General features: G+C 40.0%; 3 protein-coding genes and 1 long non-coding RNA gene across 9 annotated transcripts in view; all 4 read left to right on the forward strand.

The window, feature by feature from the left end:
* Positions 1–2,043: 2,043 nt before the first annotated feature.
* LOC125325069 lies at positions 2,044–11,640 on the forward strand. The gene is made up of 4 exons (XR_007203192.1): positions 2,044–2,157; positions 4,664–5,056; positions 6,654–6,747; positions 11,329–11,640. It is a non-coding gene; the product is annotated as an uncharacterized LOC125325069 (long non-coding RNA).
* A 1,158-nt stretch (positions 11,641–12,798) lies between these two features.
* On the forward strand, positions 12,799–37,995 carry MDM1 (Mdm1 nuclear protein). Of its 6 annotated transcripts, none has more exons than XM_048301765.1 (15): positions 12,799–13,050; positions 13,969–14,074; positions 16,354–16,708; positions 17,138–17,270; positions 19,106–19,258; positions 20,823–20,956; positions 23,090–23,189; positions 27,883–27,921; positions 28,296–28,471; positions 29,818–30,099; positions 31,814–31,959; positions 32,081–32,181; positions 33,093–33,351; positions 34,404–34,472; positions 36,694–37,995. In XM_048301765.1, exons 1-15 carry the CDS (start codon positions 12,895–12,897, stop codon positions 36,798–36,800), a joined length of 2,316 nt encoding a protein of 771 aa, XP_048157722.1. In that variant the 5' UTR covers positions 12,799–12,894; the 3' UTR covers positions 36,801–37,995. The 6 variants fall into 6 exon arrangements, with proteins under 6 accessions (XP_048157722.1, XP_048157724.1, XP_048157723.1 ...); XM_048301766.1 differs by having other exon boundaries at positions 12,800–13,050; positions 16,354–16,705; positions 17,135–17,270; positions 19,106–19,246; XM_048301768.1 differs by lacking the exon at positions 12,799–13,050 and adding an exon at positions 13,428–13,513 and having other exon boundaries at positions 16,354–16,705; positions 17,135–17,270.
* Positions 37,996–48,713: 10,718 nt separating this feature from the next.
* Positions 48,714–51,218, forward strand: IL22 (interleukin 22). Its single transcript, XM_048302472.1, has 5 exons — positions 48,714–48,955; positions 49,740–49,805; positions 49,902–50,045; positions 50,256–50,321; positions 50,739–51,218. The coding sequence occupies exons 1-5, from the start codon at positions 48,761–48,763 to the stop codon at positions 50,850–50,852; spliced, it is 585 nt and encodes a 194-aa protein (XP_048158429.1). The 5' UTR covers positions 48,714–48,760; the 3' UTR covers positions 50,853–51,218.
* Positions 51,219–65,507: 14,289 nt separating this feature from the next.
* The window catches only part of IL26 (interleukin 26), a 6,175-nt gene continuing 939 nt past the window's right edge, over positions 65,508–70,743 (forward strand). The window contains exons 1-3 of the mRNA XM_048301100.1: positions 65,508–65,678; positions 66,058–66,114; positions 67,566–67,697. Coding sequence (XP_048157057.1) covers positions 65,508–65,678; positions 66,058–66,114; positions 67,566–67,697 — 360 coding nt within the window. The remainder of the gene's footprint in view (positions 65,679–66,057; positions 66,115–67,565; positions 67,698–70,743) is intronic.

A 70,743-nucleotide genomic window follows, 5' to 3' on the forward strand; every position in this document is an offset into this window, starting at 1 on the left:
TTTCAGGCACACCCGAGCTGAGCAGAGATGTCTCAGAAAAGCCAGTTATAGCCCGAAGGCTGCTCTGCTCTCCTGAGGAGCGAGTGTCCCACTGGACTGGATGACAGATGGGATGGGAGCACCACAAGCTTGGCCATCTCCCTCCCTACCTTTTCTCTTCTGATGCACGAAGGGGTACTTGGCAGCTTGGTGCTGGACGAGAGCTCCCCAGAGAGAGGGCAGTCAGGTCAGGAGACTGGCTGTTTCCCACCTTCCTTTGTACAGTGGGGCTGATGCAAAGCAGGGAAACAAACATTGAATCAGACGGAATCACTCCCCTTTCCTGGCATAGAACAATTGCAGAAGCCCATCGCTTCTTATGCCTGTTGAAAAGTAAGAAAAAAATCAGTATATTGTGGTAGAGTTTGGAAACAGATATCTTTCTACTCTGTTCAAATAATACAGTGGTCTGTGTCCTGATTGACCTTTTCAGTGTTAACATTTTTAAAACATATTTTTAAATTAAAATGGGCTGGAACAAATTTCCATTCTTGGTCCTGGTTGGAGAACTTTGATTCACACTGTGCTCTCAGTGAGGTTTCCAACAAAACATTTGACAAAGTGTGGAGCTACTTCAGACTTCCATGCAGAGAATTAAGATCAAGATCTACCCTTGACATTTGAGTTCTCCTCCAGTATAGATCAGGAGTTTTGACACTAATCCATGTTTAAGACTAAAATCTCATTCTATTTTTACTATGAAAAACCCCTCTCCTGTGCTCTTTTTGGTAACTGCAACTTTATGTTTATGAATATACTGTAGAGAGAAAAAGGGAAACTAGTAACTAAAATAGCAGGAACATGATCTACTAAGCATCATCGTCTGAGCAGTTCTTTCCCCTTCCCCCACACGCCAGCTTGTTCTCAAGTATTAAATCACATCGTGAAGGCTGCCCTACAAAGGAGCACCTGAGGAAAGCAGCTGTGGTATGCTAGGGCCACTTACATCCCTACATGTGTACTCATAACCGTGACAGATGAGGGTGAGAAAGCTACGTGGGCAGGGAAGTAATTGGAAGCAATCACAAAACAGACTTGCATAAGTGAAATGATGCATACAAGTAGTCTTTGGAGATTAAAGATATTTGGGTTGGGAGAGGAGCTTTAATTGGAATTGACCTTGTAAAACATGCTGCCTTATGTTCAGGCTTATAATCATGGGTGGGCCAGCTGATCTATTTAAAAATGCCTGGTTCATATTAACCACCCAGGTTTTAGAGACAGTTTTTAGATGCTTGGTGGTACTGCAGAGAACAAATTACCGTGTTTGAATATTGATCCAGCGCACTTGCAGTTAATGGAAATGACTACAGATGTTTGGTGTAGCACCTCAAATAGCACTATCATGTAATGTTTTGACCTAAGAAAACACTTTCCTTCAGGAATATAAAATACTGATAATCCTACTGCTTCTTCTAGGACAGGAGATTTCCAGTTGCTGATCTCTAGATAGATTTCTAGCTGTAACAGACAAAGAGAAAAAGATTTACTAAGCCCAGAGATTGTCCCAGGAAGATTTGGTCAAAATTAGTTCCTTTGATTGTAACACAGATTCAAATGTAATAGGACCAACACTAACAAAGATGCCATTTTACTCAGGAAACCTGAGCAGAAAAGAAGTGCTGTATCTTTGTGCACTCTGGGTTGGGGCATGGGAAGGGCGGGGCTGGAAAGGGGAAAAGCAGATTTTTATGAGGAAGTCCAGGGCTGCACTTTCAAGGGTCTGGATGCAACAAGTGCCTCTCTCCTTCTTTTGATCTCAAGAATAGCACACACCAATTGTCTATGAAACAGCCTAAATTCCTGCCTCTCTTTAGAAAGGAAGAGTGTGAATATTAGATGCCTTGAATTTGCAGAGTTTTAATTGTGCACCCCTGATGTGAGCTGGCAGGTTCTTTTATTTATTTATTTATTTATTTATTTTTAATTTATTTTTTAAAATTTATTTTTATTTATTTGGCAAATACTGAGTCCCAGTAATTCGCTCTGCCTTTTCAGGTAGTGTTTCAAGGTCTGCTCCCTGGGCTGTTCCCTGCATCACTTGTGCCTCTGTCACTGCTGTGGGACCAGGGGAGCTGGGTGCCTCACAAGGGCTGGACACTTCCAAAGGGAAATAGGGTGAGACCAAGCTCTGCTCCACAGACAGGGGAATAGGATGGTGAAACATCTCTGCCTGAGCTGAAAGCCTGCTTGAAGCAAAGGCCCTTAAACAAGCTCCTGCCCTGTGCAAGCTTCAAGCTCCAGTGTTTCTAAGTGTCCACAATAAATCTGTTGCTAAATAGCATATAATTGACAACTGCATGTAAACTGTAGTCCTTCTCAGGCAAGGGACCTTCAGTGTGAGATTACACAAAATGCCTTAGAAATGTTTGAGAATTGATGACTGAAGCTTGTACTAATGAAAACTCAGGTTTTAGCAAAATGGAGTTTTTTCTCAGAAATAGTTTGCTTTCCTCTCTGTTATATGTAAAAGAGTATTTCCCCCCTTTCTTACCTCATTGGCCAAAATTGAGAACTTACTTTGTTTTCTGCCAAAAAATCAAGTTTCCTGTAAAGAACTCTTTCTTACCACTGCAGTTTCTGACTGGCTTCATGTGCATAACCTCTGTGACTGTAGTGTCTGGGTTTAGTATGACACTTCCAGGAAACCAAACCAAAATCACATTTGACACAAATGACTCAGGAACTTAGAATAATATATTAAAGCATGCTGTCTGTGTAAGAAATGGGAATTGTTAAACCTATTTTTAAAATAATAGTCTCTGATCCTTTTTCTTCCTGCAGCCTCTGACTTCCTTAAAATCTTTTGACATGCCTCATTTTTTTTTCAATCTTCTATTGCTAACCTCTGTGCAGGCTTTCAAGTGGATGCTGTCCAGATATCCTATTACAATAAATTTACTGTATTAAAAAAATCTGAGGAGGAAATAAGATATGGTCATATTATTAAGTCTGACTGTTCACCACTGCCAGCTTTTCATCCAGCCCTTTGTTTATTGTCATCTTATCCTGCACTTAATCTCATTTAAAGCATAGGTGCTTTAGTACAAGGACCTTCCATTTTCTTTATTTTGAGTGCCTTCTGCACATATGATACCACATTTAAAGCAGATATTCTCTCTCTTTAAAGTGCTTTCTACATCTATAATGCTGTAGAAATAAATTGTTACAAAAGCTTAATCAAGACTTGCAAACCTAACCAAAATGTATTTCTGTGGCTCTTAGTCTCCTTTGTCACAAATAGCAAGGCCAGCTTTCCTGTATTTTAGGGGAGATCAATTACCATATTTATCTAGAAGTGCTGCTTAAAGGAATGGATTAGATATTAGCAAATCTGAATAAGAAATCAGCAGTATACTAGAGTGCATATCCCTAAAGAAATCTTGAGGATCACTTGTTTTAACTGGAATTATCTTGGGATCTCTAATACCTATTTGGAGAGCCATCATTTGGAGTCTTCCAGGTTGACAGTCTGCTCAGAGGACACCATGAGAGCAGCTCTCCCCAGAGCTGCAGTGCAGGGTCAGTGCTGACCTGGGGGCAACGCGCTGCTGAGATACTTCACTTTATAACCTTAGGGCCTAAACACCGAGTGAGCTGTGTGGCCACAGCCAAAGGGAATGGGACCACAGTGGCAGCCATCTAACCTTATTTTTATGATGTGGTCCTAGCTGTCCACATCACTGAAGCTCCAAGTGGGAAAAAAAAAGTGTGCTTTAAATACTTTAAATGCCGTAGAAATAAAAAAAACCCCCTACTTATTAGCAACGGATTTTCATTTTGCTTGGGGGGAGGAGGCAACACTGAGGAAGGAGGCGTCCTCCTTCCCCCATTATCCAAAAGACTGTTGTGCAAACCAGAATGAAGTGGGCTCTCCAGACAAGTCCTGTGCTGATGGCTAGCATGGTGGTGGGGCAGTGGTAGTCTTTTCACTTACTGGACGGCAGCTGTGCAGCAAAGCACTAAAGTGTTTCAGCATTTTTTTTCTGCTGCATCAGGTTCGTGCCACCTAGTGGTGACAGTCCCACCGTGTTGAGTCCCTTCGTCGACGCAGACAGTGGTTTTTACATCTTTTCATGAAAACAAAAAATAACCAGAGTATACATTCTAAAGCACAGTGTCCTAGGCTATTAATCAGTATGCTGGATCCTCCGGTAAGTTTTGTCTTTCATCTCCGAGCCACACATCGGCCCTTAGAAGACTGCAGATGATATTCTTGACTTTGGTGAAAGAAAATGCCAAAGGCATGGGTTAACATCTGTAAATTTGCCTTCCCACTCCAGCTGGCTCTGCCTGGATCTTGAAGCCAGAGGCAACGCAGTAATAAAACAGAAGAATAGAGGAGTGCTTCACTCGGGCAGTTCTAACTCATTGCCATTCCTTAATCTGCCCAAGTCATCATATAGTTGTCAACAGTCCATGCATTGCCTAGAAGCCTGAAAGATGTATCTGAAAAAAATAACTGTTTCTAAGTAGCTTTATTTACCTGATCTTTTCTTTCACTTTGATTTATGATTATTGTTTTAACCCAAAATAGATAGACTTAACAACCAGTTGTCAGCAAACCTGGAATAAATTTTAAATTAAAATTCTTTAATTTGTCTTTGTTCTGTGACATTTTCAGCCTTGCTTAAGCAAAGTACTTTTGAAGATTTGTCATCTTTTGGGTAGAAAATTTAATTCGGGAAAAAGAAGAAAATACAACATCTATCCACATTGCAGCGTTGGAGTTGTACCAGGAATGAATCTGGACCAGCAGATTTATTGACCAAAACACAACAGAAGAAATTGTTGACTTCAATCTTTCTGCACTGATTGAGCCACAGAACAGACTGCAGTTTTAATGAATAGACTGCAGTGGAAATTTTACAGTATTGTGCATTCATGTATGGTTTAATGGATTCAGGCCAATACTAAAAAGAAAGTCAGCACTCAAATCTTCAGAGAAACTGTCACGCCATAAAATCTGCCTTCTTCCCACTCAGAGATCAAAGATTCGACTTGCCCTGGTGAGGAGGTAGGAAGAAATCTGAAACTCTGAATTGCTTTACTTCCCAGGAAAATGAAAAAATGTGGTGCTTCTGCCACTCTTTTCTGGAAACTGTTAGATTAGCTTTAAATTAATAGTGGGATCACCTATGAGTTCTTCTGATAAGAAATGTTGATAAAAGCTCTTGCTAATTGTAACCTTTACTCTGGAGCCTTGGTAGATGGTCCTGCTGTCTGTGCAATGTGTGGGCCCTGGTCTTGTTTTCGGCCATGCCTCCTTCTTCCAAAAAGCCTTTCTGCCATTGGGATTACCCAAAGTGCCCAGGAAGAAAAGAAAACTTCTGAGTGTACCAGAAATGATAGTATGCCAATAAAGGCTTTCAGGGATTTAATCGGTGCTCCTTAAATAATCCAATTCAAAACACAATGAGAACTATGTTTGAGAGATGAGCCATGCATCTCAAGGAATGTAAGAAATGGATTAGAAAAGCGTAATTTGTTGAAGACTAAATATTTTATAGACAGAAGAAATGTGATAAATATGGCTTCTTTAAGCTTTCTTAATACGATGCTTTCAGTGTTCAGTGAGCACCAGGGGTTGAGCAAATGCAGATGTAAATTAGGAGGAAAATCACCTGGAAGGACTGCTGCATTAGAATTACATTTTAAAGTTGAAGTCAGGATAGATGCAGCATATTATGACAGAAACTAATGTAATGTCTCCTTTAACAGCAAATTGTTTATTTGAGGATGACTATGTCTGGGAGGGAGCAGAAGAAAAAAATAAAATATTAAATCTTAAATAATTTTTCTAAGTTTGAAAAAGCAACAACTTCACAGAGGCTGCCAACATGACCCACACTTAAATGAGAGACTGAAAAATGTAGAAAACCCCAAAAAATACCATTCTATAAACTTAGAATAACATATCAGCTGTGATAATGTAATCAAGCTGGATTGACTTAATCGATCCTGTTGCTAGTGTTCAGTTAACATGCCAGATGATTTTCAGACTTCTTTCTGGTATTATTTTTGCAAAGTTTAATTTCTGATAAGACCAGAGTAGACTGAAACTCCTGTTTTTGTTTTTGGTTTTTTTCAACAAAAATGTAAAATATTTGGAAAATTTTATACTTTTCAATTGGAAAATTTAGATTTGTTTGTCATCAGGTGATTGCATATGGAATATTTAATATCCAGATAGTTTCCACCAGAGAAAATGCTCTGCAGGAAATTAACGCCACACTTGAGGCATGCCCTAGATCCTTTTCTCCAAATATAAGGTGGGACATAGATTTCTGCTTGCCTTAGTGGCCCCAAAAGTTCTGCAAATGGGGGTTAATTAGTCACAAACAGCCTGTCTTTAGCATGCTGCTACACTGGACACTGTGTAGCCAGAGAGATATTTACCCATAAAAAAAAGTTAAAAACTAGGACCACTGGGATATTCTGAAAATGTTAACTCTACTTTTTTGTATATGCAAATCCAAACCCAGATGGGAACTTTTAGCATAAGTCAGCCAAAAGAAAGAGGTTTTTCCTACATATTTCTATTTTTAAATGGATATTTGCAAACCTACCTATTACTAACATGGCTTCTCTCCTGCAACTTTACATCCTGGCAGGGGATGAAGGACTGCTTTGTCTGCTGAGAGAATTTCAACTTGGCTATGACAGCAGAAGTGGTGGAACACCTGCCTGAACTAACCTTTAAAAACAGTTAAGTACTACAACTGTTGGTTTTAATTCACTATGACATTGCTCTTTAGGTTAATGCTTTCACTATCCTTCTCTTCAGAGAAACATAATTTTTTTTCTTCGCTTGAGGTCATCAGGAATGTTGGTCCTTACATCAACAGAATTTTCAGGACATGACAGTTAAAACTTTATCTCTTCACCCGACATTGTCATTGAGGGTTAGATTCTGACAACTCATTGCAACTGATGATGGTGACACCCAGCACATCTGCAGGTAGAGAGGTACACATTTTGATCACAAAACCTTTTGCTGCCATTCCAGATTAAAAACCAGCAAAGTTTACTCAGATTTTCCCAGAACTGACAACTGATGGTTCTCATGAATGACATCAAACCACCACTCACATGGACCAGGTTCAAGCCACTGACTAGAATGTAAAAGATTGTAAGACATACTCCTTTTTAGATCTCTTAGCAGAGATGACCAGCCAATGGCCCCATATCTAGATCTGGTCTGTGGAAAGAAAAGGGATACCTTCAGCAGACTGTTCCTCTGAGTTTGCTCTATTGATTTCAGTGGGAGCCACTTAGGAGAAGAAAATTTTAGCATTTTGTTCCCAGGTACTGTCACAGAAAGAAAAACTCTAATGAAATTAACTTTGGAAGTGTACCATAGCAAGTCAGATATTTTGAAATGAATTCAAAGTATCATATTTAATTGCAGATATTCTCTGAAAGCTGTTAAGTACACAAAGCTCTGGTTTATCTGAAGTTGAAAAAGCATCCAAGACTAAATTGATTGAAACTTAACTTTTGGGTACTGAGACTGAGCAGCTGTGATAAAGACCAGATTGCTGGTTGGGTGGCATTTTCCTTTTCAAGTGGTATTGGAAACTTTAGATTTTGACACAGATTGAAAGAAAATACTAGAAACCATCTTATTGGTGCAGACCAGCTGTAAAAACTGTGCCCATTTTATAAAGGTCCTGAGAAGACCCCGGGAGGCCTGGCTGCCAGGGCTTGGGAATGATGCAGAGTCAGTGCAACCAAGGCAGAGGTCCCCAGGCAGTGCCATGGAGAGGCTACAGCTGGGACCCAGCCCTGTCCTGGGGGAGCTGCTGCCAGAAGAGTCTTTACCTGAGAGACAGTACTGCTGCCTGGCCTTAGCCTATCCCCATGTGGTGGTTTTCCTCTAGTTGGGAATGTGTGGAGTCAGGATCAATCACACAGGTCTTACATCTGGCAAATCTCATTAGCAAGTCCCCAAAGAGCAACAGGGACCACCAGGCCTCTCCCTGGGACCACCAGGGGTAGGTGGTAACTGCCCCTCAGCCTGCAACTCCACACCTTTGTCCCCTGCAGCCAATACAAAGACTGATGCTGTCCAGCCAGAGATGAGTAAGGCCCTCCAGGAACACCCTCAGCTTGTTCAGTTTCCCTGGCTGGCATTACCTGGGAGAAATAATTTTTTGAAGGAATTCAAGATATGTGTGTCACAGTGATGTCATATCTCCTGTAAAAGGGACTTCAGGATTTTTGCCAACCGCTGTTTACACAAGACAGTATTAGAATGGCGTCCCTGGGGGGCTGTAGATGAGGAAGGAGGTAGAAAACTGCTGCAGTGGTAAATATTAGATTTCTCTGTGCTCATATGTATGTCAGACAGAAGTGAAGCTCAGACAATTAAGAAATTTCAGCTTTAGTAAGGACATGCTGACAAGATCATTAAGATTTGATTTGTGTGGCACTGGATCTCCTACCAGACAGGAGCACATGATGGCACTTCTGGTGAATTATCCAGACTACTGAGTTTGTTATTTATACTGGCTTTATATTGTCTGGGGGGAACTGGTGTGGTATGGATAGAATATACTCAAACCAATAAAAACTGGAACACTTTTTTAGCACATTCAAATCACGTGCCTGCAGCACTTTGCGCCATAAGGCTGCAGCGTTTTGATGCAGTATTCAGTGCCCTAAAATATTCCTGTGTATTGCCTAACATAATTCCAACTGTAAAGCTGATCTGCAGTAACCAAAGGCTTACACAGAGTGTTCAGAAGCTCTTGTCCTTGTGAACAGCCACAACCATGTGTCAGAACCAGGTACACAGTCAAACAGATTTCTTGCAATACCTAAATACAGGTAAGAAATGTATATACCAGCTGATATGTGTTTGCCTAGGGCAGACAAAGGCCAGGAGAACAAGATTTTCATTCTGTCCTACAGGGCTGTTGAAATAGACTTCTGCCTGTCCACCTCCTGAAGGATGCTGCCAAGAGCAGCAGGGAAGAGGGATAGCTGCTCACATCCTGATTCTAAAACATAAAGAACAATCTCCTTTCGACAGTGTGGCTGATTTGCACTCCCTTAATGAGTTTTCCCTTCTAAATGGCTATGAGTCAGTACCATGGAAGTGTGATTTCTTACTGATGTGCATGCTTGTAGCAACAATAGTGTGATAGCAGGTTATTGTTGCAAATGGCATGCAGAGCAAAGTAGGAAATTAAAAGAAAAATGACAAAAATTTCACTTAAAGTTCAGGACGTCTCTTACCACAGGTTTTCTTAATACAACATAGGGAATTTTGTCCATCTAACAGATGGTTCTCTACAGTGACTATTAGCTTCTTTGCCTTTCCTTTTGAAGTTGAGCTGCATTACCTTGCCAACCCAGCTGAGCCTGCCACCAAAGCCATGCTATTCGAGGCCCATCTCATGCTTCCATTGTTACAGTGCAGTTACCAATGCATCAGATCATCCTGGGATAATACTCACACATCCTGTCAACAGGAGTTACTCCCTGAGGGGTTGTCAGAACAGATTATTTATGCCAGCAGTGCACAAATCTTATGTACCTTTGAAAACAGAAAGGAGATTATTTCTACAGTATGAACAGTCACATAGACTGGTAATGACTGAGTGCATAGAGCTGCACCACGCATATCACAAAGTAATGCCCTGTGTTCCCTACAGAAACAGAGATCACTGTTTATACCTACAAAGTGGGTGCAAGCTTCTTTGCTGAAGGATGAGCAGCTGTGATTTCTCTGTGCTCTTCAGGCAAACATTAGATCAAAATGACACATGCTCTCCTACTTTCTTTTTTCTTCAAATGTAAAAAATGGTTGCAAGGGCCATGGTTGTCCTTGCATCAGCTACACACATTTGAGATACTCTGTTCTGCTTCTGAACCAGACTTCTACACTTTCTAAAAACTACCTCGTGCTTTTATAAAAAAACCAAAAAACCACCATGATTAGCAGATATCAAACTATGGTTAGAAATCTCATTATTCTCACTTTAAAGAAGGAGGAATCACAGGCTAAGGATGCTGATTTCCAAAATGGTCTGAGACATTTTAAAGGTCCAAGATCACTCTGGGTTGCCATGGAGGTTGGCAGCCCTTGGTTACGGAAAGCCCTGCTGTATGTGTCTGGCCCTGGGGGTTAAAGATGAAGTTCTCAAAGGCAGCCATCACTTTTGACAGTATTTTGCCCTAAGAGCATACAATGCACAAATAAGTAGATGGTAGGTTGAGAGTTGGATCTGCCTATCCATATTTCATGTTTATGACCTCTTTTACAGCTATAAAGAAGAACTATATAAGCTTTTCTGCTGTTCAGAATGAAATTGTAGCAGAGAGACAGACTACTTTAAGATGATAAGAGTTAATGCTTTTGCCAAGCTCAGGGATATGAAGCCGGGATATCTTCAAATCCAGACCCCTGTAAGCAACAAAACACTGCCCTTTAATGACTGCTGGATCAGCTCTGTCACTTGAAAACGGGATTGAAATGAGTTCTAAAATTAAAGTAGTTTTAGCACAGCAGTTTCTAAATGGGTTGTAAAATAAGCTGGGACAAGTTTGCACAAGAAACATTTGCTTTCAAGAGTAAAATCATGGGACCTGAGCCAGGCCAGCTGTGCTACCGCTCTTCCTTTACTCCTGTACCAGTGAGTGCCAGAGGCTACGGACTCGGGAGGTAGAAAACATGTTTCATTGCTCTTGTTTGATTCCCTCCGGCTGACACATGGAGTGGAGTTGTCAGGCTTCACAGCAAGCTGCGTCTAGCCTTCTATGGCTGGAAGGAGGGCTGCTGATACATTATGCTCTGAGTTTTGGCAGCAGACACCACCAGTGTTAAAGCAAAAGAAAGAGACTTCAGGTTACCAACTCTCTAAGGGAGGGTTGCCTGCGGTATCCGAGTTTACAAGCAGTGAGAGAAACAGGTCATAGGAAGGTTCCTATTTAGTTAGATGTAATAATTAGCTGTTCACAGGCTGAAGTTGAAGTGAAAGTTGCTCAAACCTTGAAGTCAATACTCAAGAGTGCTGAGGTCAAGAGACAGAAAAGGACAAAGATTAAGGTCTGGACATGTAGCAAGATGTGGTGAAGCTAAGGGGAAAACAAACAGCGTGAAAAAATATATGGGTGACAAATTACTCATTTGAAATTATAAAAAAAATCAAAAGAATTTTTGTATGTGATTTACCAAAAGAAACTGCATCTTTTGATTAATTTGAAGAACAGCAACAAGCTAATATAAATCTGGAGTAAGAATAAGCAAGGCAAATTAAAATACTTATATTTTCTTTATAGGAAATAAAGGACGAAGATGGTCAACCTCTCAAGTGTTACAGAAATGTGAAGTGACTTGAATTCAAAACTACTTAGATGTGTAATGTAGCAACACAAGCTTTAAATGCTTATTTCTTCAAACAATAGGATCCAATAAATTATACAGACCAGTTACTGAGGGATGCACATCTACATCAGTCCCTGCAAGTTTATGTTCCAGAAAACTGGAAACAATCCTTTCCTACTTTTCCAGACTGTGAGTTTGTGAATGCAGTGCAACTTTTTGTACAGACAGATTTTTTTGTTTTCATTATTCATTTAATCATTTATTTATTCAACCCTCATATGGAAATACTGTCACTGGTCTAAGCATCTTAGTACTTTTACATCATATTTTCTTGAATAACTGTATGTTCAGTAATGTGTATACATTGAACCTGAAGTGGCTGGTATACATCAGCAGTGATAAAAAAACATGAGGTAAAGCTCAATGGTTGACATATTTATTAAAGTGTTTTCCCCACATAAGCTATTCCTATCTCTTAGCTATAAGGAGAAGATCTAAAATGGAACTTAAATCAATCAGTGCATAATGACCGATGTGAATTCCATTGTTTCAGGATAATTTATTGTGTTTTATTAAAAAAAAAGAGAGAGACATGAAGAAATATAATATGCATATCAGCATGGTGTTTCTGTACCTACTATGTTTCTGCACTAAAGAATCAAATCCATCTCCAAATAGAGACAGCCCCAAACCATCTATAAAAGCATTGTTGTAGTTTGGTAATTAAAAAACACCCTAAAAACATACGGAAATTACATTTGGCCTAGTTTCCATATATATATCAGAGAGGAAAGATTCCTGGCAAACCTGGACTATGTATTTTGAACATTGTACTTTTGCCAGCTGGCTTTTCACATTCTGTAGCAAGTTTGCGCATTACTTTAGAAAATGTACTGAACTAGACCCGATTGAACATTACGACATAAATCACTGTAATAACAAAACAAACAGCTTTATATGGTGGACATAGCAGTTTCAAGTGTAATCGGCAAGTATATTATACCAAAATTATTGCCTTGATCTTGAAACTCATGAATAAAGATGTGTGAAACTTGGAAACAGTATCAATGCAGGACCTTTCTTCTGTCTTCCCCCGCCGCTGTTCACATCGCAGAAGAATATTTTACTTTGCTCGCAAGCGTTTCCTTACAGATAGGTGCTCTCTCCTGTCTCACATCGACACTAAAAAATTGTTGCTGGCCAGTTACACAGGGTCCCACCGCACCTAAACGCTGCTTGAGTGAGTGGGTCTGGCACTGACATTCCTCCCGTGCCTGGCAGGGCGCTTTGCAGAGGCAGAGCTGACAAAGCCCTCGCTCAGGAAGCTTTCACTGCTCCAGAGGCAACAGCGACCGGAACAGGCGCTGGCAGCCGGAACAGGGGGAGGGTCGGCAGCCACGGGCAACACTGAATGTAAACAGACCGCCCTGGCCGTTCTCGGGCGGTACGTCTGTCCGTGCACTTTTCTTTTCACAGCCCTCTCCGCTCTTTTTAATGTGATACAGTCAAAACCAGTCTGGATGGAGATTAGCAGGGGGAAGGCAGTCGGAAAAGCGACCCCCGAGGGAACAGCTGAACAAGAAGGTGGATTAGGATCTCCTGACCGGGTGGCGAGGTCGGGTGAGGTGGCGAAGGCGGACCGGCAGCTGGCACGCCATCGCAGAGGCTCCAGAAGGGTAGGAAACTTGGGGTTTTTCCCTTCTAGAAACGCTATTTTTGTACCAACATAAAGCTACACGCGTGGATACGCGGGTTTTTTGGTAACAAGGCGCGCGAGATCCCCCCAGCCTTGCGACGCATTAGCACGGGGTGCCTGCCCGTCGTGCTTCCCCAGAAACGCAGCGCCGGCCGCACAGCACCGTTACCCTGCCACGGGCGGGGGATCAGTCCTTTAATGTGGGCAGCACTGCGAAAACAGCCCGCGGGAGCACTGCCCCCAGCGGAGGCGGAGACCGCGCGGCCAACACGGCCCCGGGGCAGGGCCGGCAGGGGAAGCGGCGGGGCCGGGCGCTCCCCGCCCGCCTTAGGCGGCCGCCGCGCAGGCGCCCCGCGGGCCCAGGGGAGGCGGGCCGGTGGCGGGTCCGGGCCCGGGCCCGGCGCTGCGGTGGCCGCGGTTCCGCCATGCCCGTGCGGTTCAAGGTGAGCGGGGCCCGGCGGGCCGGACACGGCTCCGGGCCCGGAGGGCGGCGGGAGTGGGGCTGCGGCCGGTCCTGGGGTAGCGGGAAAGGGGAGGCCCCTGCGCTGCAGCACCGGCAAATAAAGACAGAAGGAGGTTGGTCGTGCGGTGACAGCGGGTCCAGGCTGTGTTTGTTCTTGAAACCATTCACTTGAAGACATAAGAGACATGTTTTTGGTTTTGGTTTTTTAAAATTTTATATTGTTTATTTGGTGCATGAAATGCTTCCACGTTTTCTCAGCAGTACTTTTTGTTCTCCGATGGGGGTGGGTTTGGAAGATGCAGAGCAACCTGCCAGCTTAGCTCATCCTGCAGCAGCGTGTTGGTGTTTTTCCCTCCTCGGAGATCTGTTACCGGCAGGAGCAGTGAAGCAGGATATGCGCAGGTGGCTTGACAGACTCCTCTCTGTTTGCTGTAGGGACTGAGTGAATACAAGAGAAACTTCAAATGGAGAAGTCCAGAGTTTGGTAGCCCATCCCAACAGCAGAAATCCTTGTGGGCAGGACTTCGGTCGGATCAGTTTGGTAAGTGCCCCTGAAAAATGCGCCCTTGGTTGCAGCCAAGGCCCGCAAAGGTTTGCAGCAATGAGTGCATGGCCACAGTGAACTGGTGGTGTTTACGGTTTGTGCTTTTTGTAATTAAATTAAAAGTATAGTCTTGGTCATCATCTAGAGTGTGTTTTTGAACTCTATATTCTTTATGGCTACACTGAAACTTTATTTTCAATTAGTGCTATTTATATAAACCTTGGAAAAAAGTAGTTCTGACATGCAGCGTATGCCAAGATCCGAACATGAAATGCAGGTGCAGTGTTAACCCATATAAAGTGTGTAGAGGGTGGTATTGGGTTATCTGTGATGTATGGAAATAGTAAATAAAATTCTGTTTTTAAGGGGAGACTAACTTGGGGCAAAGTTCGATAAAGTGAAATCTTTATGCACCTAACAGGTACAGCTAACTAAAAGAGAAGGTCAACCACTAAACTGAAAACCTTGTGGTACTGTAGTGTAGGATTTAAGGATTGTAGATGTTATCGTGGCAGGGAAATGCAGGGAAGAAAAAGGAAATAGCATTTGGATTGAAAGGACTGTAAGGAGTTGAGGAAGAAGAGTAAGCTGAAGAGGGACGACAACTGCAGTGCTTTGAAAAGGAGTGGTAAAAAATAGTAATTATTGTAGTGGCACAAGGCAGATTAAAAAAATTTTGTGCTGTTCACTGCAGCTGCAGTATTCAGTCTGTGTAATTAGAGTACAATGCATTCATTCCTACAATACTAAGTGTTGTAAATTATGGCCTTGTAATTAAGAACTGACTACCGGCAATATGGATTTTTTTTTTTAGTCAAGGTGCTAGACATTTAAATAAATAATTTAATCTTGCTAAAGATTTTGCTTTATGTATTTATTACTGCTTTCTTCCATTACTTCAAAATACATCTTTTTTTATCCTTGTTTTCCCTAGCACATGGGTCTGTGTATGGGTACCTCTTATTGAGGACTATAATTGTCACTAATTCTGAAATGCTTAAACATCTAAGCATGTTAACTTCTTTTTAAAATGGCAACCTATGCTTATTTTCCAGTCAAACTAAACTGCAAATTTTACAGTCCTTGCAATAAACTCATAAGTTAGCAGTGCAGCAGCTTCTCCTCTTTCTCACGTTGTAATGGTGGTTTTGTGTATGCTTGCTGTAGTTTCTCTACATATTTGTGTTAATTTTCACTCCCACCTCTTTTCTGGCCATTTAAGCACCTACATCTTTAAATGTCACTCTTGGTACCTCATAGGATTTGCAGATTGTTACTGATGATTTACTTACGGTTCTTCCTGTTGAATCACATAATTGGCAATTTTAGGAATCACTTGGAACATTTCAGCAAAAAGTTGACAGCTGCAGGTGCTTGGAGTGCCCTTTGGCTGCTTTTCCAGTGCTTTACCACTGTAATGATTTTCCTATCCTATATGTGTAGTAAGACATATGGACATTCTATATACCTTTCACCATAGGTTGTTCTCGCTTTCTACATTGCTTCTTCATGGGATGGGAGTGTCCCTCTCATGGAAGATACTTTTTTTCAGCCAGTTAGGGGCTTTCACTAATTTTTCCATTGCAGTTGAGCACTTTGAAGTGAATTATGATTTCCCTCTTCAAATGTGTTCAGTTGTTCAATACTCTTCTTGAAATGATGGGGTAATTTTGTTTTCACCTGCCTGTGTAAAGCCCAGCAATTCCTGAAATAACTTGATAGCTGGTTTTGTTACAAAATATTTTTCTATTTTTGGCAATGTTTTTGTGTTCATACTGCAAAATGTTACCGGAGATGGTCTTAAATTGCAGGTGGATAGTGATCTGTCACAATCAGAGGGAACCTGTTGAGCAAGGTGTGTTGTGCATGGGTGATGAGAAGTGCTTGTAGCGTACTTTGTCCCCACAGGTTGGTTATTCTGTATCTGTGTGAACCATGTTCTTTTCGCTGGCTATGTTAGTTTTCTTGTTTAGCTCCCAGAATCAGTTTGCACAGGATTGTCCTGGGGACATTTTTGCTTTATAGGGTTTAATCCAACATGGTTCTGGAGCACCATGTTCCTGTCTGTTCAGTGGAAGGAAAATAATTTGCACATAGGAAAGAACACAGAATTTCACAGCCATGCTCATAATTCATGGTCTGTCACTGCTCCAAGATACTAAAACCATGCTTTCTAGTAATCAGTTGTATGATAAACTTTCAGTTTATTCTTATTACAGAGTGGTATTATGTCTTCAGTGAATGTTTTTGTTAAATCTAATACGGCTTTTTCTCAGGAATCACGAGAGAACCAAAATTCATTTCCAAGAGAAGGGTACCTTACCATAATCCACAGATTTCGAAGTCCCTTGAATGGACAGCAGATTGTGATTTGAGTGACCCACTGGAAACTGAAGATGCAGAGTTGCACACTGACCACAACAACAATAATGTGAATCAGGAAAAACTTGAAACACCAGAAGGACCCAGACTCCCCCCAAAAGTTCAATCACATGTGGTAGATTCTAGTGGTGAAACAGCTCTTGCCCTTGCAGAGAACAACATGACAAAATCACCCTCTGAAGCTCCACCAAATCAAAATGAAACATTTTCATCTCCAAAAAAGCAACCAGAAAAAATGGGTAATGGGGTAAGGGAATAGTTTTTTTTTTTAATTGACCAGTCTAAAAATTACTAACAGTAATTTCGTACAGATGCTCAGACTCTCTTGTTGAACTCTTTCCTTAGTCTTGTATTTTGATACTCTGCTGTAGCTTCTTTGTTGGGAGAACAGTATGCTTGAGATCAGATTTTGGTGCTACTTAATTCAATAGGAATTTGCTCTTCATGTGTCATCACTGCTAATTTCAGTTAAACAAAGATTTAGCCAATAATATATAGACTTTTTGGGGTTGTTGACTATAATGAGAAAATGTACTTTGCAATTCATTTTGTTCTTGAAACAAAAACCCAAACCATTGTTTTGAAAGTGTGTGTTGAAAGATGTCTGACTAGCAAAACATTGTAGGAAAGGGAACAATCATTGCTATTCTTTTTCTATTTTTTTTTTTTTTTACCGTGTCAGAGAGCCCTTCAGAGAAAAGCAGACATATATATTCCACCTTTAAAAACTTTCCCCAGAAATTCTGAATATCGAAGCCAATTTGTCTGGAAGAGTCCTCATGAAAAGTCACCGATACTTGCAGCTGAACAGGTAACTTTAAAAAATCCAAAAAGCAAATTAATACTTTTTTTTATGTATCAGCAAAGTTTTCCTTTCAAAAATATTTCCTTTTTTTTGTTCTTTTGGTGGGGGAAAGATAAACTTTAATGTTGTTGCATGATTTTTTTTTCTCTCTCCCTTTACAAAAGTGTAGTATAATTGGATTTGTTTCCATGTGATTCTGTATTGTGGTCAGACCTAATAATTTGTTCTCCTTAGGCCTTGCATTTCATTCTTTCTAACAGGACCATGTTCTTCTGTTTGCATTAATTTATTTGTGTTGCCCCAGTTTCCTATTCTCAGTTTCCATCTCTGTGCACATACACTTCTAAGCAGTAAAGTGTGTCTCTCTAGTATTTTATTCTTTCATGACAACAGCTTGTATTTAAAGTGGAGTCTTCTGATTTTAAGATACTCTTGTGACATTTTAATACATCTCATGAGTGTTTGGCCTTTGTAGGGTTGAAAATGCTGCTATTTCTAGCAAGACCTCAAAGAGTAACTGAGTGTGAGACGGCTTTGTGTTTTCAATTAACTAACTGTTGCTGGGATCAGGACCTAGGATCAGTCTTTTGGTCATTCTACAGTGTGAAATAGGCACTTCTGCATTTGTCTTCTATTTCTTCACTAGAAGCATATGTGTTAGTGGGATTACTAGAGATGGTGTGCTCTTTTTATCCTCAGGTGGCAGATTTGTTCAGTAACAGCTTTCAGAGGCAATAAATGTTGGCTAAGATAATCACTATCCTGTCTTTTTCTGTTGGAGTACCAAGCAGGTGGATGTACTGCAGGATGTTTCCCAGCAGCCGCTTATGCAATGAAAACTCACTGAAATACGTGACAGTAGTATAGAGAAGCCAAAGGACCTTTTGAGGAAGAGGCAGGTCCCAGAAAGTCACCTTATGGAAAAAGTCAAAGAGAATTCTGTTTGATTCTGTGTGCAATCAGTTTGATAATTTCCTTATTAATGCTTGTGAACATTGTGCTTTTTTCAGAAGAAAGACTTTTTTTCACAGCTCATACAGAGTAAGAAGCAGTGAGAATAAGTCTGTAGGCTCTACACATTGTGGATAAGTAGGACTTAGGGAAAATGTAATGATGAAAGTTACACATATTAACAAATTGATATTCTTCACCATTGATATGACTGAGAATATACCTTAATACTGACAATACCTTTCCTTTGAAGAGATTCTGTGAAAATATCGAAGTTATCCAAGTTAGGTTATAAGTCAGACCTAAATTCTCACAGCAAATCTATGGAAAATGCATGCTTCTCATGTATGGCACAGTCTTGAAATTTGGAACCCCATGAGGAGATAATACTCTGTTAGGCAAATTCTCTACCTTGGTTTATAATACTACATTAGTTGAAAAAGAGTGGATTTTTATTTGCCCAAGCTCTAAGCATCCAGCTCTAAAACCGAGGGCAGTTTTCTCTTACTTATGGACAGGACATGTACTGAGGACTCATATGGAAGTTTTATGGCATGCCTTTAAAAAGCCATGATCCTCCATACAGCTCTGAAGGTTAACAAAAAATAACCAACCAAACCAAACTTCTCATAGTAAACTTCAGTAAGAACAGTGTTTGATCACAGATTTAATTGTGTCTGGCTTGGTCACTTCTAAATGTATTTAAATTTCTCTTGAATTTCTCCTAGAAGTTCATTTGTCTCCACGTGCTGTATTCGTACAGATGACTGTCACTCTGTTCATATGTGATGTATTTGTGTGAATAAATTATCAGATTTTGAAAATTTAGCCTTAAGGTAAACAAATCACACTTTTGTTTTGTTTTGTTTTGTTTTCTCTCTCCCGCACAGCTTATTTGCAACACGAAGAAATCTGTACCTCTGGTTAAATCTCCTGCAATTACTTCTGAAACTGCTTATGAGAGAAATTCCAAAGGGTCTCCTCTTAAGAGTCCACAAGAGAGAGGTGGTTCAGAAGAGAAAGAATTGCTGGTGTGTGAACAAGTAAATACTTCCCTGAAAGAGAAGCTTCAGTAGTACTTCTGCAGTTTTGATCTAATCTATAAGGGGGTGGGTTTAGGTTGAAATTATTTAGTGTTGCTGGTGACACTGGACTCAGTAGCGGTTTCGCTGTAAAAGACTGAAAATAATACTGTACAGCTCTGCTCTTTGGGGGTTCTGTAGTCTCTGTAGTGCAATTTTTCAGTTTAAAGTTTTAAATTTCTGAGTTTTGAAGTGGTTTTATTTATTTTTTTTTGTTCCCTATTGACACTTTGTTTTTAGTCATTAGAATAGTTTCTGCAATCTAAATCTCTGATTTGTACTCTCATTGGTACCAATGTTGTGTCTTGGTGTGCAGTAGGGCTAGGTGGGAGGTCTGGAACTTTTTGAATGTCATAAATCAGAGATAGTGAATTTTCTCCCTACAGTGGCAAACAGTATCTCTGTATTCTTTCCGTGTCACCTGACTTTGCTTCCGCTGGGCATACCTCTTCCTTTTTTGCCTTTCTGAGTCAGCTCTCTTAGGACCTGTTCCATAAAACTGTCATTCTGGTTTTTTAGGAATCTTCTGGGCTGGGTTGTACCAGCTGTGTGATGCTCCCAGTAATCTAAGTCTCCTCACTACCCATGTCTGTTGCTGATAGACCAGAAAGGGCCATTGTCAGGCAAGGTGTTCATTAGAACCACTGCTGAGCAAAAGGTGTACTTAACATGCAGTGCCTTGGCTTAGTTTAAGCCATTGGTGCTTCTGAGGGGATTGTTGGCTTGGAGGTTTCATCATTTAAAACTCAGACCTGTCCAGTTCTTTAAATCCCATCTGGGGATGAGAAATTTTATGTCCCCTTTTGCCTCTTTAAGTAGACATGAAGAAAGCTTGAAAAGCCTGAGGCTTTCAGGAAGCATTTGTCTGGTTTAAGTATTGGAATTTCAGGTTGTTTTTTGAGAACAGCTAATAAATGGAGTAAGAGAAGTCATAAGAAGGGAATTTTTGTGAAAGTGTCTAAAAATCTGGTTGTTTATACCAATACCTCTTCTCTGATGAATATCTTGAAAAAGTTTTGGGGGATTTTGGTGGGCTTTTTTTTTTTAAAAATTGAATTTGAACAGTATCGGTGAAGATCTCTAGCAGAATCAGAAGTCATGCACTGGATTTCCAAAAGATTAAAATAATCAGGAAAAACAAAATCTTTGGTTTAAAACCCAAACAAATAAATCTAAACATATATAAAACAGAATAAAAAAATTTAAAAATTTGCCTTTTGGACTCAGGTTAGAATGCACACGTATCGTATTATTTTCTTTCTGTGTTTCATGTTAAATTAATTTTGTAAAGTGGACAAAATGGATCATCTAACCAGCAGAATGTTGCACTCAGTCTTAACTTTGGCATTTTGCTAGTTTATATTTGTGTTAACGAAAGAATGTGGTGTTCTCATTTGCATTAAATATTCAAAATGGCTAACACTAAAATAAAATTAATTATTTGCCAGAGCTTGATGTCAAAAGAAATATGAGGGTTTTCAGATTGTTAGCTAATGTGGTATTTTTAAAATTATCTTTGCCTTAGAGTAAGAGGGAAGAACCGTTTCAAAAACCAGCAGAAGATGCAGCAAAACAAGGGAAATCAGAACAGAAACATCCTAAACAAAATAATAAGCAGCATATCAGTCCAAAGCCCCTCACTTTACATACAAGTCGTGGGTATGTATAAAATAGGAAAACCTAGACTAGTGAATAGGTGTGCAGCAGCCTAGTATTTAGAATGATGGACTATGGACCTTGAGCCACAGCATGCTGCAGTTGCAGGGGCAAATGCCCCTTGCAGCACTGAGATGGAGCTTCTTGTGGGTACGTCTAAATCTGGTGTTAATTTCCATCCTCTTCTCTGGGCAGTGGCAGCTTTGTACCCACTCTGTTCAGTTGAACCTTGTGATGCAGTAACAGTAGTATTAGTAAATTTAACATGAATGAAATAAAATCAGTGCAGTGCTGCAGCTAAACTTTCAGCAAGTGCTTTGGAAGTCATAGTCACTTTTCAAACTGCTCTATCTACTGTGCCTACTCCACACCTTAAAGTTGTGGTGATTGTACTTGATGTCTGCTTATCCTGGTCTGTAAGACCTTGTGTGCCTGAGTAACGAAAGCATACACATGAGGTAGAGGGAAGTAAAGAAATCTGTCCCATGTGAAGTAATCTGAGAAGCATGGAAACGAAATGACATTGTATGTTATTGAGTGCTATTGAATTACGTTTTTTTTTCTGCCACATGCCTACATTGCAGGAATTGAACTCATATTTCCATTTCATACACGTGAGATATGTCAAGAGAAATAAAAGCCAGGAAGTAGGCTTTAAAATGCTTAGATTAATCCATCTCTCCTGTGTTTGTGCTTAATGTACGCCCCAGCAATTGCTTTTATTCTTCGTGGCAGTGTTACGGCATTAGATTGAAGATGGGAGAGGAGACTTACCTGAGTCTGAATGCTGTTGGATGTTGAGAATTGATTACAAAATGATCACCCAAAATTCTATGAAATAAAATTGCTATGTGGAAAAGTGAGTGGATATAGTATAGCTGAAACCTTTAACTATTTGGTTTTCATACTCTTTGCAGTAGATTGTAGTCAATTTTGCAGTGAGTAATGTGCAAAATTCTTGATAATTTGCTGGGCCCTTTTCATCTAAGGGCAAATTTCTGCCTCTTATGCCTTCAGTGTAGTAGCACAAGACAAGATTTTCTTAAAAAATCACTGGGCAAATAGCTGTCAAAATGTGCAAGTTCTCAGTATGCAGACAGGATTGTTACTTGCATGTAAGCTGTGTTGCATGGCCTGCTTTTGCAGCAGGCTGACTGGGATAGCAGTGTTGTGTTTTTTTATGCTAATCCATTAGTTTTGCAACCAAAGCAAAGGAATTCTGTCTTAAAGTTTTAAAGAAGGGGATGTATTGAAAGAAATTTTGAGTATAAAGGGTTTTTCGACTTCGATATTTTTGTTTTTACGAGGTTCATTTTATTCTCTGACTTTAGGCTTTTATGACCTATTTTTGAAGAAGGATTGAAAAACAGGGCTTTTTCACCCAGTGCTGACTATATTAGAATTAAGTTGGTAATGTTCTGAAGCATGATTAAATCCAAAAATGTCTTTAGATTTAAGCTGATACATCCACAGTTGAGTGCTTAAGGACTCGAAGTACTACTTATTGCTTGCTATAGGTTAGATGATGTTAATTTTTCTGTTTGTATGTGTGTGGCAGAAGGGAAAAATGAACCCATCTTTTCAAGTACTGAGGTCTTTTGAAGATCAAAGCCAGTAGGACATAGTCAGATGAATTATACTGACCAGTGTTCTGGCAGTCAGATGTTTCCAGCCCCAGCAGCTCACCCCACCCATATGCAGAGCGCCTTTAAAGTGGAGTTCATAGGAGGAAATGTCTCAGACATGTTAATGCCAAACCAGGCATTTTTACTTAAATGTACCTTCATCAGTGACTTAAATCAAGGTCCCACACTTTGCATTGAAGTAATTGAGGCTGATGTGTGTATTATGTTCTGCTGGCTGGCTTGTCAGGGCAAAAGCTTCTGGTGGAAGTGTTGCAAGGAAAAAACAACAGGAGAAACTACTTGAAGGACTACCAGCTGTGAATGAGTATTTTTCACAGCATTCCTAGTTGTGTCGGTTTGAGCTGTTGTTTGTGCATGTGTTTTTTGCATCTCACTGGCATTTAGGTGCAGGTATATTTTGCTTGTTGATGTAACTTTAAAAGGGCTCTTAAAGAGTATTCTGGATGTCAAACTTCACTTTCTTTTTCTCTCATCATTCCTGATTTCTTAGGAAGATGAACACTGAATATAGGTCAAAATTTTTGTCTCCAACCCAGTATTACTACAAAGATGGAGTTTGGTCTCGTATTAAGAGTAAAGCTCACAACCAGGTGAGTATTCTTAGAAAATCTGAAGCCTGAGTATGCTTTGTATTTTGATTTTTAGATGAAAAAACTTTGAATTGTGGTGTTTATAAGATACAGTTCTGAGATTGTAATGCTAATGACTCAAGCTCCCAAAGGTGAGTATACAAAGACAGTTAGATTCTGACAAGTCAGAAAAACACATAGAAAAAAAAAAGGGATGGTGAGACTGAAAAAATGTATTAATGTCACACCCAGAGTGAGGGAGAAGTGTTGTTTCCCTTACAATCAGGATCATTCAGAACAGAGTCTCTTGTGACAGGTAATCTTATTCTTGGTGTTCAGCCTAGTTTTAACAAGCAGAAGTGTTGAAAATACAGAGTTGAATGATAGGAGATTCCAAGAGAATAAAAAGGAAAAGGACAACGTATGTATCAGCCGAGGTTGGCTTGATAGTCAGGCTCAGTTTGTTAGCTTACCATGCTGAATCCATTCAAAGCAGTCAGCTGAATTCAGTCATACACAACATAAAATTGAGAATTTTTCTGGCAAGTTTCAGTCAATCTGTGTATTTTCTTGTAGTTCATTCAGAAACTGCAATCCATATTATACTGTATAGGAAGTCATTTGACAGAGCTGTGAAAAGGCTGAGTAGCTTCAAGACCACAACATTTCTTAGCATTATTAAGTGTGATTTCCTGAGTTAGTCAAGGAAATCAAAACCATTAATAGTGTGCTAAGAAACTGCTAGAGCTTGCTCTGCAACTCTCTGATTTCACTGACTTGACTTGGTCTTCTCCCAGCTGATAGAGGGAGCCTTTGTGAGACGCTGTGCTGCTACCTGTGTGGCACATACTTGGAAATGGGAGTTTCCTCATCAGTTGGGTCCATGGTGACGTGGAAGGTAGAGCTCAAGCAAATGGTTTTGGGGTGCTGGGTTTTGTGAATTTGAAAGTAAGGGTCTCTGAGAATTGCAGGAGTAGTCTGGTAGCTTTCAGTTCTGTGTTTTCTTGCTAGATTTAATCTAGCAAGTAATTTTCCTTTTAGAAAAAAGAAATATTGATAGAATACATACAAAGTAAGCAATAATAAATTGGTATCAATATTTAAATTATATTAAAGTATGAGATGATTCATAATCAGATTTTGTGTATGCATGCATGAGATAATCCATTCTGTGTAAACAGCCTCAAGGGGATGTTAGAGGACTGAAAAGAAGCAATATTTTAATTTTTATATGCATTGATATATGCTTTAGATTTACTGTAACTAAGGTTGCAAAATGTTGTGAACTATGGTATGCAGCCCAAGTGGTATATTGAATGCTTCTGTAGAGTATTATGTCATTTTTGTGGTGTATAATACTTTAATTTGTTGATGTTGTATTGTGAAACGTTCAAACCAATAAGGAGCAGTGCTCAGCTTCAAGAGCAATTGGCTGGTAGGCAGCTAAAAGGTGGGCAACTAAAGATGCATTGCCTTGGGATATAGTGTGTTTGTGGCACAGTCAGCTAGGAGGAGTCACTGCAGTACAGTTGAGGGAAAGAATGAGGAGACTGCAAGTGGAGGATGGATGTTCAACTTTACATGTGGCATTTAATTAGTGTATGAAAATGAAGGATTTCCCACACTGTCAAGATGTGTTTTGGGTGCATCAGACTTTTCCACAGAGATTTTTTTGCTGAAAAGGGAATTGCAGGAAACTCGGAAGAAGTTCTGTGGCAGTAGGCATGAAGAATTAAAAAAAAAGAATGATTATGTTTTTTGAGACCTTCTAAGTGAAGGATTCTGGTAGCTGGAAGAGTCAAATTTATTTTAAGACTATAATAACATACTTTATGGATCATGAGTGTGAGTGTGCTTTGATTACATACACATTTTCATGTATGCATACCTACATTAGATCCTAGTAGGAGTTTATATAGAAGGGACTTAAAATTGCAATTACCTGAATTTCTCCTGTCTCTGTTAGACTTCAAATCAGATGTGTGTGAGTATATGTCATGTTTTAACCCCAGGAGAGAACTGTGCCCCACATAACCAGTTGTTCACTCCCCCACAGTGGGGTGGGGGAGAAAACCAGAAGGGTAAAATTGACAAACCTCCTGAGTTGAGATGAGGACAGTTTAATGGGTAAAGCCAAAGCCATGTGTGCAATTAAAGCAAGACAAGGAATTCATGTGCATACAGACTGGGAAATGAGATGCTGGAGAGCAGTGCCTTGAGACCAGGGGGTCCTGGTCAAGGCAAAATTGAACATAAATCAGCAGTGCCCTGCCAGCCACGAGGGCCAGCTGTGTCCTGGGGTGCATCAGGTCCAGCATCACCAGCTGGGCAAGGGAGGGGATTGTCCTGCTCTGCTCTGCACTGGGATCCCAGCACCTTGAGTGCTGGGGGCAGTTTTGGGTGCCACAATATAAGAATGGTATAAAGCTATTGGAGAATGTCCAAAGGAGGGCAGCAAAGATGGTGAAGGGCCTTGAGGGAAAGCCATATGAGGAGCAGCTGAGGTTTCTTGGTCTGCTCAGCCTGGAGGAAAGGAGACTGAGGGGAGACCTTACATCTACAGCTTCCTCACAAGGGGAAACAGAGGGGCAGACACTGATTTGTTCTCTGTGGTGCCCAGTGATGGGACTCAAAGAAATGTCATGAAGCTGTGTCAGGGGAGGTTCAGGTTGGATATCAGGAAAAGGTTCTTCACCCAGAGGGTGTTTGGGCAATGGAACAGGCTCCCCAGGGAAGTGGCCACAGCACGAAACATGTCAGAGTTCAAGAAGCATTTGGTTGATGCTCTCAGGCACGTGGTGTAACTCTTGGAGTGTCCTGTGCAGGACTGAGAATTGGACTTTGATAATCCCTGTGGTGCCCTTCTAGCTTGGCATAGTCTATGATTCTGTAACGTGTAGGACTGAATAACATACTTCATTCATAGTGAGATAAAATAGAATCCAGACATTTGAGAAATGTTAACAGCATATTAATGCAAGTATGCATAACTTGAAAAAGAGTGCCAATTGCATTTTGTTGTAAAGTAACAGAGGTACTTTGGCCATTCACAGTATAGGCTGCCCAACAGTCCTTCTGGTTTCCACATGATTCCGTATCTTTCTCATACTAATGAAGAGAAATGTTCCTCAAAAGTGTATCTAACCTCTGCATCTGGTGGGTTATTGAGACTCACCCCTATGAAAGGTGCCTACAGAACATTTCTTGCTCAGCATAAGTGATTAGATGATAAATTCCAACTCAACCAGTCTTGTTTCTCCCTTAGTTGGGACTGCACGTGGGTGACTTTGCGTCCAAAGCAGACTTTCTGAAGTTGAGTCCAAAGAGGCAAATGCCATAATGGAATCCTGGTGTGACCTTAACCATAGTGATTACTTGTAGGCTGCTTCTCTGCAATTTATTATTAAGGGTGCTTTTCAGCAATCAAACGAAAAAAAAAAATCTCTTCCAATTATGTTTTTGAAAAATTAATGTGGGCAATTCATAATCGCAGTAGGACTCTAGGGCCTATGTCCTGCTGAGTTAATGCTGCCTGCTGAGTCGCTGAAGGAGACGGTTGTCCTTTGTACTTCTTCACAATTCACTGGAGACTTAGTATTCTTCCTCCCCCTGCAGTACTCTGTTGCTCTGGATTTATGTTCCTTCTGTTCTGGCTATTATAATTAATTTTTTATTCCTCTAGTTAAAGTGAGTAATCCAGTAAATCACTTGCACATCAAACTTTAAATTCTCCTTTGAAAACGACAAGCATATATTTTTAATGGGCTGTTCTTTGGAAGTTTAGTGGGTCAAGTTGTGGGATGTTAGCTGGATATCCATTTGCTGCATCCAGTTACTTTTAGTGGGATTAGCTGAATTTAGCCCACTAACTCTGTTCCTTGCAGGAGGAATGATGTGAAATCTATCATGAAGGAAGAATAAAAAAGAAAAGCTATGAAAATGTGGTAGAGGAAATGTCAGTATTACTTTCCTGCTCTTTGATAAAATACTTATTTCCTGTGGACCATTTTTTAGTAAGTCAGAATTCACATGATATCACAAAGTTATTTTTAATAATTTAAATGTAAACTTCTTGGTTTTGCTTTTTCTCCTTTCACTTTAATTGTGTTTGGATGAAGGACACAAGACAGCAAGTGTGTAAATGGTCTTAACTGTAAAAATGATGGTGTAACCCTCCTTGAAGAGGGGGGTTGTCACTTTTATTCTTTTGGAGTAAAACTGGGAGCTGAACAGTTTTGTATCTCATTCTTACAGTTACTGATAGCCTAGAAGGAATAATTTTAATGCTGTGTCTTGCATACAATAGCACGCAGAGTTCTTGTATTAATCTTAACTTTTCACTAATATTTATGTGGCTACAGACAGTTGTAGTGTTTGCAGCATATAAATTCAGTGTTACCACATGTGTGTAGATCCGTTGATTTGAATCATAAATTAGTGGGGAATGTATTTTTGTGTGTTGATGTTTGGAAATCTAAGTTAATTTCCTCAATCTTGGCAAGAAACTGGTGGAATGCCAGTGCTGACTGTACTTGTTTGAGAGCTTTTTATTGAATCTCAGGGAGGCAGCATAGAGCTATGTTGACAGGTTTTTAGTATTTAATTTCTTACTTAGACTGAAGTAAAGTTACAAGGGTGATAATAACAATATCACCCTTGAGTGTTGAGAGGAAAAATAAGAAATTTAAAAATAACTCTGTATTCTTCCCTTTAGGCATCTCAAAACACCCTAAATTCCATGTGGTATGTGGAGGTTGGTTGCATCCAAGTTCCTCTTTTCAGTGTTTGGAGCACTGTGTCTGAGCGCTGATGGAAAAACTAGAATCCAGCACTAAACTTATTCACAGTTGCTGCATAAATTTTTGTGCTCATGGAATGAATAATTGACAATTTCGCTTTGGCTTCATGGCTCAAACATGCTTACTGAATATATGCTTCCTGAATATATTATTTTTGCTTTCCGCTTCTTACATTTACTGTGGCATGCAATGTTTGTGCTGTGGCTGGCCCTGTATTATGAGTAAACTTACCTTTCTCTTCTAGCTGCCAGTAGCTAATGCAAATATTTATAGTAGCCTAATAGTGAAATTTAAACAGATGTGCGATTTATGAAACCTTGATGTGTAGGTGAGAGAGCTTCGAGAAAGAGCGAAGGCTTACAGGCAACGAGTAGAAGGAACACACTTCTCCCGATACCATTTCAATCAGATCCTGTCTGATAATAACAGTCTTTGGGATGTGTCCTCAACTTCCAGTTCAGAAGAAGGAATCAGCAACAACATCAGAGCACTAGATCTTGCAGGGTAAGGTCATCATTCCTGCCTGTTACTTTGCGGCTTTGAAACTGAGCAAAATGCTGAATATAGGCTTAGCCTAGCTGCGTGATCTTGAATGTTTGACTGCATTCAAGATACAATTGAATAGGGTGCTCAGTAATCATCTAGGCTCCCTTTCCTCGTGGGGGGTTGGACTGGTTGGTCTTTTGAGGACGCTTCCAACCTGGGCTGTTCTATTATTCTCTGATATGTAAATTCTCTGGAACAGATGAGGGAGTTTACCTTTTCACAGATATGTCAGTTGATAAGTGCTCAAATTGAAAAACAAGGCACAGTCCACTCTTCTAAAAGTAGAGAAAGTTACTCCTTTGTAACTCCCCACAAATGCATATTTAGTGTGGCAACCTTAGTCTCATCAAGTCCAGAAGAATTTTGCACTGAGGCATACTGAAGTAATGTCCTTTCCACTGGAATGATATGAAATATGTTTTGCCTACTCAGATATTATCGACATTCTTGTCAGGATTAACTAATTTTGTGGTTGAGTCTGCTTAGTTCAGAGGTGAAGACTTAGGAACTGGAAAGGTGTGCATCCATTTTCTCTTTTCTTTGAAGGCTGTCAGAACTGGCAGATACTAAATCCCTTGCTAGGAAAATTCAGAATTAACGTGTTAGTAGAAGGTGATCTGATATTTAAAAACAGTGCTCTGGATGCCTGTGTAGTCCTCTGTACACTGCTGTATGTGCCATCCTTTCTTATGTGTGTGTGACAGATCTGCCCTTTTTGCATGAGTAGCTCTAATAAGGGTTTGATGATGACATGTAAAATAGTATTTATTACACCATAATATGTGATACTAAATACAGTGTAAGTTTTTTGGTTTACTGGATTGTTTTCTTCTGTGAAATACAGATCCTCTTACTGATCTCATTTCTATGCACTGGGCTAATTTGCACTGATTTCTGTAAGTAGTTGAGAGTTTAATACTTTCAAAAGTTGTGCCTGAAGTGGAGTTTCCTAGACTGCTTGACTTTCAAAATTATGCCATCAGACAGTCCCTTGTATGGAAATAGTTTTTTTTGAGTACTTCTCATAATGTTGTTTAAATTGAAAATACAGCCCTAATTTACATTGCATTTTTGGAAATGGTAATATAACAAGAGTTTTCATAAAATCTGGTTTGAAAATGGGATGTGCTTAAGCATCAATTAAAACTTCAGTGGCAGTTTAACCATTCATCATCTCACCTGTACCACTTTTTAATGTCTGAGCTGTACTGCTTGCAAAGAACTGAACTGGATGAATGTGTTCTGTATAGACATGTATATTGTGCAAATCAGTGATACAAAATGCTGTGTTTTTTCTTACCCAGTGTTTCTGAAAAAGAGGCTGCACCAAGCCCTGAAGTGCTACAGCAACCTGGCTCCAGACAACAACCACATCAGGACAGCACAAAGAAAGACATGTCAAATGCTTTAACTGTTCCAGTCAAAAGACGTTTAGTTTGGGATGAACAAGAAGGTACTGAAGAAAGGGGAAATCAACAATCAACAGAAGAGAAAGAGGAAGAAAAGCCAGATGAAGAGGCTGCAGTCATGGCCCAGCAACTAGAAGAAAACAGTAAGAATGCCAAAGAAGATAAGAAAGCTGAAGGGTAAAACTGAACTTTTTTTTGGTTGTATATATGTATGTGTGTGTATATTTCCTCTAACAGGTCAGAAATTTGTAGGTTAATTAGTTTTTGTTTTTAAATCAGATTCATTTAAGAGAGTGTAAATTGGTGTGACAGTACCTCTGTTTTCAACAGTATGATAAGGAGTGAGAAGGTTTAAGACATTGATCTGGTTGATGGAAGTGGATCTATCATTAAAAATACTGCATTTCTAACTTGCAAGACAGAGGTTTGTAGACTCATGAATGATTCTAATCTTTTTCTCCAAAACTATGACATTTGCAGTATGGGCCTCTTAGAACAGACTGTTCACTACACAGCAGCCAAGTTTAGTGAAAATTAAAACTCAAAATTTGCTTCAAGTTGACAGTGTAGGATTGACAGGACAGGATATGTGTTAATATTGTACTTAGGCATCTGTTTTTCTTAAAAAAATTAAGATAAAGGACTTAGGGGAGAAAAATAACTAATATCCAGTAATCACTGGTGATTGCGTTACTAAGCACGGAGGGGTATTTACAAATAATGAGAGATCAGCTCAGTATGTGCATAGTACTGTATTTGAGAGATCCAAATTGTATCTAGTTTCAGAAGTCTCTGGCTTTTTACTGTACAAATTTTGCATACCTTTTTTTGTCAAACAATATTTAACTTTGATAGACATTTAATTCTGAATAGTTTTGACCTTCGTAACCATGTCAGCTACACATTTTCTATTCCTCATTGCATTTTGTCTTTGGTGTTGCAGCACTTATGAAAGATAAGGAACCGTAATTGTCTCCATTGGGGATAATATTGTGTATGCAAACCCAAGCAAAGAAAACTTGAGATGTTAGACTCCCAACAGATATTAAATGCATGCTTTCAAAACCATCATCTGGAAATCTTCCTAAGTTTCTATTTAATTCTAGAGATTATCTAGTTCATAGATTTCTCTGACATTGTCAATTTTCTGTTGTCTTGCAGTGGGGTTCTGTGTGTTCTGGGATGTGCGCTGGACTCAGCCACTCAGAGCAGCTTAATGCTTGCATGTCACACCTTCTTGAGAGCTAGAAATGAGGAATTCTTTGCCTAGATGTGTCTATCATGCACTGATAGGATCAGGTTCCTCCGTAGCGTGGGTGTGCTGCCACCTCCTTTTGAAATGCACCTGGAGGCAGAAGACTGGAGTGATAGTGCTGATGTATATTATATATACATATATAATGTATGATGTATGTATGTATCATATTATGATGTATATTTAATGACCTGGGGGCTATAGTGTTTGCATAAATGTGGTATATTTGGCTTCAGTTCCAACACATTGACTGAAGAATGTCAAACCCACACTCTCACCTCTAAGGTAGCAACCATGTTCAAAGTTTTTCCAGGTTCAAAGTGTTGCAGCCCTCTTGTTGAACCTCCGTATAGTGCATTCACGTACAGCATACATTCAGGGTTTGTTGGGACAGAGGGAGCCTGGATTTATAGCTTGAGACTCTTTAAAATACAGAAACTAAAGCTTAAGGGCTGGAATCCAGGACTCCCCTTTGCAAGCAGATGTTTTAGCTACAGGCTGTTGGGGTGTTAAGGCCTTAGCTGTCTTGCCTTAGGCTTCATTGTAGGAATGGATTAGAAGCAGAAAGCTTGAGTGCAAGACTCCTGAGTCCTTCCTTAGCTAATCCTTTAATCATTACTCATTTTTTTTTTTCAGTGAAAATGCCTTAGTATTAAACACATCTGCAGCTGTGTCAGATTCTTCTGTATCCTCAAGGAGAGGCAGCAGGCGTCCTACTCCGAAGCCGAGAGCTCTTGGAGGAACTCCGAGGACTCATCATGATCGCACTACCCCAGCTGTTGGTAAAAAGACTTCTAAATGCAAAGCAGTCTTTCAAGAACTAAAGAAAAAAATACATAATTGAATTAATTTATTAGGTTGTTTAATGTAATAAGACATCTTTCATCTTTTCCAATACAATAGGAGGTACTGTTCTAGTGTCTGCTCCTAAATTCAAGTCTTCATCTTCACCTCAGAGAAAGCAAAATTCAGCAACAAACCCTTCAAAAAAAAGGTCCTTCCAGGTGAGCCAGAGAACAGACTTACCATTATGAATTGTAGGAATGTGCTTTTTAAGTAATAATGAATAATTCATTTAAGAAACCTTTTCCTTGAGTTGTTATTTGCTGTCTTAAAATTGTCAGTGTCTGTGGCTAAAAAGGGCGTGTCTGAATAAATAGTTCTTTTGGGGTGTCAAAGGAGTTGATGCTACTGGAGTGAGATTAGATGTACTTCACTTTTTTTTTTTTGCTAAATGTGTGGGATCTGTTTACAGAAAAATAAAAAGGTTGCCAGTAGGATTTCCCCTTATTGTAGCCATTGACATCACCGTGGCACAACTCCACATTGCTTGAGTTGGAGGAAATTCAAGAGGGAGAGGTTGGGTGCTTGTGTAAAACATAGGTTAATGTGCCATAATAGTTTCACTCTACCTTTCCTTTACTTTTGTGCTGCTTTTACTTTGCAGCTTGCATAATTACTAAAAGAAAAATAGGAACATTTAGGAGTTGTTATCCTCAAAATTTTGATAGTTTTTTGTCAAGTTGTGCTTGGTCTCTCTATGAAGAGAGCTACCATTTAACTGCGTACATCCTCTGTAGTAAGTTCTGTAATAGAAGCAGACACAATCGCATGAGAAGTTGGTTATGTTGTAAAATCTAAAAAATCACAGTTTCAGAAAATAAGCTCTTGGTTTGACCTGATTAGATTACTTTCAGTCCATGTTAAACACTTGTTATTAGGAACAGATTTTCTTTACACTGTCTCACAGGCTTGGAATACTTTTTCTTTTAGTACTTTCATGAGAAGTATAGCAGTGTAAAGTCAACATTTGCTGCATATTTGAGGATCTGTACTGGAAGGCTGTATGTGAGATGTTGTGGTTTTGTGCTTTTTTTGATCCTTCCTTTTTTTTTTTCTTTCTATTGTGTTGTAGCCTGATGTGAAAATGGAAGCCACTTCACACTTTAACTCTCCACCTGCTGGCCTGGGAACTGTGGATCCTCTGCCACTTAGGCAGGATCAGTGGCCTCCTAACAGGGTTGGCGATGAGCAAGTTCCTCTTGTTTCAGCCCAGCAAGAGCAGTCCTCTGCAACTTCTGTGCTGACATCAGCAAAAAGCTGCTCTGTGCCTTGCTGGAGTCCCTCTCATCGTATTCAAGGGACTCTTAAGGATCCAGAATTCCAGCATAATGGTGGGTTTTATTTATTAAGTGTGTGTTAGAGGGATGCAGGATGTAGATAACTACTGTGCAGTGCTCAGGCCAAGAGATGCTGAGCTTGCTGCCTTACGGTTTCTACAAAGAATGTGCTGTTTGTAAACAAAAGCTTTTCTATTATATGGTTGGTTAGTCTTGCTGAGGAAATGTGCACAACACCCACCTTTGTTTCCAAATTCCATTAACATCACTCTATTACAGTAGTTTGTTTTCTGATTTTGCCTTACTAATTTTAATAAATACTGCTCATGAGAATAATTTGGTTTAGCGTGAACAACTCTAAATTTTGATATTTAAGCTGCAGCTGGATGCTGTGACACTTTTCCAGCTGCAGTTGCTGACTGCAGTGTGTAACTGGGACCTTTATGGTGTAGTATTATTTTGCAAGAGTTGTGGATTTCTGATAGATAAGCTCCTTAAAATTATTTCTGCAGGATAAGGAAACAAAAAAGCTATCTCTAGAAGGTTTATTGGATATTGAGAAAAACCTTTTCTTGGCTGAGGAGGGATTTGTACTGAAGCATTTCAAAAGTTTTTAACAATGTTCAAGGGTACTGGGGATGTAAATTTGATAAAGACAAGACTCCTTGTCCCCTTTGTCTCCATTCCAGAAAGATTTTCTACAGCCACTTAAAGTCCCACAATTCTTGGTCCTTTGATTATAGAGATTGGCTAAAAAGTAGTATTTCCATACTAGAACGGAGCAACTAGTTGTCAGGTTAAGTGGAAAGGTGAAATGCAGAGAATTTCCTCAGAAAGATTAGAATTGGTGCTGGGTTCTAGTTCTGCACCTTGAGTGCAGTTCATTAAGTAACTTGCAGCAGGTACCAAAGAGCAGTGTCTCGAGAAGAATACAGTGGAGCATCTTAAGGTAAAGGAGCCTGGTAGAATTTTTGTTATGTGTGCTATTTATAAGACTCTTGTTTTGGAAATAATGTTACAATATTTTTAAATGTTCTAAAATGAAATATTTTCCTTTGTCTGTTTTGAAATGATTCAAAACTATGCCTTTTGGCTTTTTGTCTTAGGGAATCTTGGCAATCCAAAAATGAGAACTTTCCAGTTGCCCCTTCAGGAAAGAAACCGTAATGATGAAGGTATTTCTTGTCCCAAAGTGTTACTGTATATCTTCTATGTAACCTAAATAAATTTTAACTTTTGCATGAATGTGAGAGGTTTCTGAATGCAGTAAGTAATAGTGGTTTATGTGTTTGCCTGAATAACTACAGTGTATTTTCATCAAAATAATTTGAACATGTTCAACCTAGTTCTCTGAAGTATGAATATGAAGGTATAGGGTAATACGAATAAACCATTAAATGTGGCTGAAAATTAATAGACCATTGTGGCTCTTGATATGGTTACTATAGCTTGCTTAGTTCCATATCTAAAATTGTTTCCTGCCCACACATTTTTAAGCCTTTGTGTTGATAGCAACTAAAGGAAACTGCAACACAGCCCATATTGCATCTGGAGTAGCTTTGGTTGCAACTTAAAAGGTACCACAAACTTTAAGATAAGGGTTTTGCCTGTGAGACTTTAGCCCCAGATGTGCAACATAAAATGATCCCTCTGACTTTAATTTTCCCACCTGTCCTCTGCTGAGTGTGTTAGGCGTGCTTATGGCATCCTGCCATTCTGATTGCTGTTTTGGCCTTTTTTTAATGTTCATTTTAAAGTTAGTCTGGGAGAGCAGCCATTGCACAGCTGCATCTTCTTGGCCTTTTTGTGGGCAGACAAAAATAAACTCTTTCAGTAGCATTAGCCAACCAAAGGCACTGTGTCTGCTATACACTTTTTCTTAGTGTGGTGTCTGAGGTCGAGCCTGGTGTGGTGCTGTGCTAGTTGCAATCACCTGTGTTTGGTTCAGCTCATAGTATGGGCAGAGCAGGTTTATATCTGATTGCAGTTTATTTATAGTTATACCCCAGAACAACCCAAAGCTTGTTTCTGTACCCCTTGGCGCTTCTTTGCTCCTTGGGTTTTAACCAAGGCTCAGACTGATTCTCTGTTTTACTCATTGCAGTTGGCTGAAAAATATGTGGGTGGTGCAGATGGCTCAGCCAAGCTTCAGTGCAACTACATAAAACATGCAAAAATCCTGTAGTACTCTGCAGCTTCCCACCAGCTTGCTGCACACAGATTAAATGCTGTAGCTGCTGTTTCTTTATTATTTTTCCCTATAAGCTGTGTGGTAATGTATGAACTTGCAGAAACAGGCAAAATGTGCCAGCTCACAGATATTTTATATGTCTGTATTTGTTCATATACATACAAACCTGGGAGTTAATCCAATGACATGTCTCATTTGCAGAAGTGCAGTTAGCAATTTATCATACATGGGAATATAGTTGTTATACAAAGTGTGTGAGCCTGTTACAGGCTATTAGGATCACTGTATTTTAAGAATTTAGAAACTCTACTGAAAAGTTAATTCAAACACTGACGGAATACTGGTGGTGTTTGGATTGAGTGTAGGAATTTTTTTTTGTTGTTGTTGGTGAGGGGTCTGGAAAGTAGTGACACAGTTCTTTCTAATCCATTGCAGGAGAATGAGTGTAATTAAGGTCGTTTTTCATAGAGAGCATCTTTACAGACCTGTAGCAACATTTTGGTGCTGTTAAAGAATTATAATGTGCTTTATCAGGCAAGCAACATCGAGACTGATTAATTTTAGGAATTACACTGTGTGTGAAGTGGACCCTGTATTCAAAAGGAAGACCCTTCAAAAGTGTATTTCTAAAGCCTGCTTCTTCTTGTCTTTGTGGTAAACTTCTGTTTTCTTGAAAAACGTGTTCCTTTTAGCAGCTTTTGGCACACTAGCTGGATTTGGCAACCTAGCTGTATGTGGCACAGAAGGGCTCTTTTTGGCAACATGGGTTCTGGTATTTTAGTCGAGTTATTCTAAGGTTGTCTGCTTTGCTTGAAGCAGTGGGTTGCTTTCAAGAATGTCATTACCAGAGTCTAGTCTATATAGATTTCAGTGGCAGAGGAACAATTTCTGAGGTCTGCTGACACAGGAGAGTAAAGGTCAAGATGACTTGGAGAATTGGGCAATTCCCAGGTGAATACAGGGATCTTACTCTGGAGTTTTTCAAGAGATGGCCATGTCAATCTCTTAACTAACATACTAGAGGCTTCCTTGTGAGGTTCTTCTTCAGCGTGTTGGTTGCCAAGTAATTGAATTGAAGTGTATTGTGCTATTGTTTTAGCATCCATTGTGAAAGAGGGCATAAAAATATTCAAAATATGTTAGCTCTGTTTGAATATATATATTTAATCGTCCTATTTACTTTTTCCCTTCTGCTTTCCCCACAGATGACAGGTTGTCTCAGATTTCTGCTCGCTCGGCAGCGTCTAGTTCTCTAGCGTCTCAGATACTGGAACGAGCTCAGAAGAGGAAGGATTTCTGGGGCAAGACATAGTCTCTCCTACCTGTTGTCTAGAAACTATTCTGTAAAATGATGTATTTTGTACAGTTTGTGGTGTACATTTAAAAAAATTGTGATTGTAGGTTTCACACAGCATCCTTTCACTTACCATTGATGTGGCCCGAGTTTTAGGACTTGCCATCCCAATTAAATACTTTAAACTGATGATGCTGAAAATTTATGTTCTTTATATCTGGGAGTTAGGTCTTAATTCACTGTGTCACAACAGCCATGTGAAGTTTTACTTTTTTTACAGTGGCACCTTTTGACACTGAGATAATAATTATTTAACGAAACCCGTGTGTTACTTTTCAAGGTATTCTGCTGTAGTGATGCAGTATGACCTAGAACAGTATTCAGGGGCGACGCCATTGTTCACCAAATACCTCAGTTGCTTTATTTTATCGAGTTATCTTAAGGGCAGCAGTGGTATATATGTTTATGTTACTGTATGAATTGTCAGCATAACGCAGCGCTGTAACAAAAAGTTACTTTTATTACTTACTGCTTTTAACCTTTTACCAAAAAATTCTAATTTCTTAATGACACTAACTTAGAACATACAGGAGTTTAAGAAAAGGACATGAAGCATTAGGGTTTGTTCATTGTCCACAGGTTTTTGGCTAGGATGACTATCAAAGTTCAGTGCATACAGTAGTGCAGTTTGTCAGCTATACTGACATGAATGCTTGTCTTGTAGACTAAGACCCATGTTTAGTGTTAATTTCAGCTTCTCTAGAAAAAGAAAACTCAGCCAACTTAACCAGTGGTGTTCCCCAGCTCCACTTCAAACTCAGGTATTTAGGAGCAGTGATCTCTTTAAGTAAATTCAAAAGAATGTTATTTTCTTGACTTCGATATTTTAATTACCTCTTGTCTTAGTTTCCTGCTTTGGGGAGACTGATACCATTATGATTGTCACAGTGAAAAGTGTTTGTGATTTATGCTGACAGCTCATTTTATCTTTCCAAGTGATGCCGACAAGTTAAAATGAAGTAGAGGAAATAGGTGGCCGGCATGTATTTTGGTTCTTTGTGTGTGGCTTCAGGTTTTAATACTACTTCATTTGAAAATTTTATACAAGAACAATTTGAAATTTGTACACACTTGATTGCATTTTGATTTTGTATGCAATTATGTATGCATATTACTGAAAATAAAAATGGTTGGTTGCTTTGTTTCTCTTTAAGTTATGCTGGATAATTTGGCAGAGCCCATTACATTGGCACTTCACTGTTTAGTTCTCTCTTTCACCTGTTCAGCTGGAATATCTGTGGACTTAAGAAAGACAAGATGTTACCTCAGAGAGAGTAATTTATTAAAGCTAGATATGATGACACTAGAAATCATAACTGACTACAGATACTTCATATGGTGACTCGAAGCAGATGGGTGCTACACAGGCTGGAAAGGCTGCAATGCCCAAAGGGTCAGTCCCCAGCAAATGATGTAATGAGTGAGTGAATTTGTGCTATCCAGTACTGATGATGTTAGAAGAGTGTTCCCTTCGTCCAGAAATTGTATGTTACAATAGCTTCCTACCAGTGGAGTTGTCTGAAGCAAATCAAGGTATTTTATCTCACGGACTTCTGGGCTTGTTCTGTTATGTGTAAGTTGTAATTGGTCATGAAGTTTCTACTGAAAGGGAAAATGTGCAACAGTGTCTATGAGAATTTTCATTTTTCCTCTACAATGATAGTTTTGTAGTGGAAAACTTAATGGCTAAAAGGGGAAGTATTTTTGTTTAGGATGGTATGTTGCTGTGATGTGGGTGCATTGATTTTGCTGTGTCTATCTACATTATTCATATTCAACATGTTCTTGTTTTCCTGGACAAGAGCTCTCATCATCCATTATTTCTCTGTGATACCTGTTAATTGACTTTTATGAACTGTGTCCTCTTTCTTTGTTTTTCTGTGTTTGCCTGGGTTTCTTGGCTGTCTGACAACTCTGTCAGAGTTTTTGTGCAGGTCTGATTTTGAGGCGTGTAAGTCATAGGTACTGTAACACCCTAAGTGCCAGCTTTGCTTATAGTGTTGTCTGTACTGGTACAGATGAGTCTGGTACATCTTAGGTAGCTCTGAGTTTGTTAGATGTATTTTGATTTCTGCCAGGGAGAGAGTAGATACGTTAAAGGAGAGAGATGTTACCTTTAGACAGAAGTATTTAAAGGGAAGTGTAGACAAAATACCTGGTTTTGAGTTACACTAGTGCTGAAGTGTGTTCTGTAGCCTTCAAGGCAGATGTAAATTCTTTATGCATGTTCTCTGCTTTTGTTTATCTTGTTCAAGAGGGATTTTGGTTTTTCAAATTATTTCAGACCAGCCTTCAAACATATCTCCTGTTGTGTTTTCAAGGTAGCTGAACATGGAAAAAATGTTCAAAAGTGAACCCTTTATTAATAATTACAAGTGTGTGCTGTGCAGTGAATGTGTATTGTTTTGTCAAGGAAACCTTAGAAGCCTTGAAAATGGAGAGACCAAGTAGATAAATAATGAGGAAGGCAGTTGCCAATAGGATATGTATCTCAAGAATAAACAACTTTGTGAGCTTGTCAACTTAAGGTCAAGGTTTACAAAACTGGTGCATTAAAAACCGACCCAGTCAGTAAGTGTTGAATTGAATGTCTTCAGCTGCTGTTCCCAACTTTCACCAGCTGGTCAGGGGAGGTGAGGGAAGACCTGATTGCAGTCTGCAAGTTCCTTGTGAGGGGAGGAGGAGGGGCAGACACTGACCTGTTCAATGTGGTGACCAATGATGGGACTCAGAATGGCCTGAAGTTTTGTCAAGGGAGGTTTAGGTTGGATACCAGGAAAAGGTTCTTCACCCAGAGGGTGGTTTGGCACTGGAACAGGCTCCCCAGGGAAGTGGCCACAGCACCAAACCTGTCAAAGTTCAGGAAGTGTTTGGACAATGCTCTTGGGCACATGGTGTGACTCTTGGGAATGGTCCTGTGCAGGGCCAGGAGTTGAACTCGTTGATCCTTGGGGGTCTCTTCCAGCTAAGCTTACTCTCTGATTCTCTGACTGGTTTTGCATATAGAGTCTGGATTAAGTCACAAAGCCACTCACTAAGTAGTCTTCTAGTGATACTTGAAGTCACTATGAGTATGTTGTATAGGGATTTTTCAGTCTTTTTGGATTAATAGATCCACATCTACTGTATTGCTGATGGATTCCTATGTAGTGAGCAACAATATTCTGAAAACAGGTTTGGCTTCACCAATGTCTTGCAGGTAGCTGGACTTCCCTCTGCACCCAAGGGCCACAGCCCAAAACCCCGTGTGTGTTGCGGTAAGGTGAAAGAAGTGAAATTATTTACCAGCCACCAGCTTTCTCTTTCACCCAAAAATTCTTGGAGCCTAGTAATAGGCTCCAAGAACTAATATGTTCTCCTTATCTGACTCCTGGTGTCATTGCTTTCTGGCAGATAACAGTGGAAAAAAAAGGGATTTCCAAATCCATAATATTCAATGAAAAGTTGAATATTCATCAATATTTGTATATTATTAGTACATTAATATATTTGTATATTATTAATACAAATCTGTAGTACTCAAAGATGGGGTAGGAAGCACAGCTTCTTTGAACAATTTAGTGTGTGCTTATTCCTGTGATGCCATAATGTTTCATTCCACCTTCTGTTCTGTAAGGCTGAGCTGACACCTGACGTTCTAGTGTCACAGGAATTCTTGACCATATGGTGAAATTTGTCAGCAAAGAGCACCATCACCATTTGATGAAAGTGGAAGTTTTGCTGTGACCTTGTTGACCAATTTTTACTGTAGCCTGAAGAAAAATTGTTTCATTATCTAGATGCACACAAATGTGTGATAAAGAAAACTAACTGAACAGTAATTTTAATTGTAAGTGGCCTAAAATAATGTCCTGATTCTAGCAGCTATTCAGACCTTTGCAGACCAGAGCCTAGGGAAGAGAGGAGTAGCATGGTGGAGCTGTTGTTAACTTCTAGGTGTGCAGTCATTTCTTTGGTTTTCTGTGCACTGGAACACAATGGGAAAGTGTTAATCACAATAGCAGTGATCACACCAAAAGCAAAACTTGAAGAGCAGTCAGTGGATGGTAGGTAACAAGAAAACTCCAGTTTCATGGAAATCTGAGTTTTGGTTTGCTTTTTGATCCAATTTTTCTATTCTGTCAAAGAAGGACATCTGGAGTTCCATGTAGAAATGTGAATGAACTTCCTAAATGTACTAGTATTTCCTACAGTTCGTCTATGTCAGATGTGAGCTGACCTTGTGAGGTTTCTCTTTCACAGGCTGTGTCCTAGAGAAGCCCATGGAGTGACTGAGGAAGCCTGAACTTGGCATGTCAAATGTGCTGTGCCTGGGAAACTAAAGGATGGTGCTTGGTGGTCCTGTGTGGTATCATGTTAGGGTGGAGGATTGAGAACTGACACAAGATTGGTGTGAAGACTGATGGTCCTTTGGGAAAGCAAACAGGGCCTGATTTGCATACAGCTTTCACACCTGTTGGATCGCTTGTTGCATTTGTGGGGCTTGATTAAAAGTGTAAGAGCAGGAGCAGTCATTTGCAAAGAGTTTGCTCTTTGCAGGGAGAGTTGGGTGGTACGGTTGGGGCAGCAGATCCTGCTTGGTGTAGATGGTTCTTCAGTGGAGGGGGAAAAAGACAACTCAAGCTTCTTATTCCCCACTTTCTTCAGAGGTTGTGATAAAGTCTTCTAGTAAAGCATGTTGGCTTTGTAAATGTGACTGACTTACATTTATGCCAAGGTAACTAAGGTAAGCCTGTGAAGGTTTCAAGTAGACCTCAGAGGTTTTTCCTTTTAACAGTGTTTAAATCTGATCTATGCATATACTGTATGTGTCTCTGTGTGCGCTGGAACAGAGCTATTTTTTTCCAAAGTAGCTAGTATGGGGCTCTGTTTTGAAACTATGCTGAAGATAATGTTGATAATACAGGGGTGTTTTCTTTTTTGCTGGGCACAGGGTCAAGACCTTTTCTGCTCCACCCTACTCCATTAATGTGCTGGGGGTGCACAAGGAGTTGGGAGGGGACACAGCCAGGGCAGCTGGCACCGACTCAGGGGAGATCCCACACCATGTGGTGTCATGCTTAGCATATAAAGCTGGGGAAGAGCAAGGAAGTGCGGGGACGTTCTGAGTGATGGTGTTTCTCTTTCCAAGTAACGATTATGCATGATGGAGCTCTGCTTTCCTGGGCCTGAACACCTGCCTGCCCATGGAAACTGGTGAATTAATTCCTCATTTTGCTTTGCTTGTGTGTGGCCTTTGCTTTACCTGTGGGTCTTTATTTCAACCCACAGGTTTTTGTATTTATACTCTTCTGATTGTGTTCCCCATCCCATTCCAGTGGGAAGTGAGTGTGTGTCTGAGTAGGGCTTAGTTCTGACTGTGATTAAATCACAACTCTCTGTGTGTCTGTGTATATATATATATATATATATATACACATGTATCATTTTTAAAAAACTCGAGGTGTCTTTGTCTAATAATGTCATGTGCTGGAATGTCTTCAAAGCACCTACTTTAGGATGTGAATTAGAATAGAAATGGCTGGCAGGATCCAGAAAGCATCCAGAAAATACTTTTGGATTTCTGCCTTCCTAGGTCCCTTTCTGGTTACTGGGTTGTTGTGACACATACACTTATCTGCAGATACACCCTGTTCTGGAGAACTGAGTGCCCAGGTCTTGTTGCAAGGCTGTCCTTGTGGACAGGGGAAACCTGCTGAGGCTCGGTGGTCCCCCAGCTAGAGTGGGCCTGTGAGTTCCCAGAAGAGTGCTCTTGTGAGGAGTGCGTATTTGTGTTTCCAGTGGGAAGCTGGCTCCAGCTGTTTGTGTATTTTAGCTGACACGACACATGGCTAAAAACAGATAACCCAGGAAAACAGCGTCATAATTCCTATGCTGTAGCTATTTTTTCTGGCCCCATAAATCTCACATTCTTGACAATAGCTCCACTCCGAGAGGAAACTCATTGAGTCATGGAACTCTCTTGGGAGATCAGCAGTAGCATAACTCCAGTCTGGGGAAGGGCTGGGGCAGGGGCTGTTGGCTTCCTAGGGATAGACACAAGTTAGAAGAATGCTGTTAGCGACATGAGAACTGTCACCTTCTGTAATGGCTCTGTTATACTGAATAACAGCTGCCAGGGGCTCGCTCTCAGGAGATGCTGAGCTCCAAGTCTCAGTGGAAGTGCTGATATATGGGCAGTGTCTGGGCACAGGTACTTCACCTTAAATAATACTGCTTCCCTTCAAAATGGCTTCATTTACTTACTCTGTTACATGGTAAAACTGCTGGTACTAGGTCAACCAAGGTGCTGGGGCTATTTCTTAACCTGAGTAACTATTACTGAATTTTGGATTATAAACCAGTTAGCAAAATTCTGTTCCCAATTAGAGTGGTTTCCTTTGAGCTACACTATGTCATTAATTCCACTTCATCATGTTACTGAGTCACGGCTGTGCAACCACACCACACATTAACAGGAAGCTCAGAAGTTTCAGTTCACCTGATCTGATGGTTCAGAAGACATGGTTGCATACATGTAGGTCACTATATAGAGTGACAGTCTTATAATATGTATGTGACTTTATATGCTGAATTAAGAGTTACCATCTGGTGGAAGGGTTAATAGTGGTGCCTTTGGTGCTGTGAGGCTGTGTGCACTGACATGGTCTCGATTCTCTTTTCTCCCCTCTGTGTCAACTGAGTGTTGGCTGCTATTGAGAATTCTTAATAAGACTTCTGTTTATGCTTTACTGATGTTGGCAGGAGTTTTCTGAAGAGGCAAGACCGCTGGACTAACATCTATTGCAGTTCCACTGACACAGGTTTTTGTTTTTTTGTTTTTGTATTAATTAACTTTGGGATTCAGTAGAAGTTACTACATCAGTGGTCTTGGTAATAACATGGTATTAACACATTAAGAACATTGGTCATAGCAATATAGTGTTGTCTCAACATACCTCTGGATTGCTTTCTCTTGTATCTCCACTATATGAGTGTTTCTGAGGTGAGAATAAAGTTATTTAAAACAAGAAGGTTTTGGGTTTTTTTTGTTTTGTGTGTGTGTGGCTGTGGTTGTTATGTTGGTTTTGGGATTTTTTTGGGTTTTTTTTTTGTCCCAGAATGTAATTTAAAATTGAGCATCCTTCCTCTTGGATGTTTTATGATATGAAATACCAGTTTTATGATATAGCATCTTATGGTTAGGAGACACAAAAATTATGTAACAAAACCAAGTGAAGGTCAGCAACAAAGATCTTTGATGAAATATCAGATATAAAAGCTGAAGTGTTACTGTCAGAGGAAATGTGGTACTCTGTGTTACAAAAATGTTACAACCAGGGAAGGTAGGAAATTGCGTATGGTTTGCAAAAACCCTGAGTCAGCAGTGCCTGTACTGAGAGCTGACTCCAGAGTCTTTTTCAATCACCTAATATTCCCAGGCTAAGCAATTTTGTTCATCCTATTCATTCTTCTTCCAAAGAACTCACAGTTTCTTACATAACATTAAACCTATCATAAAAAAAAAGAAAAAAACCAAGCACAAATATAATGGTTAGATGCTACATCTTCTCTCCCAGTCTCTGCATTTCCTCTGTAGAAATTGAATCCCTTCTGTCATTCCTAATGATCCTGCCCAGAAGACACTTGCCTGTGTACTAGGATGTTTCCATAAGGAATAGCTGGATTTCAGAAAAGCTTATTTTCAAGTTTTGTAGAAAAGAATCGATTTTCATTACTTATACTTTCATTGCTGGGCAGAAAGCTGACTAAAATAAGACTTTACTGGAGCTTGAGCTGAAACAATTTTATACTCTACTTTAATCTTTGGAAGTTTGAAGGTCTGGGCAAAAGCAGAGAAGAACTGAGATGAAATGGAGCTGACAGCTGACTGCTTCACAGATGAGCTGGAGCAAAATGAGGGGATGAGTGTGACCTGAAACCTGAGATTCAGTGTTGAGTTTTAGGTGTTACATGACCTATGGCCTATTCATAGAAATGTTTAAGGGGGGAGAATTTCATTGCAAAATAAAAGATCCAAGAGCATGATATGCAGGCTCACTTTTTCACATGCCTACTCTTGACAGTATTTCTAGCCCAGTGGCCAGTCTTGAAATTTCCAATAATGCAGTATAATTCTGGCTGATTGAAAATGTACTAAAGCCCAAGAAAATTCCTGCGTGCTAGTATGTTGCTGCTGATACACAGCAGCTGAACATCAAAGCACAGTATTGATTCTTCACCTGTGACCTCATTCAAAGTCAGAAGGAAGTGTCTGTGGCTTTAGAAGCAGATGTGATGCAGAGTTCCAGTCCTCCTCAAAAAAATCTCTGTCTTCAATATGGGTCAAGAAGTCATTGTCGAGAATATTTACCACTATGGTTTCTTAATGAATTAGGGAAATTTGATGTAATTAGACTTAAAAAGTTTATGGGTGAGTTCAGTGATGGGATAGACACTTAACTCTTGGGACAGTACCAGGGAGAAAAAGTGACCTGTGAACAATTTCAAAATAATTTCCTTAATTAATTATACTTGAAAAAAATACAGAGAGTACTTTATAGAAGATTTAAGGTCTTTGGTAGTTTTTAATTGAAATTAAAGCAGAGCAGATAGATTTTCTTGCAAGAATTTTGTATTTTAAACAGTGCCGGTGGCGTTAAACATTAAAAATATTATCAAACCTATTTAAAAAAATCATGAAATAGGAAAGGGAAATTACTTCCTCCTCATTCTTCAGATGCATTTTGTCCAGTTTACTCTTTCTCCACAAAGCAAGACCCTCCAGTGGCAGTTTCATCCAGAGTACCACATTTTAAATGAAAGGCAGCTTTCCTTCCTCTCTTCTGCTGTGCAGTTCAGGCTAGCCCATTTGGGAAGGGGAATCTAACCAAGCAATTTCCCTGAGGTTCACCCTCAGTGCTGGTTTAAGACCTTGTTTTTCAGAAATCTTTTTTATTTCCTCCTCAAGAATAAAAATAAACTCTTCCACAAATGTAGCAGAAAATACAGAGCTGAGGTCTCTCTCTGGACTTCAGCTGGGGACTGGAGTAAGATCCAGCGCTAGTGCAGGTTTTTAGCTCCATCTTTCCATGGGATGTATGGCTGGATGTGTATCTCCCATCCGGGGTGTGGTGAGCTAGTGAAAAGAGGTGGTAACTGTGACTAGACTTTGTTCAATGCAATCTCGTAACAGAAATACAAGACCCTGGGAACGGGAGGCATATCTCCACTTCCAAAGAAATTCTACTGATGTGTTACAAGGAATAACTGTAGCCTTGACTACATCGTAGCTCTGTGGTACACCCAGGACCAACAGTCCTAGGAAAAGGCCAGGAATGAACTGATGAGCATGGGAGCCACACAGTCTACTCGTGTTACCAAGCCTGGTAACATTTTGGCCCTTTGCTTTTGGGCTGGACCGCGCTCAGAGTAAGCTAGAGGGATGAAAGAGAGTTACAACCCATAGCTTCTAACAAAAGGGTAAATAATGCAAAAGCTTTAGGAATGTCATAAAAAGGGAATTTGCAAAACACGAATTAATGAACTTGAAATATGCATTTCAGCATCTCAGTGTCTGGAAAATAGCAAGGTGAACTAAACAACTGAAACAGAAGGAGGGCATGATGGCACAACCAAAAAGTAGCATGGCTGAGAAAGATGGCTAGCAATACAACTTAAGGTTTTCTATGAAAATAGATATGTCCTATGGTTTCAAATAACAGAGAAGGAAGACAGAAGAGGTTCTGTAATTACTGCATAAAAAAGGGCAGAAGAAAGAGTCAACACCTAATTCCTCATTCATCTGCTTGATTTTGTTTAAACATCTGTCAGGATGTGTAGGATGCTAGGGAAGAGGTATGCTCCTCACAGTGGTTTGAACAAATGAGTGTGGCACAGCACCTATTTACCCAGGTCATGCACCCTTTCCATGGGACTGGAGCCACAAAAAGAGTTCAGGCAAGCTGGATCTGTGTCTGGTGAGTAAATGACCAAAGGGATGGACAGTTAACATCTGCCAGAAGGACAAGAGGACAGGGCATCTGAATGCCTGTCCACAGCTCCTGTTCTGGGTATGGGACTTCACTTCTGATGGATGAGCTGATGGAGAAACCTCAGTTGGAAGCAGTCTTTGGTTACCAGACTGTGTTTAACACCTGGGGAGGAGTTAGTGGAAATGCATTTCAGGGAAGGTCAATCCTTCAAAGCAGCCTATCTGTCAGGATTCTCCCAGTTTGGTCTTTAATGTCTTTTGGTTAAGTAAAACTCAGCCTTTCATCTTCTCATTAACCGGTATCCGCACTGGGACTATTAGCTTGGCAAATGAAACATATGTGGAAAAGAATTTAGAAATATATTCTTGAGTAGCTTTGTGGTGCATTTGGGTGTGAACTGGACTGTTGACATCCTGGGTCCAGACTCGTTTTCTGATGCCTGCTGCAGTCAAGATGCTGTTGGAAGCTGGTCATGGGAATGGGTACCTGAGAGGGGTGCAGAAAAAGAGGTGGTGATGGTGGCTCCAGGGCGCAACTTCAAGGGCACAGATCTGTGCAGAGCTGATGTGGCAGGTGTCTAAGGGTAACTGAGGCAGGACTGAGGCATGGAGAGATAAATTCATGCTGCAGATGCATCAGAGGAGACTAAAGAGTAAAACCTTGTGCCACTCAGCCTTTAACTGCTTCCTTTTGGGTATAAGAAAAAGATCTGGGCATTCCAGACCATGGGGTAAGGTTGATAATGGCTCTTGTCCTGAGAACCTGAGCCAGAAGGGATGGAGCCCAGGCACACAGACACCCACTCTCAGAGTTCTCAGATGTTTGCTCTCAGAGGTAGAGCTGAAGCCTTGGTTTTCCAATTCTGATTTCTCCTGTTTGTCACCTGTGTACCTTGTGGGTATTAGGCAACCGGTAGTTCATGTTTGTACCAGTTCTGTGTTCTGATGCATTACTGTCTACAGATGGGTTGCAAATCACCCTCTAAAGAGTGCAGTTTCCCTTTAGCACACTGCATGATATTTCAGACTGAAGGTGCAGCACTGCCTTCATGCTAGCAGAAGAGCCCTAGGAACATGGAAATCACCTGGATAAGTAAGTACATGACCACAGCTCTGGTCATTATACCTGATTACAGCCTTAAATAAGGAAAATATTTTTGAAAAAGGGAATCTGGAAATCAGGAGCGTGATAAACACAATGTTGGTAATGTTGGTCCTACACAGTTTCTGATCTTTCAGAGAGGATTGCACAGTGATGCGCAGATGGCCAGTGACTCCAGTGGGCCACAGTGTGGGAAAGGGTATTTTCATGGTAGGAGCCACAGGTGTCCAGTGCTTAGGTTCTGATACAGTCTCTGATCACTTGTGTGTACCAGTCAGCAGCAGTGAAACCAGTCCTGTACAACAGAAGATTAAAAAAAGTTTAGATAAGTTATGTTTGCTGCCATCAAATTGTCAATCAAGTAAGTGCATTATAATTGGGACAGGAGGCGCAAACTCATAAAATTCTCAAATATTTTTATGCAAAAGGAATTCAGGATTCCTACCCTGGTAAAAGCCACTGCTTTGCCCCACATTAATATTTGGTTTTTTTTATAGGAAACTAAAGATTATGATGGCCTTGAAGTTGTATTTGTGGGTTTTGAAGTGGTTAGGTAGTTCTCAGAAGAGGATACTGGAAAGTAAGAGACTTGCTGATGTCATTTTTATTTCACCACCAGTACCCAAAAAAAAAGCTGAGAGAGATGTTGGTGGCCCTATATAAGGTGCAGCTCACCTCCTGCGGAGCACGTCAAGAATCACAGCAAAGGTAAGGCTTGCAGCCTTTGTGCTGCTCTCACTTTGCTTCACCCGCTCTCCTTGGTGCTAACGCTGCCTTGTCTCACATCAGAGCTCAGTGCCGTATCTGCAGCCTGCTGGGACGGACGATTTCACATCGTGAGCCATGGCCTCCCTGCAGACCTTGTCCAAGAGCTTCCCAGGATGGGTTTTCTTCTGCTGCTGTTGCTGTCTCCCTCTTCTTCTCACCAGCTCTCTGCCTCTGAAAGGGGCTTCCACTGCCCATCATGCCTGCAAGCTAAGGAAGATCAACTTCCAGCAGCCCTACATCAGGAACCGCACCTACACATTGGCTAAAACGGTACAGTCATCCATGTGTTCTTCATGGTGGGATCTGAGAACCTACTTCTCTGTTGGTGCCCTGGCTTCTAGCCTTTGGCATTCCTCTCTCTTTCCCATGTGTTTCTCCAGAAAAATAATGTGCATTTGAGTTAAGGCCGGTTTGAGTGTGCGGAGCAGTCTATTGCCTGCTGGCTGTGTAGCCACGGGACGCTGTTGCCTCTCCTCCTCCTGCTCCCCAGGGGAAAAGCAGCCCCTGGAGCAGCACAGCTTCTTCTCTTCAAGCAGCTGCTGCCAAAGTGGGCAAATTGTGAAATATGATATTAAATTTCTCAGTTTGCCCAGTCCATTTGGAGCTGGGCCACGACTGCAGTCAGCCAAGCAGACGCTCAGGCATCTGAGCTCTGCCAGGGCAAGTTTCTTCGCTGCTCTTGCCATGGGTGGGTCTCCCTGGGTGTACACCGTTGAGGGCTGCAGCACCTCCCAGCAGTGCTGTGGGCAACCATGAGGTCGGCCACCTGCAGCATCTGGTTTAGTCATCATAACCACGACGACTTCTGACATTTAAGTGGGGGACATGAATTCAGACTTTGGCTTATTTATTTTCCTGTGATACTGACCTTGAATCTTACCCAGCTGAGGGGACAAACAGACACAATGTCCAAATTTATCTGCCTGTAACAGTCTGCGGTGTCCATTCCCTCATTTCACCTGCACTTTCATTACTGATGAAAAGTTCAGGGTTTATTATTAATTTTTAGGTAAGGTTCCCATCACCACCTGACACTTCCTTCTTTTCCTCTCAGGCCAGTGCCTCAGACAAGGACACGGACAACAGATTGATTGGGCAGCAGCTCTTTGTTAACATCAAGGTAAGCCTTACATGAGGAGTCTGCTCTTTGCATCCCTCTGCAGCACTCAGTGATCTCTGGCCTTGATTTAACATGACCTCTTGCTTTCATAAATAGGAAAACAACCGCTGCTACCTGATGAAGAGGGTTGTGGAGTTTGTAGTAAAGGATGTTCTCCTCACTGAAGTCAAGTACCAGTACCCTTATGTTGAGGAGGTGGCACAATTCTTGGCATCCCTGACCTCGGAGCTGAGCAGTTGTGTGAGTTACACTGGCTTTCTTTCCCTCTGACTCTCAGTGCTGCTCCTGAATCTCAGAAAGCTACAAGCAGTGGCAAAAGGCAGTGATAAAAAAGGAAACCTCAGATCAAAGATATGAAAGTCAGAGTTAATAGAAAGGTGTGAAAAAGAAAAAAAGTACATCGTTGCACATAGCCGTCAGTCTTATGTCTGGATATTTTCTCTCTTTTAGAGATTTTCAGGACAGAAAGAGCACATTGAAAAGAACCTGGAACAAATGAAGAAAAAAATGGAACAGGTATATTTTTTCCAAACATTTAAAAAGAGCAGTTTCAAACCCCAGTCATTTAGTTGGATTAAGGCTGACCTAATTATGAAACAATATCTGGAGATTATTTAGGAGGTGAAGCCTACAAGGACATTAAATAGTGGATTAGTGATATTTCCCCTTCCAGCCCTCCCTCACTTGTCCTGTTAGCTCTCTGCATGTGTTATGGTAGTTAAACCTTCAAAAGCTAGGTTGCAGGAAACTTATATGCTAGTCTAGATTTGAGCAAACTAGTTTATATCTAAATATATAATGACTCTAACAGAACTATGTGAGAGAATTAGGCAAGTAAATTCTTGATTCAGTTTCTGTGACCTAATTGAAATCCTGATTTCAATTTTCTGAAAAATAACTAGTTCCTAAGATTTGCATTCTGCTCTTTTCTAGTTGGGAGAAAATGGAAAGACTAAAGCCATTGGAGAGCTGGATTTGCTGTTTGACTACATGGAAAATGCCTGTACTGACGTCCCAAAAAAGGGAGGGAACAAGAAGAAAAACTGAAAAAATTCTGGATCAGGCTTGAAGAGATGTCTCTGCAGATCTCTTGCAATAACTCAAATTGACTAGCTGCAGCTATGTCCATTCCCCCCAGAGGCAGTATATTTTTCACTTGTGTCAAAACTAGCAAACTAAGTGGGCAGAGACAGGATGCATATTGCTGCCTTCTTTGAAAATGAAAACTCCAGGACACTGCCTCTCCATTGCAACACAGGGCATTAGTTATTTACAAAAGCACTGTTCTGTCCTCCTCATCTCCATAGGAATGAGGCAACCATTTCTGTCTTTTATATACTGAAATTTGACACCTATGGATCATCTTTGATCAAGGCAGTGATAAGTAGCCAGGATGTTTTGAGCCTCCTAGTTGGAAATATCTCTTGCATATGTTGCCCCCTTCTGACCTTTGCCTGAAAAGTTGGTATTTCAGACTGGTTCAGAAATAATTTTTGTTATTTGTATTTAATGGTAACTTATTTTAAGGTAATAATTATACAATACTTTTATTTATATAGATTAATTGAAAAATATCCAAGGAAATGTATTTATGAAGCTTTACCAGAAATTAACACTGCTGTGTGATATTTATATGCAGATGGAATGTTTTATAAATGCTTGCACTTTAATTTATTATAATAAATATTTTGGTCCTCAAATATAGCCATTTGCAGAGCTTTTGTCTTTTCTTCAAACACAAGGGAGATGATACATGTTGCACCTGTGGCACTGCTGGACTAGTGGCTGTATTCTTGTATCCAGAAAGGATGCAAGCTCTGTCTGGGGCTATGCTTCTTCACCATAAGCCTGCAATTTCAACTTCTCACAGGCCAGGGCTTAGTGGGGAGCATGTCAGTCAGCTTTTTTTGTAGGGGATGGTGGGAAAAATAGCATCACTCCTTAAAGTCCTTGATTTAGTTCACTGGTTCTGCCTCAGCATGCTCAGAGACAAGGTCCCCCCTTGAAGAGCTGCTGGTGAAAAGTCCCAAACTGTCCCCATGGGTCAGATGACGTGGAGACAAACAGGCAGCAGCTGCTAATGAAAACTCAGAGCTCTGCATTCCCACTGCCCATCCATAGCACACTGAGCACAAATGGCATTCTGCAGCATCAGGGATCTGAGAGTCCTTCAGTAGAGAATGTTTGGTGCCTATTCTCAACACAAGCTCCAAGACAGAAAGAAACCCAAGTCCCTGAAACACAGTTTAACCTGTCATTATCATGTCATGTCCTTCAGCAGTGTCTCCTGGGCAGAGACAGAAGAGTTGCTCTGGTGTAGACAGAGAATTTGTTGACTGGACCAAGGTTAAAGGGGTGAAAAGCATGCAAATAACCAGAAAGCCAGAGGAAATATGTAATATCAGATTTCAGCAACTGCTGAAGTCTTCTTCAGCAAGGCCTTACTGTTTATTCATCAGGGCAACAAGTATCCTGTCTGCATTTAAAAAATGTTGCTCCTGAGCTAGAGCAATTTAAAGATGCATTTAAAAGCATCCATCCATACCTATTTTGAACATGGTTTATGTGAACTGAAATCATAACACTTTCTTGTGGGAAATCACATATTAGACTGGCGTATGATCCATTTGGGTGATGGATACCTATTACCTGTCAAACTAGATGTATTCAACATGGTTTACTTTTCTCCACACTTTCATTTGCATATCACAGCATATGATTTACATGCCTGTTCACAGTCAAGGCAGAAGTGACCCATTAATGACAGGCAGCCAGGATCAGGTACCACATGACAGTTTCAGGGATGTAACCTTTATTATATATTCAGAGGGATATATGTTTCCTTTCTTGTGGGTTAAGGAATGATGTTGTCAAGAGCTGTTGGCCAACATCCTTTCTCTTATCACTCAAAGTTGTGAGAGCTGACAGCAAAGTGAGGGAGTTTAAACACCAAATGAACAGTTCACTTTGCTGACCTTTGATATACACAGTCTTTCCCTGAGCTACATCTGTCTCCCTTTACAGGCAGTGGAGGGTAAGATGAATTATACAGGTGTCATTTCTCTGGTCTACACTAGAGGTTTATAAAGATTGTGACTTTGGGCAGGATAACATGACTTTGCCCTAAAAGTACCTGTTTTGTTCCTTAATTATAAATAGAGACCATAAGCCACATATGTGCTGTTCCTTATTGATATAATCTCTTCACAAGTGGATAAATAACTTATTTCCTTCTTCTACTTCCTTTAGGTCTCTTCTACATCATTTTCAACTTGTTGAAATGTCAAATCAGACTCTCAAGTTTTCCACACTGGGGCTAAATCCAGATTAAAACCCACTTGTCCACAAAAACCTAAAAATGAAGTCAACTAATTATTAACTTCTCCAACCCTAAAAACTGCCAGCTGGAAGACTCTACCACAGAAACCTCATGAGCTGGAGCCCTGGAAATGCCACACAGCAAACTTTGCAGAATTTCCTTCTCAGGTTTTCTTGCAGCGTATGTATGATTTATGGGTGTATGAAGGATGGTGGTGATGATCAGTTTTGAACAGACAAAGGAAGTAAGAGTTGGAGTAGGTTTCCCTTACAACAGGAGGAAATGTCTGGGACAAACAATTACTGACCAAAAGAAAATAAAAATGTAGTTTCAGTTAGGCAAGCTGGGTTTTTATTCAGTTAAGAGTTCCAGCTCAAAAAAGGAAAATCTTGCTGAAATGTTTCATTCTGACATTTTCTAAATAATTTGTGTTTTGGTTTTATGTGCATTTCTTTCAAAGGCTGAAAAGAGATTTGAAAGCAAAATGAGCTGTTTCATTTTGAGTTGGACAAGTGCTTTGGCCCTACCCACAATGAATTATTTTGTTTTAATTTTTCAATTGGGTCACCAAAGAGAAACTCCATTATTCACACAATTCTGATTTCTGTTGCCCTATTTTCCTTTCCATTTTCTGCCTCCAAGTTGTGGACTATTTGTAATTCCCAGAGGTCCTCGACTAGAAGCCTTAGCGAAAGCACATGCTCCACATCCTTCACTGAGGATGCCTCCACTGTAGGGGCTGCAGGACCTCTTCCTGGTCAAAAATTCACAGACCACGCTACAGTCAAATTTGTGTTTCATTGACTCTTCCTCCCCTTCTCCTACATCAGGTGACCAGAACAGGTGCTTTTTTTCCCTACACAGATAATTATAATGCATTTATAAAACTGCCTCTGAAATGTCATATTTTGCAGAGAGAGGAACCCAAAGCATGAACAGAAGTTTCCACATCCTGCTGAGTAAGTATTGGTGACAGTTTAAGAAACATGTCTTAAATACATTGCCTGGAGTGTTACTCAGTTAGGAGATTTACATATTCAGTGTATGAATATATACTCCCCAAGTGACCTAGAATAATAGAGGGTTGGTATTTCCAATTTGCTGCTGGAAGTATATGCTAGGCAAAGCAAAATGTTGAAGCTATCCTGTTCATAAATAAGTGGCAGGTGATTATGTCAGCGTGTGTTTTAAAGCACAGTTAGCTAAACAACGGACTGCACTGAACAGCAGTAAGTGCCTGACAAACTTTTCAGTCACAGTCATCTTCAGTAAGGATGTTTGTAAAGTCTGTGTAACTGGGAGCAGAACCAACCTGCTAATGTGAAGCAAGATAGGTAGAAATATTAGTCAATCTCAGGCTTATGTATGATACTGCCAGGAACAAGATAATGATCATGGAAAGAAGGAAAAACCTACAGTGCAGTTCTGTGGGATCCAGAATATTTTTAGCAGGCTACTACCCAAAAATATGTCACATAAAATAACATATTTAGGATGGAAAGCAATATAACCTCCCAGGGGATTCAGACCAGGAGTCTGTGCCTTTCCAGGATTTGTTAGAAAGCCTAATTTGTGGGAGGTAAACTACAAAATACAGACTATACTCAGGCTGTTGGCACTTTGATTCACAGCACCTACCCATTTTCCATTTGAGACACTTTTTTCATGGTTAACACGAAGCTGCAGACATTATCAGATTAACTGTATGGACTTCACCACTAACAAAAGTGCTAAACAACAATGTAAGTGAAAAGATTTCTTCTCAAGCCTAGGAAATCACTCTCTCTGTTAACCTTTAAATTACAAATCCCTGGCCAAATTCACATATGCCAATTTCTATAATTTAATTTGAAATTCAATGATGAATGGTTTGAAAAGAAAATATTCCACATTTTCCTTCCCTAAGGAGAAATTAAAAATTATAATGAGTTTAGCCATTTATCCTCAGCAAACTAACTCATAGGACGCAAATGTAAACATTTTTTCAGTATGAAGGATTAAAGCACAGCATTTAATATTTCCAGGGTCTGGCCATTTTTTTATCCAAGTTTGAATTAGGAAAAAAAAGGGCAGACCTTCTAAATAAAAAATGTTTTCTCTTCAGCTCAGGGCAGCATGGGTAAAAATATTTTGAAAAAACCCAGACTGATAAGTATGTCTTTTACTAACTTACTTGAAACTGTTGTATGGTTGTTTCTTCAAGAACCAGTAAGGCTTTCCCTGTGGAAATTGTAGACCTAGTTTCAAATGACTGAAGGCAAAGTGAGACTGTTTTCCAAAAAACTGCAAAATTGCACCAATTTAAAGTTCATTTTGTTCTACAGTTTTTTCCAAAAGAAAGATTTCTGACTCCTACTGCACACTTAAAGAATAGTGATGAATCTCCTTAAGATGTGAAAAGAATGGGGCAATCATGCATCTGTGGTAAGAGTCTAAAAGCAATCATGAAGATTGATGTTCTGATTAGGCCTTGTGATGTAAGAACTCCCCAATGGATTCATCCTGTATCTGGTCCTGCTCCACAGAAGGTAGAAAGAAAACTCCTATTGACTTCAAATATGTAAGATTAGGCTTGTAGTTTGTGTACTATCAGGTTAATTATATTAACAAAAAAAAAAACAAAACAAAACAACCCCACCAAAAAAACCCTAGAAAAAAAATAAAGGTTTCAACACAGATGGTAAAATGGAAGTGATGAATTGGACTGTTTTTATTAAATGCTTGTCCATGAAAATCTAGTGTATTAACACTGATTGGGGAAGCAGAGGTTCCACAATAAAGTTTAGATGCTTCTTGTCTTTTCAATGACCTTGTGTTTATTGTTGGTCTAAAAATATCCAGGCCTTGTCTTAGGTTAATACTTCTTACCAAACACACCTGTAAAGTTTCTGGTTTGACCAGCTTTTCTCCTTTAGTAGTTATCCTTTATCATGTGACCCCTAAAATAGGGGAAGAAATTTCAGATTCTCTCTTTTTAATATTTTGTCACCAAATGAATACATTATGTCACTGAGATTTTAGGTAGATATTTCCAGGTTTAGGGATTATTAACTCTGAGGCTTATTTTTACTTTGGTAGCTCAAAAATAGAGAATGCTTGCTTGTCAAGGACAGCATTTGGCAAAAAATATGATTATTTTGGAGTGATTAATGTGAACATCAACACAGTGCTCATTTCTCCTGTAGGTAATAGAGGTTTGATTAAGTTTAGGAAAGCATCTTGGCTTGAGAGGAACCATGTGTGGCTCAGAAAATGCAAGACAGTTGCTTGCACATGAGATATCTGGCTTAAGTTGACATGAACTTGAAGCTTCCAAAACAGGGAGCTGCTCAGTGCTGTCATTTTAATATCTGCCAGTGATTCAGTTCTTACATGCCATGGATTTCTGGGCAACGACTGGGAACTCAAAACAAATCCGTGATCAAGACTCTGATCCTGCAAATTGCTGAAACACCACATATTCTCCTCATTTTGATAGTAGCCTCGTATGAGTCATCTGCCCTCGCTTTGGTGCCAGAAAACCAGCTAGCAAAAGCTGAGATGCTGCCCATGAGCACTCACAGAGCCTGTCTCTAGCCCTGCCAGCAGCAAGGGTGGCAGGCAGATGAGAGCCTGGTCCCTCCATCAGCCCCCCATAATGAGCACAGGCTCAGACATCCAGCCTCGGGTGGTCTGTGGCTGGGCCTTACAAATTCCAGGCATGGACTTCAGGGTGTTATGTTGCTCATGGGTCAAGCTAAGGGCAAGTGAAAGAACCAGAATCAAGCAGCTTTTTCTGTGCCATTTTACTTTGGAAACCTTTTGGCACTAAGAATGTAACTGCAATAGATTTCAATTTTCATTTCCTAACTGTTTTCCACTGGTACTTGCAGTTACAGACTTCACTGTCTGTTGGTAATCCAGTGACGCTGGAAATGAATAAATAACAGAGAATGTTTTTTAGGGGAAGTGAATATGTGAAGTTTCTCTGAAAATAGGAAGACAGGAGAAACTAATTTTTTCTACACTGCTGAAGAGTAAACCAGAGAGTTTCTTAGACCCGCAGTATGAAGTTTTCCCTTATACCATAGGGTTAGGCTTATACTATAACTTCATTATCAGAACAGAAAAAAGAGATTGATAAATTGTCTCCTGTTCCTTGCTGTGTGGTTACAGGAGTATAAATAAAATGTTTCCTTTTCCAAAGTGACAGATTAGTAAAAATAAACCATCATATGTTCAGAGGTCTGGGCAAATATTTCAGACCTGGAATACTTTGCAGGGCTTGCCTGAGAGTTTTGAATCATGTTGGCTGAAGATCAAGGCAACAAATGTGATTTTTATGGAGCTGCTGAGCTGAATGAAGGGAAATCTGGTACAAAAACACCTTTCTCAAGAAAAGGAATTCTCATATGTAAAAATTTGCTTTCAGATAATCTAACCTAAACCTGGAAATGTGAGGAAACCTTTTATAACCCATGAAGAGTGTATTTGGAACCGATAAAACCTTTTTAACAAATGCATACAAGTGCTGAAAATTTTTAGAGACGGGAAAGAAGTAATTAAAATCAAGGCTGCCATGTGATTTTTCCAGCCCACACAGTGAGCTACAGAATTAACCTCTTTCTGGTGGTCTAAGTAATATAAATAATCAGAAAAATTATGGCAAAGAATTTTTTTGTTTTTTCTTTGTAGTAAATGGTAGCTCTGAAGATCTAATTAAGTTTGAAAGATCTTCTTAATTGGATTTTTAAAATGTTTTTCTGCTTTTCTACATAAGAATGATTTTCTCCTGGAAACTCAAAATTTGGTAAGCTCAGCACTGATATTAAATTGTAAAAAAACCCAGAAAAGGTGTCCATTCGTTGTTCTCCGGAAACAATATTTTAGAAAATTAAAAGTAGCTATTTTCGTATGGAGAACACTAAGAACTTACTTATTAGTTTTGCTTCGCTCCTACAAGCATATTTGATGATTTAAACTTCAGTCACAGTTACTATATGAATTGGATGTATAGGAGTTTGCAAATTCAATGTTCAGATCTCTAACTGCAATTTTGCACATAAGGATTCTCTGAAAGCTCTACTAAATCTACAAATATTAAGAGGTGGAATATTTCTGTTTTGTTCAAAAAGCTTTTAAAGAAGGTATCTGTTAAAACATTTCTGTAATTTAAAGTATTGTGCATGTGTTTATGTATTGCGCTATCTACTAAGTAAAAAGTAGACCCTGAAAATATGCTAAAGAGTGAAATTCCAAACAAGCAAGTTATCTGAAGTTAGATATAACTGGTACTCTACTTTTTTCTTAGGTTTCTAAAATAAATTTCCTAAGCTTCTAAAATACAGTTTTTCTGTTGTTTTAATTGGGAAAATCATCAAAAGCTTCCTGATCTAAAGTGAAAATCTCAATGCATATTTTGGCATCTGTGGCGTCTCTCTTTCTTTCTAGTTATATTTTGTGATATTTTATTTTTCTATAACTTTTAGGAGTCTTTCCAATGAAATCTCTGTTTTATAAATCCTGCCAACAAGAAACTCAGATTTTACAGCACCATCAAGTACTTCTCTAGTGGCCTGTGCCATAGGATGTTACATGCTTTGGAACCTCTCATAAGTAAATAATTATATCCTATATGTTTTCTAGCAAAAAAATGCCAGATGTGACCATATCTAATAATTAAATAAGTAAAATTTCCTCCACAAATACCTCTACTGATCAGGTTCATTGAAAGCACCACCTCACAAAGAAGGAAGATACAGAGTGGGAAGTGGAAAGTCTGGAGCCATGAACGTGCCGTTGAATGGAAGCAACCTCTGACTGAAGGGACCGAAGATGCTTCTGAGGGAAAGAAAACAGAGGGAAGCACATTTATTGCCAATAGGTTTAAGTTCACTGGAGAGAGAATGGCACTTCCAAACGGAAAACCAGTCTGGGAAATCATTTTGTTCCCTGCTGCACTCTTGCTTCTCTCGCTTTTGTTCTCTGGTCCTTCTCTGGAGAGTCAAGGTGGCAAATGTCCTATGGTAGAGTCCAACAGAGTCCAGCACTGTCCAGGATTTTGGAACAAATCTCACTTGTGAGAGAGTTGACCTGAGAGATGACTTGACAAGTTTTTCACATTTGCCAGTGCAGGAGGTTTTCGTGTAGCTCAAAATCGTCAGGCTAAAGCTAAGATTCAGCTTTCAGTAAACAGAGGAACTTCAGCTCCAAACCAAATGGAGGACTTCAGTTCTTTACTGAAACCAAGGAAATCCACTGCAAGCAAGTATTTCCTGCATAGTTTTTTGTTTGATTTGGTTGGTTTTGTTTGTTTGTTTGTTTTTGTGGTTTTTTTGATGAAAGACTATTCTTGCCAACAAAAATAAAATATAATGATTTTTCTTATTGTGGTTCAATTTATTGCCTGCCATTAGCATGGGCATATCAGCTAAGAGATTCAATGCCAGTCTTTCATCCCGGCTCCCAGGTGGTGTTACTCACAGAGCTGTATGGGCAGCCTGTTCTGGCTCAGGAAAGTCCTGGGTTAAGAGAGCAGAGGGGAAAAATCACCTTTAAAAATTTTGAAAAAAGAAGCAAGAATGAAAGTTAAAAAAGATCATGGGGAGAAAGAAAACTGAGAAAATGGTGCACAAAATTAGAAGGAGGACAAACTTTGCAGGATAAGAGTTGTGCCATGCAAACTGACATACTTCTGCCAGCCTAGCAGCTGTCGACATCCTCCTGCCCCAGAACCAGACCCAGGTTTCCATGAGATTGGCTTTTTCCTTTTGTAATTTTAGTACAACCTTTTTATAAAGCCATGATGACATTACAAGAGAAAGCAGGTCAGACTTTTGAACACTCCTGTGTGTCACAAGAGAAGACAAGGAGTTTGGAATAGCTACCTGCCCATGTGGGCAGGCTGAGCTGTTGTTGCCGAGCACATCTGTACATTCTGCAGAAATACCGCTGCACAGGGATTTCCTACTGTGAGTTTGGTGGTGGCAAACAAATGTTTTCTAAAGAGTTTGGGGACTGAATCACTGTTGCTAAGTGAGATCACTCAACTGGTTGATGGGAATGATGTGAACATGCTCAAACATTTTTTCAAATCTGTTTCTTTCCTAATCTCTATTCTCAGATGCAAGGCTACAAGAATGTGACTAGTAAAGGCTATTTACATAAAGGTTTTATGTCAAACTAAGCTCCTTTTCCAGCCAGGAAATAATTACTAATTTTTAACTACATAACTGGACATTTGAGATATATCTTGAGTTACTCAGATAGCACTGAGCATTCTTTTGGAGCAGTTAATAGTTGGCCATAAAAACTGCTACTGCTTAGAAAACTGTTTCTTTGTTGTCTATTTCTGTGCACTAATGCATAATTTTGGTTCTAGTGCCCTTGTGGTTTCAAAATAGATGCTGAGTATACTCTGTAATCTGTCTCTGAAAAGACTGAATATACTGAACCTTCCAACCAGATTTCTGAAATAAAATTAGCTTTACAGACAATTGTCAGCCATCCATCACCAAACTGAAACACCAAAGCAGGCCAATAGCACAGGGAAATCCACCACTTGAACCAGTCCTGAGGATGACAGAGGATTGACAGCATGTTTTATAGCAATTCACATTTGAAGCTTACTCAAAAGTTGTTACATAAAGTGCAAAGGGGTACAAATTCCCAGGGAAAACGTAATTGTGTTTGGGGTTTTTTTGTTTTATTTTGAGTTAGTTTGGTTTAGTTTGTCTTCTTCATCTGGGTTTGAGTCTGATTTCTGCTTTACTTAACATCTTAAAATTTTTATGAGGTTTGTGTAAGGGATAGAGTGAAAAACTTTTGAGGGAATTGGATTTGTGGAGCTGGTGATGAAGTACCACAGAGATAATTAAGGGACTGGACGTCTTTCGTCTGAGGAGAGGCAGTGAGAGTTGGGACTGTTCAGGTTAGGGAAGAGTCAAGGAGATCTCACCCATGTGTGCAAATGCCTGAGAAGAGGAAGTAAAGAAGAGAGCCAGGCTCCTCTCAACAATGCCCAGTGGCAGGACAAGCCACAAATTAAAATCCCTGAAATTCCACCTGAATATAAGACAGTTTTCTACTGTGACCAAAAATTCGCACCAGAATTGGTGCGACCAGAGAGGTTGTGAAGTCTGATCTTCAGAGATATTCAAAACTTGACTAGACACACTCCCAGGCAAGCAGCTGTAGGTGGTCCTTCTTGAACAGGAGTGTTGGACAAGATGACTTACAGAGGTCACTTCCAACCTAAATCTTTGCTGCTCTTCAGCAAAGGCAGTTGAGGGGCACCCAGACAGGCACCATGAAACCCAGGTTAACAAATGTAGGGATTCTGTGTGTAAGGATGGGAGAGGCACCAGACTGGCATCCAGTCTTGGACATCCAGTGTTTTTAGTTTTCTTTGCACTGTCCTTATTTAATTTATGCAGGTTTATTTTTCCTAACCAGAGCAGTGTGTGTATAATATGTAAGCTGGAGCTGCTAGTACCATCTGTTTGTGCTATTCTGTTTTTCCCCTGACATTTATGACTACTGAGGCTACTGGTAGTGGATTGCTGGGTGCCTGTGTGCTGAGTTTGCATGGGTAATTCAGGTACCCTTGTCTGAAAAACTGGCTCACAATAGTTCTGTATTTGTACAAAATCTATAGCAGCTCCAGGGGTTCCTATTATACTAATTGAAGGTCACAAGAAACAGAGTTTAAACACTGGTCGGTATTTAGGGCTTACCTATGTGTTCATTATAACCATTTTTAGAAAATTGCAGACTCAGTTTTGAATGCTAGGAGCTTCTCTTCTCCAAACCTCTCTCTCCAAGGGAGGTACTAGGGTATCTCAATTTTTTATGTCCTAGCAGTAGTGTTGTCACCCTCAGTTTTTGTAAAATCTCTCTAAACTTCTTTGTCATTTATCAAATCACATTTCTGAGGACAACTACTGCACTTCTTGATGTAGACCTCATTTTTCAGAAGATCAAAGTGAATAAAACAGGATAAGGAAACAAAAGACATAGAATAGTCTTAAGGGAAGGCATAACATTAGCAGCAGTTAAGCAAATATGAGTAATGTAATGTTCATAGGAAGTACACGACATTTAATTCTAGTTATACTAACAGGAAATGAAATAAACAGAAATTGTAAAAAGTGAGAAGATTCATAAGTAAGAAACTAGAAAAGGCTTTTCATGGACATAGATCAAAAACATTTTAAGCTGCAAAACAACCAGTACATATGATTGTTCCCTTAAATGAACTAACAGAACTTTGCAGCAGTGGTAGATATATGTGTTTGTTCTCCATAGGTCAAGAGAATTTAATATTAAAAATATTTACTAAGCTCCTGTAGATGAAGACAATTCCATGGCTCCTAATAAGGCAGGGAAGAAAGGATCTTCCTCAGGCTGTTGTTCTCATGCACACACATTGAACATAAGTCATACACAGCCTCCTTTGAAACTTAGTCCCTACACAGGGCAAATCAGGCAAGATTGTCTTACCTAATAAGCTGACTGCTCTGGTGGTTTTTCTTACACTTTTTTCTTAGTTATTTTCTTTCTTGTTCATTCTCGTGGTCTTTACACATTTTGTATAGATGTAACACATGAACTGTGCTTGTGCTATCAGAATTGCATTGTTCCTGAACTATTTGCTGATAGTGTACATCTAAAATTTTCCATTAGAGAGAGAGCCCATTTCCTCTGGGGCAGGTTCCTTGACCTTCTCTGGTTTCCAGCCTATGCATGGAAGCCAATATGCTTTGTGGTGTGCTTTGCTCTTTTCCTCAGACTATCTCTGGATACATCAGTTCCACGGCCCATACAAAGCTTTGCATGTATTTTCTGTCTTCATTGCTAAAAGGGCTGGCCCCTGAATTTTTTTTTCTTCTGATTCTTATAACTTTGAAATACTGAGTAACACTGGTTCTTTGGTATTCTATATTATTTATACCATAGTTATGTCTGAGTGCCAAAGTGGCACTGAAATACAATGTACAAAGTGCTACACAAGACCCAGAAAGCAAAGACCATCTTTGTTCTGAACAAGTAACACATGAAAAAACTGAAGAATATTGGCTATTTTTTGACTAGAAATTAAATCATCATATCAAAAATTGTAAAAGTGTAATTGATTTTATAGGATTGGTTATTAAATGGTAGCCGCCATACTTTTGTGAGTGATAGGAAAGCCCTATTTTATTTTTGTTTGTTTTTTTAAGTATGGCTCCCTTGCACTTCCATCCTTCTGCATCTTTTTACACCACCCAGTTGAAAAGTTAGCCAATTCAGTAAGACAGTCACTGATTAACATCCAGAGGTATCTAGAACCCAATGAAAAAGTGTCACTGCTACAGCTCTGTAAGCATGGTGATACGAGTTCACAGAAGAGACAAAATGAAACTTGTGGGCTCAAGGGTTTTCCAGCAACATTAGAAGTTTCAGAGATGTTGAACATTGTTGATTTTCATATGAAAAGCCATTACAGACTGGCTGCATGACCCATTTATTCCGTTTAGAGGAAAACTGTTGACCAAGGAGTACCACACCTTCAGGAACTCAAGGTAGTTTTGCATTCTGACTGTATTGGTTTCAAACAAGATCCTCTTCTAGGAACAAACTAGCAGTAAGAGGCTAATCTGCTGTCCACACACCATGTGTGCTGAGGTTCAGTGCACCTCATCTGGGAAGCCTGACCAGCATTTAGAGTGTTTAAATACAAACCACAGTCCAAATGAGGACTAAAATGCACATAAGGCTTCAGGCCACCATCATCTCCACTTTCCAAAAGCCTAAGATAACCTCCTCTTGTTGGTTCTTTTTGTCCCTGAGCCCCATTAGCATTTCAGTGCTGGTGAATGTGATGTGTAGGTGGTTCTGTGGAAAAATGCATTTCCCAGAGCTGTTACAAGTGGGATCCTTGAAGCTGGATGTGAACCAAGTTTGGCCTGGAGGCTGCACGTGTGCTTGTCTGTGTAAATGGTCAGTGGGATCAAGGCTGAGGTGAGTTCATTACCCAGCTTGTCTCACCTTTCTTCCTCCCAGAGCTGACACATGTCCAGGCACAGGCATGCTGGTGGCACCATAGAGGGACGAACAGCTCTGCTGCTGATCTGACAGATCGTGGTCACTTTGAGTCATTGCAGTTTAAACCACTTTCTCTGATCTGTTTAAAGTCTTCTGTGTTTCTTTTGAAACATAAAAGGAGTAAAAAACTCTGTCCTTTATGAATATTTCAAGGGCTTGCTTTTACTTCCAAAAAAAAATCAAGGTATCAAGGAAATATTTTGCTTATCCAAAACCTGCTTTCTTTGTCTTCTTGCACATACATCAGCCAGTTCCAAGATCTTGACATTTGAGTTAAAACCATCCTTGGCTTAACAGCCTCACATTGTTGGGGTTACTTCATGATTTCCAAATCTATCCTTGCAGTGATGTTCTTGCATGTCTGGAGTGGTACCTGAGAAACTTGCAGCATTTGGCTGTCTTGGAAACAGGCCAGAGACACAGATTGCCCAATCTTTGTTCCACCACCTTTGTAGAAGAGCGGTCATCTGATTCTATGGTTTTACTGTTACCACCTCTGTGATGGGTATGCTGGGGTCCTGCACATTATTTCCCAGTGCCTGTGGCTCTCAGTGAGCTTTTAGAGTGACTTGATAGCCAAGGATGCCCTAGTCCTCCCACAGAGCCCTCCCTGGAGTCCTCCCTTTCACACTAAACAACCTACTGCTCCTACTGGGACAAAGTACCCTGGAAAAAGACTACAGAATTTAAAATAGACAGGAAACACCTTTGCTATTAAATGCTATACCCTGGAAAAAATGCTCTTCTAAAAAACTGAACAGGGAAGTTTTAAATGCTGTGCAGTCCAGCTTCCTTATAGATAACAGATTTTCTAATCTTTTCAGGGTAAATTAGGAAAGATTTTTTTTTCCTCTCTGGGACATTACCTTTCAGAAAAGTGCTGCCACAAGGTTTTGTGGAAAAATAAAAAAACCCCCCAAACATGCATTTAGCATACTTTGTTACAAAACTAAACTAACGCTCAACTACCTTTTCCTCACTTGACCACTACTTAAATGAAAGAAGACTTCTCACATGATAGGGAAGTTCTTCTTTCTTGGAAACCTTGACCCTGCTGCCAGTAAATATGGAGATATCGTTTAGAAAAACGTCACAGATGATTGTGGTCAAATTTGTTGAAAGTGGAGCAAGATGTATAAAAAAGCACAGCAAAAATACCGATCAGCCACCACATGAGCAATAGGTTATCTACGTGAGCATCTCGGGGAAGAAGCTACTTTGAGGGTTAACAAAATTAGGTTAACCTCTGTCATCTAACCAGTCTGGCTGCATCACACATGCTACTGTGACTGTAGAGGCTCGAAGATCTGGGAGCGAAGATGAAAGTATGTTCTATTTTCAGATCTGGGCATTTTTTATTTCTGCTTTGTCTTTTTGCCGTGGAAGGCAAAAAGTCACCTACAGGAAAACATACCTGCCGAAAAGGACTCCTCTCCCAGCTGACAGAGAACCTGTATATCAAGGCAACTAGTTTAAAATCATCTGTTCCTGTAAGTTGATCCCACTAGTTGAAAAAGTTTATTTTATTTATAGATGCTTCTTTATTAGTTTAATTACTGAGCTTCTGGAAACTTTAATAAGTTGAATGTTCTCTATGGTCCTTAGAGATAGGGTAATGCAGCTACTCCTTTTGTAAAGATGGGAAAAAATGATGCATAGAAGACGCATAGAGAGGTTGGATGAGTTTGCCATGAAAAAAATTTGTAGTTAGCCTAGGATTGGAACACAGATTTACTGAGTCCTCGTCCTACATCTGAAGATGATGAAGAAGATTAATATTATTATTACAGAATTTTGTACAAACCAGACTTGATATTGTGTCCCTTCCTCTGCTTGGATTAATTAATACTAGCACATTATATTTTACAGAAGGATCTCATCAAGACCACAAGACTGCTTAAAAAGACTACAAAAATGATGTTTATGGTAAGATTTACACTACTGGTTTTCTATTTTCTTTAATTTACCTTTGGTCAATAGAAACAGGAATATGTGATCAAAAGCAATGACAGCTGATGTAAAAATCACTTGTGTTTAATTGGGAAAGACATTTATGAAAGCCATCTTCTTAATAAAGTCTTCTGCTTAGAGGAAGAGTGTTATTTCTGTTGCATAGAGAGGGGTATTCCCCTGGGACATGAAGGGACAGTTGATCATGGTATGGGGGAAAATAGGTGGATTTGGAAAGCCTGCCTGGAGGCACTTCTTTCTAGGCAGCTGGAGTCATGATGTGCCAGGGAAGTTGGGGTGAGGGTGCTTGTTGGTCAGGGAGGAGTGTGCTTGTGGTAGCACTCACTCCTCCTGTGAGCTCTGGCTGCATGTGAGCCTCCTAGCAACATCTTCAGGCACCAGCCCTCACAGGAGGGCCAGAGCCACTGCCACTGTCCCGCAGCTGAGGCACCTTCTGTTGAGGGTGTGCAGTACCATGGATAGCCTGAGGATGCTGCAGGAAGTTGAGACACCCAAGGAGCTGCTTTGAGCTTAGACCTCTGCAGGTGCACTGCAAGAGGGATGTCAGAGTTCCCAGTGCAATTCAGCATGGGAGTGAGAAACAAACCTTGGGTGTGTAATTGTAAGTGACTGGAAGTGTGTGAGATATTATAGTTTTCTTCACGCAGAGATGTAGTCAGCAGGGGCAACTGAGTTGGTTTATCTTTAAGATAAAGTATAGCATATACCTTAAGTATAGACCTGTTGGCCTTTGATGTCCCTTGGATTTCACCAATTACCTTGGGAGTGAAGGCTCCTCACTTGGCTGTGGGACCCACAAACAGACATTCACATTTGAGTGGCGTAATTTGCAGCTTCATTACCCTCCTGATGGGAATCTCACACCTGATACTTCATTCCATTGCCTAAAAATAGTCATATAGTCATTTGAAATACGTTTAGGTGTCCAGGAGAACCCACAGGTCAGGCAGATATGACACAGAGTTGACAGGATGACTGGTCGTTTCTGGGGCAGCAATTGGGGATGGGCCGGACACCCTACAGCATATCAAATGTCATGGGACACTGATGTGGAGGAATGGAAAAATGACACCCACAATGACCCAGATGATCTGACTTAACTCCTCAATTTATCTTCCATTTATTCTTTGTGTATTAAGTACATTCGTTGCTGTCACTTCTGCTCATGTGTAGCCAATACTCCTGGCCTGCCAGCACAGTACCCTCCTGCTATTCCTTCAGAAAGCACAGAGTTACATTCAGCTGTGTAAAACAGAAGGAAGAAGGTCAGTGGGATACTAAAGTTCACAAAAATGGTTTCATTGATTGCTTTCTAAACATGCATGCTTTTTATGAGGATGAAATTTCAGGCCAAAGTTGACTTATGAGGTTTTCATTCGTCAAATCATTACTTGATTTGTTTTCAGACAAACTGCAGTGTTCGAGATCAGCTCCTCTCCTTCTATGTGAAAAATGTCTTCTGTCGTCTTGAGGTAGGAAGTGACAAGTTGTACTTTATTAGTGCCTTCCAGGTCCTGCAAGCAAACATGGATGCCTGTGTGAGTATATTCCTGAGAGCTAAGCTAACTTTGTCTGTCTGAAAAGTTAGGGAAGGGCTCCATCTCAGTTTTTCAGCAGATGGAGAGGGAGAGGGTGATTCAGAGTCATGGTGTGTCCCATGCTACAGGGGACCTAACTTGACGAGGGCTTCCCCACTGGGCCCAGGAAGTTTAACACCATTCATTCTCTCCCAGAGTGATCCTGTGGGGAGTGTGCAAGGTGGTGCAGATCCCATGGAGACAAGCCACTTCCCTACTGATGATATCACCTTGTGCTGCCCTCTCATCACCAAAACTGCAAAGAGACAGGGTGATCACAGGGAGAAATGTTGCTCCTAGAGTTGCTGTAATGTAACAGTGGTAATGCTTTCCTTCTTCAACAGCATACCCTCTGCATGTATGTAATCTTTACACACATGTCACATCTGCTCCTCCATACTGAATTTTGAAAGAACTGGTGGCGTCTCATCAGTAAGCAGGCACCACAATTATGAAGCACACGGGAGCAGATCCCATGTGTCAGCTGTGCTCACGGTTAGAGCAAGTTGTCAGAGTGATGCTGACCACTGGTGAAATGTCTCCATGTACCCCAGAGAAGAGGCACTTTTACCAACTCTGCCTTAGTAACAACAGGATAGCAGTTAGAGCACACTTTTGCCTGTGCAAATATACTTGCCAACATACCAGGCAGGATGCTAAGATGATGCCATCATCTTCTTGGCAATTTCTCATCTAATTTTTAAGGGTGTATCTAAACAAACAGCAACAGGGTGTATCTTAATATCCTGTTGATATTTTTTTTTTCTCTCCTAAACCTGCAGTCCTCACAAATCACAGTCCCAGAAAGTGGAGCCTGACTTAGGGTGAAATATAGCTGTGAATATCCAGGCAAACAACTATAGTGATTTGAAAAAGTGAGAGCAGGATGGCAAGTCAATGAATGAACTAATTAAATTAATTGAAACTTTGTCTAATCTGAACTGCATAGTAGCATGAAAGAGAAGGACAGTGGTTCTACATGCACAAAAATATTTGCAATGCAAAAACAAACAGCTTCAGAGATTGCTTTGCAGAGTTATAGGTCAGAACTCGACTGGGATATTTGCATAATGTAAAAAGATTCAAATCTCAATGGGAGAAAACTCCACCAGCTTTCAGGTTCTGTATTTAAAACCATGTTAAACAGTTGCAATTTACAGCCATTATTCACAGCAGTCTGCTGTGATCATACTGCTGTGTTTATTTGTTTCTGTCAAAATTTCAGATAATGCTATAATTCCAGAACTCCATAACATAATTTCAGATGGTATAATATGCTTTATAGACATTTCATTCTGTCTGGAAAAGCAATCATATTCTATACAAGTGTCAGTACACACTGAGGAGTTTAGACTGTCAACTGTGACTGAATTCAGAATATCCAGTGACTGTGGCTTGCTGGATAGCTTAGTAATGCACTTGTTTCTGTGCTGTATGGAGACAAAATGCTGCAGATTTCTCTGCACTCCTGCATTCTTTTTCATAATTAGTGCCAGTGTTTTACCCAAAAGAAGTCTAAGTATAACAATTTACATTTTTGGGTCTTACAAAGTGCTGCTAAGGGAGATAAGACTTTCCCTAGAAGACAAACAACAGTTCTTTGAGAAATGGTATCTTGTCATGATTTTCTAGGAGACACCTCGTTTCTGGAAACTAACATTTTTTGAAATGTTTGTGTTAATTCAAACCCAGCAATACAAAATCATGTGAAAGAATAATAGAAATTGTGAATAGAGGGAAGTAATGGATCCCTTGCTAATAGCAAACTCGAGATTTCTTCATCACATTATTCCTTAGTAAATTAACACTCATTCATCCGTGTACATAAGCTCTTCAGTTGTTATTATCTAGCTGAGCTATAAGATGTTTATCAGAAAGGATTTCCACCATGACAACATACTTACCTAATTGATTTGTTACCTTTCAAGAATAAAGTTGTCTGTACAACTAAGGGAAACAGTGATACCTTTATATATGTATTTGCCCTATATTGTCTCACAAACTCGGGCTGTAATTCAGCCAGCTAGAGGCATGTGTGCTACCTGAAAGTCCTAACAATATTTGCCTGCCAACCACTTTCAAAGACATTATACTACAACATTATGATTCTCACCCTACCAGTGCTTGGTTTTGTCCAAACAAGGAGGCATTAATATTTTCCAATTATACAGGGGCCCAAGTTCAGTTTTTTAGAAATACGTAAGTTTGAAAACCTCTAAACTAATTTTCTGCAGTAAAGTCAGACTTTTTCATTTAGACTATGACTGCAAGGTAAAAGGAGCAGACATTTTTCCTTGGGTACTTGGAGCATCCACCTGGAGCACCACTGACCTCTTTACTTGCTCAAGTGCCCTGGTCAGCATTGCTGACAGCAGTGTGAAGTTGCTTCTGAGGTTGGACTTATGTTCTTATATCAGCAGCAGATTGTGGAAGTGTTTTCTCATATTTGAATGGAGTGAAGAAGGACAATATATTCCTTGCAGAACTTTTAATATTTCTCTATCATTTTAGGCAGAGCTTGTAGACCTCAAGCTGACTTTGAGTATTGTTTGCAATACTCAGACTTGCTGGCTAGCTCATTTAGTTACTTTCAGCATATGCAGGAAGATAAGAGTTTGTAATGTGTATCATCACTAAAGCCAACATACTCATTTAAGGTCAGTTCTGCTACCAAATTATATTTTGTGGAAATCTGCATCATACAAGATGGAGATAATTAAAAAAAAAAAGGGTCCAAGTCAAAAAGAAATGCCCTGGTTAGAAGATTTTAAAACATTTATTTTATTTACACTCTCTTTTAAAGATTTGCTTTTTTTCCCCACTTTCATAATGTGAGGTGACTTTGGGAAGCACAAAAGGTAACCTGAAAATGTTTGTACTCCTTTTTAAAGTACTGTGTGTACAATACAAAAGAACTAATCATTCATTTCAGTGGAGTAATTTCCTTACACCAGTTGAGGTGAGGACCTTTATCTTTTCCCTTTTCAAACATGGTTACCCTTGTCTG

The sequence above is a fragment of the Corvus hawaiiensis genome, chromosome 4 (assembly GCF_020740725.1).
Source record: "Corvus hawaiiensis isolate bCorHaw1 chromosome 4, bCorHaw1.pri.cur, whole genome shotgun sequence".
NCBI classification, from domain to species: domain Eukaryota; kingdom Metazoa; phylum Chordata; class Aves; order Passeriformes; family Corvidae; genus Corvus; species Corvus hawaiiensis.

Coding starts and splice junctions, on each gene's coding strand:
- MDM1 (XM_048301765.1), top strand. CDS start 12,895: ATGGAGATTAGCAGGGGGAAGGCAGTCGGAAAAGCGACCCCCGAGGGA. Junction 20,957..23,089: donor ACTTTACATACAAGTCGTGG/GTATGTATAAAA, acceptor CTGATTTCTTAG/GAAGATGAACACTGAATATA. Junction 28,472..29,817: donor AGAGCACTAGATCTTGCAGG/GTAAGGTCATCA, acceptor TTTCTTACCCAG/TGTTTCTGAAAAAGAGGCTG.
- IL22 (XM_048302472.1), top strand. CDS start 48,761: ATGGCCTCCCTGCAGACCTTGTCCAAGAGCTTCCCAGGATGGGTTTTC. Junction 48,956..49,739: donor CCTACACATTGGCTAAAACG/GTACAGTCATCC, acceptor TTTTCCTCTCAG/GCCAGTGCCTCAGACAAGGA. Junction 50,046..50,255: donor CCTCGGAGCTGAGCAGTTGT/GTGAGTTACACT, acceptor TCTCTCTTTTAG/AGATTTTCAGGACAGAAAGA.